Source organism: Alexandromys fortis, unplaced genomic scaffold, assembly GCF_014885135.2.
Source record: "Alexandromys fortis isolate MF-2015 unplaced genomic scaffold, M_Fortis_MF-2015_v1.1 scaffold_20, whole genome shotgun sequence".
Taxonomy (NCBI): Eukaryota; Metazoa; Chordata; class Mammalia; order Rodentia; family Cricetidae; genus Alexandromys; species Alexandromys fortis.
In genome coordinates this window covers 4,013,615-4,085,514 of record NW_026067903.1, presented here as the reverse complement: position 1 = coordinate 4,085,514, position 71,900 = coordinate 4,013,615, and the positions used below count along the sequence as shown (strand labels likewise).

At 46.7% G+C, this 71,900-nt stretch overlaps 1 protein-coding gene across 1 annotated transcript; it reads right to left on the bottom strand.

Annotated features, from left to right (window-relative positions):
* Window positions 1-39,230: 39,230 nt before the first annotated feature.
* On the bottom strand, window positions 39,231-70,994 carry Lonrf2 (LON peptidase N-terminal domain and ring finger 2). The gene is made up of 12 exons (XM_050134777.1): window positions 69,974-70,994; window positions 59,090-59,208; window positions 56,395-56,517; window positions 55,332-55,484; window positions 54,365-54,569; window positions 53,916-54,009; window positions 52,998-53,112; window positions 51,232-51,353; window positions 50,429-50,587; window positions 47,569-47,731; window positions 44,870-45,019; window positions 39,231-41,779 (listed from the first exon to the last, which is right to left on the bottom strand). Exons 1-12 carry the CDS (start codon window positions 70,638-70,640, stop codon window positions 41,585-41,587), a joined length of 2,265 nt encoding a protein of 754 aa, XP_049990734.1. The 5' UTR covers window positions 70,641-70,994; the 3' UTR covers window positions 39,231-41,584.
* Window positions 70,995-71,900: the final 906 nt, after the last annotated feature.

Sequence of the window (71,900 nt, the reverse complement as noted above, 5' to 3'; positions counted from 1 at the left end):
CTGTCCGTGTCTCAGGGAGTCACACTGGTTCGCTCTGTGCAGTCTCTGTCCGTGTCTCAGGGAGTCACACTGGTTCGCTCTGTGCAGTCTCTGTCCGTGTCTCAGGGAGTCACACTGGTTCGCTCTGTGCAGTCTCTGTCCGTGTCTCAGGGAGTCACACTGGTTCGCTCTGTGCAGTCTCTGTCCGTGTCTCAGGGAGTCACACTGGTTCGCTCTGTGCAGTCTCTGTCCGTGTCTCAGGGAGTCACACTGGTTCGCTCTGTGCAGTCTCTGTCCGTGTCTCAGGGAGTCACACTGGTTCGCTCTGTGCAGTCTCTGTCCGTGTCTCAGGGAGTCACACTGGTTCGCTCTGTGCAGTCTCTGTCCGTGTCTCAGGGAGTCACACTGGTTCGCTCTGTGCAGTCTCTGTCCGTGTCTCAGGGAGTCACACTGGTTCGCTCTGTGCAGTCTCTGTCCGTGTCTCAGGGAGTCACACTGGTTCGCTCTGTGCAGTCTCTGTCCGTGTCTCAGGGAGTCACACTGGTTCGCTCTGTGCAGTCTCTGTCCGTGTCTCAGGGAGTCACACTGGTTCGCTCTGTGCAGTCTCTGTCTGTGTCTCAGGGATCTGTTGAGGTCTCAGGGGATGGGTGGGTTTGGTGGCAGAGTGGGACTTGTAGATTATTTGGTTCGTGGCGGGGGGGGGGGGCTGGAACAGCCTGCTTGCATGAGTCTTCCCACTGAAAGGCTGGTGCAGCTGAGCTAGGTGAGGGAGGGACTCCGTGTTTTGCCTAGAGACTGGGCTGTCCAGCTGTGGGGCTGGTCACTCACTATGTTCACTATGCGCTGTCCCCGACTTCCCTTTCTTTCCAATCTCGTGATCAGTCAATTCCCAAGACTACATTAAATATTTAACCACTTTTCATCACCTTCGTAGGAATATTGCAATGGCCTGACTGACCTCCTAGCTTTTCCTTATGTCCCTCTGTAATCTATCCTAGACAGTAGCTAGCGTGCAGAGACATTTGCAAAATGAAGTCCCATCATCTCTACCATGTCAGTCCTCTGTCCCTGAAGGCTTCCCTTCTTCTTACCTGTGCCTCCGCCACCTGTGTGATCTCATTTCACCCACCTCCTCTCACCTGCCACAGTCAGACCCGGTGGCCTCCGTGACTTCTCCCACACATTTGTGTATCTATACCCTATGCCTGGACTCTAACCCCGCCAGTATCTACCTGGCTGGTTCCCGGATTCTTTCTGGAGACCGACTCGGAACAATGTCTATAAAACAGAACAGACTTCCCACCCATCCGCATTTCCTTATGCCATTTTTTTTTTCCTCCACAGCACCCTAGTCCTATCGCTATGTCTACACTGTCTGATTTTTACAGGGGATTACATTCATTTCAAAGGCACTCCTTCTGTCTGACTTAGTTTCGCTACAATAAACACAGTGACTGTCACAGAATCCCCCCTTTTTATAGCAGGCGGTATGGATATGAGAAGTCATAAATAACAAAAAACAAAAATAAAACGCTGGTATTCATCAACAATTCCTTCCCAACAGCAGAAAAAGGACCTAGTAAGTTATAACTGGACTTAAGGGAGGTGTGCAGTCATCAAAACGGGAGGGATTGCCCACAGGTGCTACTCAAAGCATGCAAATAATTTTTAAAGATAGAGCTCTGACTGTTAAAAGATACACTGGGGATTGGGGGCAGCTTTTAGCCACCCAACAACCCAGGAAAATCAAATTAAAGGAACTCCTGGATACCACTTTCCTGGTGCAAAATTAGCACATATTTTTCTTTAAGCACAACAGCACTGGGCTGACCCTTCCTCCACGGGATGCAATTTTATGTAACGTCTTTGGGAAGAGACCGAGGAAGCTGAGTCTTGTTTGCATCAGAATATATTTTCTTTTTGCTCTGAGACTTCTCCTGGGAGCAGCATTTCAGGATATACCAACAATAGGGGAATGAAAGACAAGGAAGATAACTACTTACACGGCAAAGGCACGGAATGCATGTTTATTAAGAGGTAGCCACACAGGGTATGGAAGGTACCACATACTTCTTGAAGGAACTGTTGGAGTTTTAACTTTTTCTCAGAACACATGGACTTAGTGCTCTTTGCCTGTTTTTCCAAAGGCCCAGTGAAGCCTCTAAGAGTGCTTGATTTGAGCTCTTTCAGTTACAAACAACCACTTATATTTCTCCACAATTTCCCTGTCTTCAGCATCAGCGGGATGCACGGTTATTGTTTAAACATTTTAAATGTATTTATCTATACAAAGGAACGGGATCCCTGAAACATTTTCAACTGTGCATATAACAAACTTTGTTCATATTCATGTCTCACCTGTCTTATCCCTCTCTTCTCCCCTCCTCCCTATCCCTTTCTCTTACAGTCCCCTCCTTTGATGTCTTTACCCCAGTGGGTTTCATAATAAGAGAAAAAATGCAATATGTGTCTTTATGAGTCTGGCTTATTTTGTTTAACATTATGATCTCCAGTTCCATCAATTTTCTTGTAAGTGTCACAGCTTTGTTCTTCATTATGACGAAATACTACCCATCTGTATACACTTTCTTTACCCATTCGTCTGGGAATGGGCACCCAGCATGGCTCCATAATGCCGTTTGTGACTTACATCGTGGCAAACATCTACACACAATTATTAAAGTGCATCATGTTAGTGGTTCTGTGCTTAATTTTTGGTAAGTAATAATACTTCAAATCTACTCATGGGCATTAAAGCATGTGAAATATTTAATTTTTGCCACAATGCATCCATTTTTTTTACATTAGAAACAGCCCATTACTGAAAAGTATGGCCAATAGGAAAAGGGTCAGGTAGGCCAGGCTGTCTGTTCTCAGGAACGGTGCTGGCAGCTGGTGAGGTACTGGACTGGGGGGGGGGGGTGTCTGGAAGACAGAGAGGACAGTGGGAGGTCCAACCAAGCCTCCTCTTTACCTATGACCTAGAAACAGGTGAGCTGAGATCAATATCCAAGTCGCCAGTAGCCACGTGGTGCCCTCAGGTTGTAAATACTAAGGTATCCAATCACACTCATGTGCACCAGCGTGCACAGAGCTCAGCTTCGGGTCACCAATGGTGAACTGTCCACTGACTTTCACTCAGGTAATTGAAAACCTTTTAGATGGTTGTAGACCTAACATGACACAGAGAGGCACCGTACCACAACGCCCCCTGTCGTCACATTTTGCAGTCCAGCAGTTCACTTTCATAGCCATGAATCAGATCCAAGGATCTTGATAATCTTGTTCCAGTCTTGCTTGAACTTGCGGGTGTGTGCACGTATGTGTGTGTGCCTATGTGTTTGTATGTGTGTGCTTTTGTGTTGGGGGGCATGCACACCCGTGTGTGTACCTGTGCATGTTTGTGTGTGTGAGCATGCACACTTGAGTGTGTGCCGATATGTGTGTGAACATGCACACTTGTGTTGTACCTATACACGTTTTTGTGTGTTGGGAGCATGCAAACGTGTGCATGTGTCTGCATATGTGTACCTATGTGTGCTTCTGTGTCTGTAAGCATGCACACCTGTGTGTGCCTATGTGTGTGTGTGTGTGTGCTCCTCTGTGTGCCTCTGTGAGGCATGAACATCTGTGTGTATTGTGTGTGTGCCCGAGCACATGCGTGTGCCTGTGCAGGTGTATGTGTACCCATATGTTGGTTCTGTGCAGTTTTATCCCGATCGTAGATTCATGTGTGCATCACAACAGGAAATGACAGAACAACCCCCTTACTACGGTGATCCTTTCACAGACATGCCATTTCCTCCCTGTGACCCTTTCTGCCCCTAACCTCTAGCAAGCTCTAAATTGTTTTCCATTTCTCTAATTAGTTCAGCCAAATTATGTGAATGAAATTACATAAAATAGAACCACTTGGAATGGACTTTCCCCTTCTCGTTCTAGTTCCCCTAAATGCATGGGAGGGATTTCCCAAGTGGTCACACATATCCATGTTTGGTTGCATTTGTTGCAGAAGAGCACTCTCTGGCATGGCTGCATCCGTTTGTTTAAACGTTCACCCACTGAAGGGCATTTGTCATCGGTTTTGGGCTATTACCAAAAATAGCTGCATGAGCATTGGTACAAAGGTTTCAGTGTGGACTCAAGTATTCATTCCTCTGGCATGAATGCCTGGTCACATGATCATTGCACACCTAGCTGTTTTGTCTCTTTGATTAGTTGTTTGTTGGTTTGTTTCAAGAGGTTTTTTTTTTTTTTGTTTGTTTGTTTTTTCAATTTGAGACAAGGTACCAGGCTGGCCTTGAACTCCCTGTTCTTCTGTCCTCACTTTCCCAGGGCAGGAATTACTGGTGCCCAGCTTTCGGGTGTTTAGTTTGACTAAAACCTGGCAAACTGTTTGCAGACAGCTTGTGCCATTTTGTGCCCCCGCCAGCAGCGTGCGGTATGAGTGACTCTATTTCCTCCTTTCCTTGCCAGTATTTGGTATTGGCACTATTTTTTATTTTATATTTATTTTGGCTATTTTGATATGTCTGTAGAAGCTTTCATTGCATTTCAATGAGGTCAAAGGCTGGGTTCGAACTCAATGAGATCCACCTGCCTCTCTCTGCCCCCCCCCCCCGCTGGGATTAAAGGCGTGTGCCACCATGCCCCGTTTGAGTTGCTTTCTTACTGTGATTTGTGGAAGATCTTTGTATCTTGAATATTATTTGTCAGGCATGGGTTTTTTTTAATTAATTAATTTATTTATTAAAGATTTCTGTCTCTTCCCCACCGCCGCCTCCCCTTTCCCTCCCCCTCCCCCAATCAAGTCCCCCTCCCTCGTCAGCCCAAAAAGCAATCAGGGTTCTCTGCCCTGTGGGAAGTCCAAGGACCACCCACCTCCATCCAGGTCTAGTAAGGTGAGCATCCACTAAACTGCCTAGGCTCCCACGAAACCAATAGGTCCAGTAGAATCAAAAACCCGTTGCCATTGTTCTTGAGGTCTCAGTAGTCCTCCTTGTCCGCTATGTTCAGCGAGACCAGTTTTGACCCAGGCTTTTTCAGACCCAGGCCAGCTGGCCTTGGTGAGTTCCTGATAGAACACCCCCCATTGTCTCAGTGTATGGGTGCACCCCTCGCGGTCCTGAGTTCCTTGCTTGTGCTCTCTCTCCTTCTGCTCCTGATTTGGACCTTGAGATTTCAGTCCGGTGCTCCAATGTGGGTCTCTGTCTCTGTCTCCTTTCATCACCTGATGAAGTTTAATATTCAAAGTCTCCCCTGGTCCTATGGCTTGTCCTTTCATTTCTTGATGCTATTTGGTTTTGCCATACTATCCTTCCCAGGTTGTGTTGCTGGCGTGGGAATGTCTTCTCCCAGTCTGTAGTTAGTCTTTTCATTTTCCCCATCAAGGTCTTTTATAAAGAAAAACTGCTTAGTTACTTCTGAAGCCCTAATCACTTGGATTCTGCTATTTGTATTGAATCCTACATTCCAGAAATTTCTTCTTCTTTGTAAGAGGCAGCCAAAGAGAGAGGTTGGCTGCTCAGCGATTGGCAAGCTGGGGAACACCCGGTGGTTACATTGTTTCAGTGCACTCGGGAAAGAAGACCAACTCAAGCCCCGTGTTGCCTTCCCATCTCCCAGTGCTATAAGGCAAAGTGTCTTAGACTGTCCCTCCCCTGGATGAAAGAAGACACAACCTCCAGAGAAGGGTCAGGCCAGGGGAAGGCACTCCTTCCCTGTGGGAAGAGCTCCTTTTGTCTCACTGAAATGCAAGGAAGCTGGGTAGCTCTCCAGGAATCTGTCTTAAGAATCCCTGGCCAGCAGAAACCTCTGGCTCCACAGGCCAGAAATAGGCATAGGTGGCTGGGTGACCAGTGAGAGGTCTCTCTCCCCAGGATGTCCTCTCCAGTGGCAACAGAGTCCAGACCCTCACAAGCCTAGGACAATTCCTTCCAGGCAGCTCTGGGGAACCCTGGACCCTCATCAGCACCAGATAAACCCAGTAGAACCAAACGGTCAGAACGGCTGAGAAAATGAAGTGATATCATGAGGACAGCCCATGCAAGTATTCTGTACCCCCAAACCCTAAAATGGTGGTCTCAAGACAACAAAATCACCAGCTATCCACGAAGCCAGGAAAGTCACAACTTGAAAGAAAGAAAAAGAAGCCAAGCCTTATCAGTACTGAGATGGAGCGGCTGGGGTTATACATGTGACAAGGATTTTAAAGCTGTCATTGAAAACATGCTTTGACAATCAATGGCAGGTTCTGTTGAAAGACAAAACAATTTTAAAAACCTCAGCAAGGAAATGAGAGATGCACAGACATATAAACATATATCTATCATACATATATAGTATATACTTCTAATGAAATATAAGTATAGCATTAGAAACCATAAAACTGCAAATGCGTTTGTTATCAGGTTAATAATTTTACCAGGTATGGGCTCCATAGGGGAGTGGGGTGAATGAGAACAGAATTCGTAAAGGAAGGAATGCTAGCGGGTGAGGGGAGGGAAGAGGGGGCCGAAGCCTCAAGGGCCTGTGACAACAACCAAAGATCCATCCACTTCTGTAGGTTTAGCCCCGGAGAACTCGGAGCTGAAAGAGATTTCAAACAATAACGGCTAAAAGCGCTCCAAATTTGGCAAAAGGCACAAAGCTCTAAAAGTCGTAAAATGGAGAAGCCAAGTAAACGCCCAATAAAACGCACTCAGAGACCTCCACTCAGGAACAAAACCGTAACTAAGCTTCTAGAAAATAAAGATGAACTAAAAATCCTTGAAAGCGGCCGGAGGAAAATGCCGCATTCCCCAAGGCGAGCGCTAACCTGAAGACAGCGAATTTCTCATCCCCAGGACTCCAGGGAGGCAGGAAGCAAACGGCCCATTTTTCAAATTCTGAGAGAAGAGGACTGCCAGCCACAAATTCTGTATCTGGTAAAACTATCCTTCAGCAGTAAATGGGAAACAGGCTGCTTGTCAGATGACGGAATGCCCCAAGAATGTGCAGTGTGGATAGCCGAAGCCAGCTTTCCAAGTGGAAGCCTAATGATAAAAGAATCTTGGAGAATCAAGAAGAAGAAAGGCAAGAAGAAGAAAAAATAGCAGAAAGGGAACTTCTGGAGGCTATCTATAAATTTCATAAATTGTGTTTGACTATGGAAACAGAAATTTGCCATTTCATACCTAAGTCAAAGTAGGAGATGGAGGAAGTTCACCGGCAGTAAGGTGTCCGACCACATCCCAATTGAAGTGGCGGACTGTAGACATCCAAAGACTCAGAGTCGTGCTGTGTGTCACAGTTGCTTCCTCTGAAAACTGGCACAAATGCAGAGTCATCTGGGAAGTGGAAACTTTAACTGAGGAATGACTTTCATCAGATACGTTTGTGGGCATGTCTAGGGGTCATTTTCCTAACTGGTGGTTGTTCAGGGAGTGGTTGTTCAGGGAGGGCCCAGCCCACAGCGGGCAGTGCCATCCCTAGGCAGGTGGACCTGAACTGTATATAAAAGTTATCTGGGCCAGGCAGTGGTAGTGCATAATCCCAGCACTCAGGAGGCAGAGGCAGGCAGATCTCTATGAGTTCAGGGCCAGCCTGGTCTACAGAACAAGTTCCAGGATAGCAAAGGGCAGCTAAGGCTACACGGAGAAACCCTGTCTGGAAAAGCAAAAGAAAGAAGGTATCTGAACAACACGAGCCTGGAATCAAGCCAGGAAGCATGGTCTCTGCCTCAGTTCCTGCTTTCAGGGTCCTGCCTATAGCTTCTGACCACGCTTCCCAGGGTGATGGACTGTACCTTTTAAGTCAAGTAAACCCATTCGTCCTCTGGGTTCATTTTGGTCAGTGTTTTATCTGAGCAATAGAAAGCAGTCTAGTGCAATGTCCAGAGCAAGGCCCATGCAGGAACACCCCAAACAAGTCAAGACAGAACCCTGCAACTGTGTGGGCAATCTACAGGAAGACAACTGGCGAGAGACAGAGAAGAGTAACCAGAAACAAAACCGGGGCAGATTTAGCTTTCCTATTTCATGATATGCCCAGACTTATAGTTGGGGACTTAACTAATTCCTTCTTTGCAGCTGAATTTCTAGAAAACAAATTAGTCAAAACAAAAAAAAAAAGGAAAATATATTCACAATACATGTGACCAATAGGATCTAATATTCAAAGAACCCCCTCCCCTCTGTCCAGTATCAGAACACACATTTTTTTTAAGTATGCGAGGGACATTCCCTAAGACACACCATATCCTGGGCCATACACCAAATTCCCAAATTTAAAGACTATTTTATTTGATTATCATGTAATCATGCCAAGACTCCATAAGACACAAAAGGAAACAAGCAAACAAAAAACCCAAAAGTCAGAAAGTCTTTAAACTCTTGGAACTCAAACAATTCATTAGTGGTAAATAATTCATTGGTGGGAAAGGGCCGTGCCAAAGAAGATATGAGAACATATGCCACAGTGTGTAAATGTTCACCAACTTTTAGCTGCTCTTGAGAATAAGACTCTTTTCTTATGTGGGGTTAAATAATTTAAATATTTGGGGGGAGTTGAGACAGGGTTTCTCCATACCTTTAGAGCCTGTCCCTGAACTCTCTCTGTAGACCAGGCTGGCCTCGAACTCACAGAGATCTGCCTCTGGAGTATTGGGATTAAAGGTGTGCGCCACTACTTCCAGGCTAATTTAAATACTTTTTATTATATGATTTAAATGCTGAACTGTGGATACACAGCCTGTTAAGCTTTCAAATCAAAATTGCCCAAAATGACTTTAATCTCCACAATTTTAAGAGGCTCTAGAATAACAACACCCCTTCACAAGATGACACAATTCCTTGGTAAGAGACCTCTGCCCTATTTCACATGCGTCAAACTGTCTGTTGAGAGACAGAGAGCCTGTGGTTGGGGTCCAGTGCATGGGCCCCCTTCTCTTATCATTTTACACATTGTGTGCTTTCTCAAAGGGCCTGTCTGTCAACAATCCACACTCTCTCCTCCCAAGTGACCTCATCCATTTCCATGGTTTTAGGTGCTGTCCAAGTGTTGGTAACTCTCAATTAGACAACTTTGCTCTGGATCCCAGATCCACTTCATTCCACTCATTCAGACTTGCCATATTTACCCGCATGTCTAATGGACACCATCCTGCCTGTCCACAACAGAGCTCAATCTGCCCTCAAGCCTGCTGCTCCCCTGGGCCTCTCACCTCTGTGTTGGTACCCTCAATTCACCCAATAATGCAGACCATGGGCTTGACAGCTATACCACTTTCTCCTCCTCATTCATACCCATGACACCAACCAGCAGGCTCTGAGGACCTAAACAACGAGCACCTGCTTCCTCCCTTTCTCCCGGGATGATCCAGGCCACCCTCTTGCTCATGAAGTCCCGCAGTGAGCTCCCACCCCCTTCCCCTGTACCACTCACAAATAATCCCTCTGGTAATATTCTCCCAGGAAGAACCCTGCTCTAAAGGCTGTGATGGCTGTTATTGCAAGACTGTGTTTACAGGTTCCAACGGCTTCTTATCACAGTCCCATTGGTTTACTCATTTACTGTGTTTTCTTTAGCTAGACCACAGATGTCAAGGCCTAAAGCCTTACCTTCGCTCCAGGCTGTCAGGACCTGGCCCTGAACAGGGGACTCCATGGATCTCCGTTGGATGAACCAATAAAGGCTGTGATGGTAAACGAACTGGCACAGGGTTGCACATCAGAGAACAATAAGATGCTGTTTCTAGTTAGGTATCTGTTGTCATGACAAATCACTGACCAAAACCAACTTTTTCCCATCATTGAGAAAAACTAGGCAGGAACCTGGAAGCGGGAACTGAAGCAGAGGCCATGGAGGATTGTACTTACTGGCTTGCTCCTCTTGGTTTGCTCAGTTTGCTTTTATCAGAGCCCTCTGAACTCGGGGACTTGGCAAGGCAATCTACCGTTGAGCTGGACTCTCAGTCTGACACTCCGTCTTTGAATATCATGTTTCCTTATTTCTCAGTTATATTTGGGGTCCTTTGTATTGTAATCCCTCTGACCCTTCACAAACCAGCATGTTCTCATGCACATTTTTTGAGTAATATTTTTGGGTTTTTATATTAAAGAAACAGAACATTTCCCTTTTTATAGATAGTATCTTGGAGCATTTTATATAGATGGCATCTTGGAGTAATTTATATGGATAGATGTACAGTAAATGTCTTCCATCCACCATGGTAACAAAGTCCTGGATTTAGGAATGGCTCCTTGAGAGACCTGGAAAGTTCTGATGGGATATAAAAACCGGCAATTAATTTCTGAATGAATGTTTGAGAAACTAATGAGCTTCGTATGTTTCCTCTTTTCCGAAAGAGGCTGACTGAGTTGTGTTATTCACACGTTTCAGGTGTGAATCCTAGGGAATGTGGGCTTACCTAGGCTTAGGTCAAGTGCTGTGGGAGCCAAACACAACCCGTCTACAGAAATTAAAGTCATGAAGAGAGCACCACTAACGAAAGCATTTTCCTTTGAATAAAAACGAACAATAAACAGATAGAGTTGCTGGGCGCATGCGTATACACAGATTTGCCTTCCGTCAGGCAGGGACCCCAGAGAAGGTGGTGGCATATTAATTCCAGGAATATGTGTCTGAGAGGAGAAACACAGAGCGTGTTTTGTGAGCAATTCCTCTTAGGGGCAGAGGTCCAAGTCTGCTCTAGGGGTGGTCTTGAGGCCACCTGGATAAGTTGGGTTCCTTGCCAGTTTTGAAACTGGCTCATTTCCAAGAGTCATTAGGGGAGGGTTAAAATAGAGAAGGAGGGAGGAAAGGAGGGAGGTCAGGCTGTCTGGGGAATCTGGACAGAGTGGACGCCATGCACTCCAGGGCTCTTCAGAGTCAGGGTAGAGTTAGAACCATCCGCCCGCACGGGGCGTGAATGAGGCCGGAGCTGGATGAGAAGCAGCTAAACAGTTCAGAAGTGGGAAAGATGAGGAAATACAGAGGTGGCAGCAGGCCAACAGAACGGAGACGCTGAGCCAGGCCTTTACCAGAGTGACCCGCTGGGCCTGACTGCTGGAGAAGGACACCTTGCTGCACAGGGCCCTCGCTCCTCGGTGTCCTTATTATCTCTGCTCTCAGTCGCATTTGTCTCCAGGAGACTGAGACCAACTTGGGTGTGAGCTTTTAATATGATTTCATAACCCATAACTGGACACACTAAGTGTGTGTTAGTGCCTGTATCCCGAAAGACACTTGGCCTTGGCTCTGCGGGCGGGGTGTGCATTCGGCTCCTGTTTGCCTTCCTGCTTATTTGTGGGCTCTTGTCGTCAATGCTCTGAGAGATGAGAAAAGAGGCAAGAAGCAGAGTCTGCCAGAAGGGGGAAACCGGGTGTGTGTGTGTGTGTGTGTGTGTGTGTGTGTGTGTGTGAAGATATCGAACTGCAGTGATATGGGCTCCATTGCTGAGGCTGAGCAAACTGGAGGAAGACCGAGGACCGCCAGCCCCAGTCCAGGGAACACGCTAGTGTACACTACCACGGGTTTACAACTTAGCAATACCCCTGGATGCAGATCACATGTATAACCCATCCCATGTTTCCACCACTAAGATGTTACCCTCTACGACCGCCTATGAAGGCTCAGACAAGGATGCACTTGGTTTTCTTTTGAAAAAATTGCACATGGAAACATGGAGGAGGAGTGAGCCAAGCAAACCCCAAGGACAAACATTAAATTGCGCTTTTCCATGGTGGAATACTATATAGCCTATCCCGAGAACACGCTGGGGCTCTGGGTATTGACACTAACAGTAAATACGTTGTCACAGCAGCTCTGACAGGAGGAGCCCACACCCAGAACAATCCACAGCAACAGGAATAGGGAGGAAAACAGAGACCTACGCTCCTCGCCCCTGTGCCTTTCTTTAGTCTCTCTGTAAGTTACAGCTTATACAATTCCTGTAAGTGTCCCGAGTCTCTAAAACTTGGTACTGTGTAATCAGAGGGCCCATCCCCCTCTACTCTGAATCAAACACGTTTTCAAGTCCCGGGCCTTTGCAGGGGTTGTTTTAATGCAGTTGAGGACATGTGGGCCCGTGAGGAAATGCTTTACAGAGGCTGGGAGAGATACATGTCCTTTGTGAGTAAACAAGGCGAGATGAAGGCCCATCTGTGGGCCAGCTCTGCTTAGATCCCGTGCTCCATTGCCAGAAAATGTGTACCCTTAAGAATGGTTAGGCTTAGCCAGGCGGTGGCAGCTCGTGCCTTTTAATCCCAGCACTTAGGAGACAGAGACAGGTGGATCTCTGAGTTTGAGGACAGTCTGCTCTCTACAAACAGAGTTCCAGGGCAGCCAGGGTTACACAGAGAAACCCTGTCTCAACCATCACCCCCCAAAGAAGAAGAGTTAAGCTTCCTGAAGTGGCTTCCTTCTCAGCAGTGCGCATTTGAGCGGGGAACTCTCTTTTCAGCTTCCCTCTAGTTGAGCCGGGCTTAGCACACTGTCAAACGGGAGTGGACCTGGTGTGGTGATGTCTCCCAGCGGGGTCAGATGTGGGCACATGCTGATGACATCAATAAGAAGCAGGACCCCAGACTGGATAGGCGACCTCACAGATTCTTTCTAGAATAATCTACGTGTCCTCTCCTACTCCAGGATGTTTCTGCTTCCCCATCTCTACTTGTTTGAAATAAATTACAGGGAAAGGCAAAGAGACAGACAGACAGACACGCTGCCGGGAAGAAAGGACGAACAGTGAGGGGACTTGATCAGGGGAGGGCAACCAGAGATGAGTTCCTTTGGGTGCGAGTCACACTAACGACAAAGTATGAAAAACAGGCCATGGCCCAGCGACGTGATGACTGACACACAGCTACAAATCAGCGGTCCCAGAGGAGCGCTCCACTCCACAACGTGGCCATTGATGCAGCCCAGGTGCGCACAGCCTCCGCTACTCTCATTTTCCCTGCCTGCCTGGCCTCCCTGCTGCTCAGGAAGCTGTGCAGTCAATCCTGGCTGTGCATGCAGAACTCCACAGCAGGTCAGGAGTCTGGGGAACTGGAGGACTGGACCGGTTCACACTGTAACTGCAGTGTCTGGAGCAAAGGCAAGTTCGCAGCCTCAGAGTCCTTTGGGGGACAGCCTTGCCAAGCTCACAGCTTTCCTGACTGCTAGGGTCGGGCTTGGGAGGGAGGATGAAGTCGCCTATGATGTTAGAGTCACCACTGCGTGTTTGCTGAGCACTCTATGACAGCCCGTCCTTCCTAACAACTGTACGGACGGGACTTAAAGAGAGTATCACTCACAAGGGAAAGTCGGGAACTTGTCGAATGTCACCCGTCCAGAGGGTACCTGAGTCTGGACTCAAATCTAAGCTGTCTGCTTCCCATCACCCCACTAACACTGCCTTTGAAGACTGCCTTTGGCTCTTAACAGATGTAACTCCCATCCATCTCTACCTACCTGCTTCCCTGCCCCTGGCCACCAAAGAATTCTCCTGTAAGACACTACGCCCAAAGCAGGATTTCTGCTTCTCTCTCTCCATGATGCTCCTAACACATACTCAAAAGCCAATGAGAAACCTTAGTGGTAATTGCAAAACGATCAAAACAACAACGTCACATCACCTCTCGGTGCCCGGGGTAGCAGCTGTAGTTGTTAGGCTCTCCGCTGTGAGTCACCGTGTGTATGAGTGAGACTTTACATACTCAGAGGGGTCAGCCTGCTAGTCTGGCCTCACATTCCTGCCTCTCAACTCTTCTTCGCTTGGGTTATGCCAGCACTAGTCACATTGTGGGGGGGGAGCAGAGGAGCCCCACCCCACCTTCTGATAAATGACAAGCATTTCTATATGACACTTTGTATACAAGAGAATTACACATGTGTCAAACTTGGAAGTCTGGGAGACACTACCTGAGGGAGTTAGCTGCTGTCTCTTATGGAAACTGAAGCTATCTTAAGATGCAAAGTGGTTTTTGGAAACCTGTGGAAGAAGAGGGTGAAGAGGGGGCTTTAGGAGGGGACGGAGGGCAGGAGCTGGGGGTGGTTCTCAGTTTCCAAAATCATGTAGCCCAGGAAGAAGGCTTCACTGATGTTATAAGTTGAAGAATGTCACCCCTCAGCCACATGCCAATGTCCCAAACCCTTCTACAATTTGAATCTGGAATGTCCTTGGAAATCTCATGTGATTTAAGATTTGACCCCTAGCCCATGGCATTATTGGGAGGTTTTTCACTAGTTTTATGTCAACTTAATACAAACTCCAGTCATTTAGGAAGAGGGACTCTCAAATGAGAAAATACCTCCATAGGAATACCATAGGCAAATCTGTATGATGTACCCAGCCCACTCTAGGTAGCATCATCCTTGGGCAGGTGGTCCCAGGTACCATAAGAAAGAAAGCTGACAAGGCACAGGGAGAAAGTCAGTGAACAGTGTTTCTTTGTGGTCACTGCATTAAGGCCACCCTCCAGGTTCTTTGCCCTTCCTTCAGCGATGGATTGTGACCGAGAGTTATTCCCTGGAATAAACCATCTCCTTTCCACGTTGCTTCTGGCCATGGTGTTTTATCACGGCAATAGAAACCCTAACTAAGACAGGACATAACGAAAATCTTTAAAGTGGGGCTTCATGGCAACCTTTCGAGCACTGAAGGAGGTGTCCTTGACCGAGACTGTGAGACACCAGGCTCCCTCTTCCCCTCCCGTTGTCCTTGCATGAGGTGAGCAGCTCTGCCAGGCTCTCTCCACTACAGTCCAAAACAATGGCACTGACTATCCATAGATGGAAACCTTCAAAACTGTGAAACAACATGTTCATTTCCTCGTTATAAGTTGATCGGCTCAGGTGTCTTGCTGCAGTCGAGGTAGAGCCAACTGACATGTCCCGTAGCATCTGAACATCTGGCCGTAATCGTATTTAGAACAGGGTCCGTGTAGACATAGCTGGTAATGCAGAACTCTATCCATAAAAAAGGGAGAGCTGGGGGCTGGAAGGCTAGCTCTACTGGGAATGCACTTATCTTGCAAACACAAGCACGTTTGTTGGATCCAGAAGCCTTCTTTAAGAAGCCAGGTGTGGTGGCATACACTGGCAATCCCAGTGCTGGGGAGATGAAGACAGCAGCATCCCCGGGGCTTGATGATCGGGCCAGCCTTGCTTAATTGATGGGCTCCAGGCCAATAGAGACCCTATCCCAAAAGAGGTAGACATAGCTGAGGTTGTCTTCGGACCTCCTTATGTGTGTGCATACATGTGCATGCCTACCTGCACACGCACACACAAACATGCACACATGTTACAGGGGGGAAACATCTGGACACACACATACAAAGGCAATGAATGGCATTTGATCGTGAAGGTATCTACCTCCAAGGCACCGAGGAAAGCATGGAGTGGACCCGTGTGTTCGGCTGCCTGTGAGAGAACGAATTCCTGCTACTGAAGCAGCCTGTGGTATTTCGTGGCTATCCTCAGGAACAAACATAACTGTTCATTTTCCAGATCTGCCATTGCCTCTGGGAGTCCTGGACTTCCTCCCTTGACCTCAGGTGTTTAGCTGCACTAATATGGCAAGGGGAGACTCATGTGCTTTCAGCCCGAAACACAGTCCTGGGTCTTGGTGCATTTGGCTCCCTTCTGGAGGATCAGGCAGCTCTGGGCTTCCTGGAGAAGATACTTGTGTCTTAATTGACAGGCTTTAAATAAGCACAAAACCCCAGGGATCTGATACTCTAAGCACAAAATCCCAAATACTAGATGGTAACTCGATTAAATGCATATCGGTTACATCGAGCCGTGCTTGGCGGGGGCTCCGTAATTGCCAGTTGGAAAATCAACGTATCTGACAAAATGACCTAACTTTCACTCACCGTTCTTATGTCTTAAACCATATTGGAGAAACACGCATTTGTAGAATACAGGCCTCCAAACAAACAGAATCAAACCATGATGTCCTTTGTTTAAGGAACGCATTCAGAACTAGGGCCATGAGAACATTCCCAATCTCGTGGCAATTTACTCTGATGACTTGATTAAACTCCGCACTCTAATTTTATCTCCAGACATTCTGATTTTTTTCTGTAATTTGATATGCATTGTGCTGGGTGAAAGTGGAAACATGCATTCCATATTTGAAGTCTTTCCCACGTCACCCCAACAGCCTAAGGACTGTGAGGAGCGAGCTCACGGACGGAGAAGCCCTGTATTCCTGTGGTTGGTAACAGCTCTGGAGGACCTTCACCCGTGCACTCAGAATCTCCTTGCATTGAAGTAATACAACGCTATTCTCCCTGCGCACACTTAGTTGATACCTGTGGACCCCACCGCCTCGTTTAAGATGGCTTGGGGCAAGGGACGGTTTTTCGTTTGTCCTCTGAGGGCCCTGCCAGGTCATACTGGCAGTCAGGTTTTGTTGGCCCTTTCCTGAGGGACAGAGTGAAAGGCTGTAATGCAGCCTGTCTTTTCTAGTTTACTGGCTTTGACTAAAATCATAACATTCCCTCCGACATAATGACGGCATCAGTGAGACTTGGGCAAAGGAAACTCCCTGATGGAAGGAATTCAGTTGTGGGAATGGAAAGCTCTGCAGGAGACCCTGAAGCAGTGATCTGTGGCCTCTCAGGAGGTTGGGGGACAGATGTGGGCAGACGGGAAGCCCACAGGGATGGATACCCAAACTTGAGCAAGTCCCTGGCTGCTTCTCTTGCCCCTTTATTCCTGTGTCGCCCTCCAGCACTCGGAGCAGGGCTTGAGGGGCACCCAAGACCCAAAAAAAACCATAGGCTGAAACCACTGAGACTCTTACCCTGGAAGAACATTTCGAGTGACAGGGACTCATATCCAGATGTGCAAATAGCAAATGCCCGGTCAGTGAAAGAATACGCCATCCAATTCTAAGAATGCTAAAATCTCCTTTAGAAGAGCCCAGGACTTCGGGGTATTTATATGACTTCCCTCAGTGCAGTCATCCACTTACAAACATAGAGTGGCTTCTGGGATATTGCTACAATTTCCTGAGGTCCTGAGTTTACGTATCAGTAGACGTTAGTCATTTTCCCAGGGTGACTTCGAAAGCAAACAACGTAAAATGAAGGTCCTATAGAAAGTAATTTTGAGTAATTCTTTATGACACGAATGTCACACTACTACCGACAGAATCAAATGTTTATCTCTTTCTTTTCTTTCTTCCTTTTTTTTTATTTAAAGAAAAAAACAAACCTGCCAGCCAAGTTGAAAAATCCTTTTTATCCTGGCTACTGCTCAGGAGGAGGAATGAGGTGAGTCGGGCATTAGCTACAGACACCACAGACCCTGCAGACGCCTCCAAGCTGCAGCCCTCCCCGGGGATGCTATTAGTGTCCCAGGTTCTTGTCCGGAAAGGGAGACAGGAGAAACTGATTGCTATTCAGATCAGCCTCAAGGCCAGGGCTGTCTGGGCCGGCACTGCCAGGTAAATAAAAGACCACCACTGTGGGCCGAGCACATCCTGGGCCCCCAGAGTGGAACGGGCATAGGCTGCTTCCATAGTGAGTGTGTCTGATGTCTGTGAAATGCCACTTGCTCACCCCCGCCCACCCACCCCCGACCAAAGCAGTGACGGGTGCATCTTCAATATTTGCTGTCACTCAGCCTCCTTTCCACCTCTGCCACCCCTAGCAGGCACGCGCTGAGCCTCTATGGAGTGTTCCAAGGAAAGGACTGTTTACTTGTTTCCTGGGAGATGGCCCCTCTTCATAGCGACACTGTCCACCCACTTATCGGGACTGAATCAACAATAGCAGGAAGGTCACTGGCACCGTGGCTGAAGTGAACTAAACGGTCTCACGACAATGGCTGTCATTCACTGTGCCCGAGGCTGCTTAATATTCATCATTTCGGCGTAGCTCTGTGCGGGAGTTTTAATACCCTCACTTTATAGGTAAGAAAGCCAAGACACGGGGAGGTTAAGCAACCTGTTCCAGGGTCACACAGCTTGATTGGATGGTGGCTTTGGCGGACGACAAAGCCAAACCCTCCCCAATTTCCACAGTCTCAAGGCAGACAAGCACCTACCCATGCTGTACCCGCTGCTCCTTTCGCCGGCTCTCTGGGGTCAACACAATCAATCAAGTCACTTAAAGAGATGCATTGTCTCATACCAAAAAAAAAAATCCCTTTTCCTTGAGTATCAACCGGGCTTTATCTAACCCTCCATCTTCAAGCTGACTTGCAGGGAGCAGAAGGGCTGTGGTCCATGGGAGTTCAGGGCCCCTCCTGGGAATGTCTGTCTGTGTAAGACTAAACCGTGCCATATAAATCTTGTCCGGGGGGGAAAGAAAAGAACGGTTGTGCGGGAGTAGAGTTACTCCAGCTGCCAGGACCCCCTGTGCACAGCCCTGGGAGATCAGAGGGGAGCCAGACCGATTGATTCCTGGCCCAGAGGGCCCCGTGTGAAGCGAGTCCTCCTCAGGTTTCCAAGGTTTCCAGGAGGGCAGGTTGGCTGGGAGCCTTGCGGTGCTGCCGAGGCTGAAGGATGCATTCTGCCATGTGGCTCGAAAGATAAGTTGGGGGCGGCAGACTGGATAACAAGCTAGACTCCCTTCTACTTCTGATAAGATAGAGGGCCTCTCTCTTTGAACGGGTTATTAATACCCTGCTCAGCCCTATGGCCAGGGGAAGAGTGGTGAGCCTGTTCCTTTCATCAGAAGAACCAGGGCCTCCCTGGGGCTGTGGGAGGGAGGGAGGATACAGACAGAGTTGAGGGCCCAGGATACCACTCCACATCTGGGTTCTTTCTCGGGCTCTTGGGGAGTAAGTTGGGGGGGGAGCTCAGCCCCAGTTTAGCCTTGAGGCTTCTGCCACAAATGTCTCCCTTGCTATGTAACCAGGTTTAATAAAACATGGATATTGTATAATAAATACTGCATTTTCATGAATCTGCCTGTGAGATCAAGTGCTGTGCTAGAAAATATTATGAAATATGTATCAAAATCTATTACGGCCTCCTCTGAGCATTTTATATAAATCGCTACCTGTCAGAAGGGTTTGTGGAGAGAATCCAGACGCACTCCATGGAAGGTCCAAAGCCTTTTCTCTGTTGCTATGAGATATTAATATATTAGCATAACATTTTTAAAAATGCAAATCTGCCCCTGGTATCCACATACTCAGAGTGGCATCCTAAGAAACATGGTTTCCCTCTGCTTGATCAATGACCTGCTCCTGCCCGGGATGGCTCTCTGCAGGTCCCCTTGCCAAGCAGCAGCCAAACTCTGCTCGACAGTGCCCTCTACTGCCAGGGAGGGAGAACTTGCTTCCTCAGCGCCAAGCTTCCTCTTTTTAAAGGGTCGGACCACTTTCTCTGCATCTCCTTCCTCCTTGCTTCAAGTGTGCAGTAGCTCATTATATACTTGGTTAAGGGTGCTGTGGCCCTTCCCAGCGCGCGCGTGCACCCATCTAGCTTCTTTCTGTGTGGTTCTCCCTTTTGACTCTCTTGCAACTCTCTGGCGTTTTTGTTTTTGTTTTTGTTTTCCTGGTAAAATCTTATTCGCGTTTCATTTAAGACCAAATACAACAAACCTCAGGTTTGTCTGATGCAGATTTGGTGTTGGCGATTGACCATAGGCAAAGCACGTGCCTATGTTTTGCCATGGAGGGGAAAGCAGCTGCTTCGGTGCCCTCCGTTTCCGAAACTCGGGGAAAGTTCCTGAATAAGGCTTTCTCGCCTCTCATTCTGCTTCTATAGTGAAACCAACCCACACTCATTGATGGAAATGAACTTTGAACATACGGCTGTACTCAACCCGATTAGTTGTCTGCTGACTTTGAATACCAAACCTTGGCACTGCTGGCCCTGTATAACTCACCTAGAGGGGAGGGGTCAAGCTGCGGGCAGACTGGTCCAGCAGGCTGTAAACTGCCATGGATCGTAGTGTTCTGCTTGTGTATGGCGGATTGTCGCGGGAATCACTACCCAGTTCTCTGCCGAGCCCGGCAGCTTTAGGGCCGTTCTTGTGAACCTCTAAGGTTCTTACTGCTCATATTTTTAATCCAGGTCCTGCCACAGACGCCAGGTTTTTGCACAGATGTGAGCCAATTGCGCGGCTCACACCAAAGCTCCTCACGACTTCCTGACTCAAGGCTGAAGTGTACTCAGCCCAGGGGACCTGGTTTACAGATTTGTCACCTTCCTGTGCATGACAGCTGCACCCTGAGATATTTAGCGGGGAGGGGGGGACTCAGTGAGTCTTCTCCCTTTCTCAGCTTTCTCAGGTGAAGGGTTCAAAGTCTCAGCCCAGAACATTCTACCTAGAGTCCCAAGGGGTGCTTCAGACGACCTGGGTAATGATGTCATTATTCCCCGCCCTGTCCTCCATCCCCTAACCCCATGCATTTTGGGACGCTGCATCCCTGAGTTAAGTCACCTTCTCATTGGACCTCAACTTGGGATAGATTTGGAACGCTGCTAAATGTTTTCCATCTCGCACACATAAATATCACCTGGGAAACCAGTTATCTCCTCAGAGGAGCAACCTGCCAGCAAGACCGTGGATTCCTTTTGCTCTGCTGGGTGCTCAGACTAGACACCCATAGGTGACAAGCCTAGTGAAGTTCCCGTTTGCACACAGTTCCACAAAGATAGGGAAAGACTCCTGGTGGCTATTCTAGAGTGAGGGCAGTTTATTATCCAGGGAATGTAAACACAGGTGCATAAAAGCAGTTCTTGGAGCAGGTGTGCCCAACCCGCGGCCCACAGGCAACATGCACCCCAAGATAGCTATGGGTGCAACCTAACACACACACAAACTCTTAAACCAGCTTACAATATGATGAAGGTGTGTGTGTGTTTGTGTGCCTGTGTGTGTGGTTATTTTTTTCGTCACTGTATTACATAGTAGATAACATCCTGTCACCACAACAAAAGGTTGGACGTACCTGTTAGGCAACACAGAGAAATTCTGACATCAATTTTCAGTTACCCACGTCACCAAGCACAATGTTTTTAACTGCTTGAGAAGAAGAGAACCTATTGTCCTTTGGGCCTTTTTTCTTTTCTAGATTTTCCTACCTTAGAAAATCTGCACAGTCATTTCTAGAATCAAAGTTGAGCCTCGGATTTCACTGACCTACCTGTGGAGAAAGCTTCACTTCTTCAAAAAGCTCTGCAAACTGCCTTTCTCTATTTGGAAGGTGGCGCCCCCTGTAGGCTGCTGAGCTCTGGTCTTGGGGGCGAGGGACTCATCTCTGATACTTAGCTCCTGGCTTAACCTGCTACAGAAACTAACCAGGAGGTTCAGTCCCAGCCTTTCTGTAGAGAAAAGTCGTGTCCTGACTGGGTCAGAGCTGAAAAGGGATCCCCGACGGGGCAGAAACACTCTCCAAGCAGTGCTGGGGGCGAGAGGGATGAGGGAAGAGAGTCCCTGTCTAGCTATTTCCTGCCTCAAATGATGAGCCACAAAGGGAAGACACAGCCGTCTGGATGGTGTGGTTATGTGCTCAGCTCCCCAGGAACAAGTGCCGTGACCTTTTGTAAAGAACAAGATGGGGAAGAAAGGGAAAAGAAAGGGGAGACCCCTCGGGAGCCATCACTCCCGCACCCTCTGAGAGAGTTTAATGGGGTGGAGGTGGGGCATAGGTAAGCAAAGGCCTGACAAGCTGAGTCCTTTTTACCAATGTATTCCAGTTTCTTGGACTGGGAAGAGTATAAGATACGAGTTACTTTACCCTGGGAAGAAACCTCAACTGCCAGGCTCTGGTCAGGTCCTTCGGAAGGAAGCTGGGGACCTTCTGCTGGTATTCTCTTCCCCCTTCTGGAAAACTTCCTGTTGACTTCCCTAAACAATACAGGGCACCCTTAGCCCAGGGGTGTAGGAGACCCTGACCTAAGACAGTTATTGTCTCTAGAGGCTGAGGCCGCCTGGGTGCTGAGAGGGAAGCGAGCTGTTTGTGCACTGGAGATAAAGCAAGCCTGTTAGCAAGGCCCCATCGACTTGCTATGAGCAGGCCCCGGAGGCCCAACCTCACACCTGGCCAGGCCAGGTCAGTCATTCCCTCAGACTCCAAGGCAATCTGGAGAGAAAGGCTGGTAAAGGCACTGTGCTGGCAGCTTCCTCTGGAATGCAGGTTTTATTTTCTTCACATTTAATCTTGCCAGATGTTTTTCAACTCTACCCTCAGAACTTAAGAAGGAAAACGTTACTTTTATGAACTAACATCGAATAAGTAGGAAAATCTACACTTCTTGACTCAAATTCTATTACTTCCCTTGATTCTTCTTTTGAAGAATTTCCTTAGCCCTCAGCCAGGAGTGTCTTACAAGCTGCTTTGTGTAATTTTGAGTGGCTTTGAAAAGTCCCTTTGAAACCACTGGTTCTTAAAACTCCCAACTCTGGGGTCCTCTTCTCAGAAGAAATAGAATGAGCCCATACACAAGGTGACATATGGGATTCTAATGCATGAGCCAGTCACCCACCTCTCTCCGAGCCAGGTAGTTTTTTGTGGGGTGGGTTAAAAAGTTCTAGGCGTCCCCTCCCCTCCACAATGGCTACATGTATAATACAAATCCTGCATCTGTGGCTCAAAGAACATCAAGGAGTGTGTGGGGGGGGGGGCATAAAGATTGCAAGGGCCAGAACACGGGAAAGGCTGCTGCGCGATGTTGTCTCCTAGAAATGGCAGGGGAGCGTCACCCAAGGCTGCTGCGCGATGTTGTCTCCTAGAAATGGCAGGGGAGCGTCACCCAGGACACCTCAATAATATGGCTGCTGCGTTAAGACCTGAGCACCAATAGACATACTAAAGGGGAGGGGCATTCTGTGAGGGCCCAACCCCTGGAGGGAAAGTGCTCGACCTATAGGCAAACGAGGAATGCCGACACCAGAAGAAATAGTCCTCCATGGAAGAAGTCCCCCAGTTGGCTGCCCATACCAAGTGGTCAGTTTTAAAAACCATATACACACTTATGTATGCATATACATCACAAAACAGCATTAACAGAAAGCAATGATTTCAAGAGGTAGCGAGGAGGTGGGGGTTAGTACATGGGAGGAACTGGAGGGAGAAAAGGGAAGGCAATAATGAAGTCATATTTTAATTTAAAAAAATGAAGAAGAATGAGAAAATGAATTCCCCCATGTACTGCCCTGTCACCTCCTCTAGGTCATGTGCCCAGAGGCTGAGCACTGCAGCTGGAAGTGAGCAGCTGAGTCTGAAGCCTTTAGTAGCCATATTCTCAGGCTGCAGAGATGGCTCAGAGGTTAAGACCACTGGCTGCTCTTCCAGAGGGCCTGAGTTCAGTCCCCAGCAACCACATGGTGGCTCCAACCCTCTGTAATGAGAGCTGATACCCTCTTCTGTCATAAAGGTGTACACACAGATAGAACACTCACATATATAAGATAAATAAATTTTAAAAAAAAGAAGCCATGTTCTCTTAAGGAAGTTCCAGTGCCTCTCTCACATGTCGGGGCTCTGCCTGGGACTGCCACACCCCTGCACTTCCCTTCGTCAGCTACCCCTCGCTATAGAAACACCTTCCCTACACTTTGGTGTACAGCAGTAACCAATGGCTATTTCTCATAACCCCAAGGACTAACCAGCCTCACGTGAGCAGCTCCTGCTCAGGTCTTCTACATTTACAGGCAGATGGTGGTGGGGCTAGAACATTCTAAAGGTTTCTCCGTTCCCTCATGTGGATGAGTTGGGCTAGCAGATCACGGATGGGGATGCCCCCTCCACGCTGCTCTCCACCAGCAGACTTGGCCTCTTAACGGTATGGTTTCTGGGTAGTCAGACATTTACGGGACATCTGCTTCATGGTGCACAGGAGTTCTGAGAAGCCTAGTCAGTGCTTAGACCTCTGTCTGTCTCTGTTACTCTGTCTCTTTCTCTGGCTCTGTCTGTCTCTCTGTCTCTGTTTCTGCCTCTCTGTCTATCTCTGTCTCTCTGTCTCTGTCTCTCTCTGTCTCTCTCTCTGTTTCTCTCTCTCTCTCGTGTGTGTGTGTGTGTGTGTGTGTTCCTTCCTTAAGACAGAGTCTCACTATGTAGCCCTGGCTATCCTAAAACTCACTCTTCAGATCAGGCTACTCTAAATTCACAGACATCCACCTGCCTCTGCTTCCTAAATACTGGGATTAGAGGTGTGTCACCAAGCCTGACTTAGGGTTTCTCTTGACTGAGCCTCAGAAGACCCAAAATGCCACACCTACCACTTTCTCTAGGTAAGGCTAAGGCCACGTCAGATCCAAGGGCAGGAGACTCAGACTCCATCTTCCCGTGGGAGGAAGGGAGCGCAGTGTGTGGCCTTGTTTCATCTTTAAGGCACACTTCCACTTTTAAGGCCAAGCATTTTGCATGCTCTAAGTTTCATATTAAATGCCATTTTCTAGTTCTTGGATCTCTAGACAAGGCTAATTTCTCCTTTTTGCACAGTGTGTCTGCACAACTCTAAAACATTGGCACATAGATTTTCCAGACCTTCACACTTAACAGCTAGGCATTTTTCCTGTGAGTGTAAATTCTACAAGAGCTAAGTCATGGTTTTTTTTTAAAGTGTGTGTGTGTGTGTGTGTGTGTGTGTGTGTGTGTGAAGCCTAGAAGAGGACATCAGTTACCAGGAGCTGGAGTTAAGGTGATTCTGAGCTGCCCAGTAGTGGGGCTTAGAATTGAACTCAGATCCTCTGAAAGAATAGCAAGCAATTTTAACTTCTGAGCCATCTCTCCAGCCCAAAGCCATGGTGTTTAGTGTTTTACTCAACACTAATTCCCAGATACTTATCCAGTGTCTGCTCTTTATTTAGCTTCTGCATTGAACTAAATCAATATTGGGTTTCCCCGTGAATGGGGAAGAAGGGTCAGAACTAACTTAGGTGGTGACTCCCTGGGGTTCCTTACTCACTCTCAGCCCTGTTTCTCATCTCCCAGACTATAACACAGTTCTTCCAGGTCTTTCAAAGAAAAGCCACGCTATTTTAGAAGCCTGTTGGTCATGTGGCCATGTGGCCAGATGTGTTGACTCCAACATCTTCAAAGACTCAGGGGGTTGTGGTGGAACAGGTCCTGTCCAAGCCCCTTTGCAGCAGCTAGACAGTGTTCCAGTGTCCCAGGCATAAGACAGCAGTGTCTCTGTTAGCCTGTGCCTCAGCTCACCTGTGAGGTCAGGAGGCTCCACGGTGGTCAATGACTTCTCAGAATGGGGAGGCAGGGCGTGGGAGCAGGTGGAGCGTGGGAGCGGGGAATACAGAGCAGACCCTCAAGAAAACAAATGCATCTCGAGGAGCTCCGGGAACTTGATGAGAATCTGCTCCTGGGAATAGGAGGTTAGGAGGGATTTTTAGAATTGAGTTCTGATTTGGCCACCAAGCCAGGAACAAAAGATAAGAAAGCTATCATCAGCCTGGGAGGGAGGGGGGCAGGGCCAGACCTCAGTCAGCACCATGCATCAAGAAGAACACATCTTTCTTTCTTTCTTTCTGTCCCTCCTGCTAATTCCTGAATACTCACTATGGTTGCTCTTAGGACTCTTGGAGGACTTTGTCCTTCATACTTCCTGCATGCGTTGTGATTTGTGGGGTTGCGTTATTAAATCTGGCCAGCGAAGTATGAGACAAGAAGAAACCCCCACCCCGTGTGTGTGTGTGTGTGTGTGTGTGTGTGTGTGTGTGTGTGTGTGAGCCCCCCGAGATCTCTTCTCTTTTGGTCCCATGTCTAATGTGACAATATTGAACACAGCAGCTGCCCCCTCTAGCCTGGGTCTCTGAGTCATTTAGTGAGGAAGAGAAAGAATCCTCTGGCCTGCCCGGAACTACCCAGCAGCTGGAGGAGTCCAAGGACCTGTGCTGCCTTAGGCGCTGTTGTACAAGATGGTCTGTGGGCTCTCCAACTCACTTCATGTCAGGAGCATCTGGGGTCCATTCTATCCCTGATTCTGACTCTAATGTATAATCATTTGTTTTCAAATACCCTCAGAGTCCTGGGGGAGTTGAGAGGTCCCCACCCCTTCCTCACTCTTTCTGCGTCATAAATACATCATGGGGTGGGGGTTCCTTTGTTATAATCGATAGGCTGGCATCAAAGGGTTCCTATGAACTAAGGTTCACTTTTTTCCTCTCATTTCTGTAGTTCTTACCAAATCATCTTTCTGTCCTTGCATCTCCTTGGGCTCCCCTAAACTGGGACAGCTCTCAGCCTTTTCTTGGGTTTGACAGTCTTGGTAATTTTTTTCTTTTGTCCTTGATGGTTTTGAGGGATACTGGTTAGGAGTTTTATAGACTGTTCCTCAAAACTGGGGCTTGTTTGATGTCTTCCTCATGGTTAGACTAGGGTGATGAGTTTTTGGAAGGGCCTGGTAGACAACCACCAATGGAGGATTTACACTGTTTGCCCAGCATTGCTGTCTATATCAGCCATGTTCAGTCTCTTGTGGTTGGCTTTCTACGGTCTCCGCACTGTAAAGCTGTAACTTCTTGTTCTCTCACGGAGTCTCGGGAAGCGTATTAGCTCCTTTCCTGCTGTTGTGATAAGAACACCACAACCAAAGCAGCTTAGAGAAAGAAGCGTTCATTTGGCTTACGTTTCCAGAGGGATAGTAGGGCTCCATCACGGTAGGGCAGAGTGGCAGCAAGTAGCAGACATCATGGCAAGACTAGAAGCCCATCTTAAACTAAAGCAGGAAGCAGAGGGAATTGAGGATAAGAGGCTTTGAAACCTCAAGGGCTGCCCCAAATGACGCACTTCCTCCATCAAGACCCCGCCTCTTACACTTACGCAAACAGTGCCACCTGCTGGGGGCTGAGTGTTCAAACACCTGAGTCTAGTGGGAACGTTCAGACCACCACAAGAAGGCACCAAACACAGCCCACAGATAAAGTGATGGGAGTCATCCGCCACCTCCCTGAAGGAAGGGTGTCTGCATGCATTATTGGAAAAGCAGACAAGGAATTTTTCTCTTCTTACCCACTTATTTTATTCAGTCATGGCTTGCATCAGCACGGATCCATTTATTATATGCACTGTTTTCTTCTGGCCCTGTAGTCGGATACTGCAGTGTTCACTACTGGGAACTCAACTAGGTGTTGCCTGCGTTGCTTTGGGACACCCTCATCTTTATGTTCGTTGAGTACTTCCTTTTTCCTCACCACACAGCATGCCAGGCTCAGCTTGTTTATTTCTTAACTCTGCCCTAGATGTAACCATTGCTCTAAGAAGCCCTGGATTTATCGCTCTATTTATCCATTTATTTATTTAGAAAGACGGGATTAGAATCCAGGTTTTGGTGCTTGGTTAGACACCAGGACATTTCATTCTAATGCACAGCAAGGCTCGGGACCCAGTGAGTTAAAGTCACGGTGCTCCTCGGTCCTGTTGCCCATGAGAGTTTAACTTGATGTCAGCTGGCTCCTGTGGGTTCATCAAGCTCTGTGTGGTACAGAACTCCATCATCTGTCACAAACTATTTACAGATAGGAGACACACATTTTCACACGCATCAATGGAAACTGGCTTTTACAAAGGCATACCTATGCATCATTCACTGTAATACTTCTTGTAGTTTAAGTACTAGCAGAATTGATGTTCTAATGCCAACCTCTCTCCGAGTACAGTCCTCTTAGCACTGAGATAATATAGAGAGTAAAGAGTTTAGCTTCTCAAGGTACCAAGACCAGAGGATCTAATCCAAGACATTGGTGATCAAGGCATTGAGGGGAGCAAATTCCTCCAGGAACCAGCAAGAGAGACCTTACTTGGTTTGAAGTGTGTATGTGTATGTGAATGTGTGTGTATGTGTGTGGAGGAGGGCGAGTGACTAGGTATGACTGAGTACACACACCACACACACACAAGTAGTATGAGTGTGTGTACTTCAGTTCTGAGGTGTGAACAGATGTACATGAGAATGTTGGTAGGTACATGGGGAGGAATTAGTGTGCACGACTAAGATGTGTGAGTGTGTATGTGTGTGTGTGAGCATTAGAGAGTGTAAGGTCAGAATGGGACAGACCAACTCTTCGACACCCATTTACCTTCATTCCACACAGAATGCTGGCGAGTGCCTCCTCAGCCGCCTCCTGAAAGGAGGTTGGGGTCTCCGGAACAGGGGCTCCTGGTATAGCTCCTTGCCAAGCCTCATCCTCCCCTATCTCCTGAGACCCCGGGTGCACAAAACAGTGAAATATTTCCCCTGTCACCCATTAAAGATGGCTCCACAAGTTCCCAGAGAGCTGAGTTAACTCATTCCCATAATTAGCAATTTTCTGATATCCTACTAACACCAGTTAATTATTCCCCTGGAGACAAAGCAGACTCATAGAACGCCACTAGTCAGAGGGTGCACCCGGTCCAGAAGCTCAGACACACACTGCTTGACCGTTACATTGCCACTGGTTTCCAGACAGGCTTGGTGACCTGGCGTGTGACCTTGAGACAGAGGTAAGTGAGGGTCTGTTACCACTGTGGGAGCCCAAACTGCTCCCTATTGGGCTTGCTCCTCCGCTGGCTCAAAAGCACCAGAGCTCTGGAGACACGCCAACCATCCTGCCAGCCCTTCACCGACACCATGACAAGACCAAAGCACTCCCAGCCTGGTCCGAGGTCCCAGGGAGCAGAAAAGAAGCCCTCATCTCCACCTCTTCCAGCTGCCCAGACATGCTAATAACCCCCACTTTCTCTAAGGCCACTTGCACAGTGTTTGAGGGTCACACTGGCCAGCTCAGGGTCACAGAAGCACATTAACACAGGTACTGTCCACCCCTGCAGGCAGGACCTCCCACAGGGGGCCTTAATACATTGCTGGAAGAAAAGAGCCTGGGCCCAGATGTGGCTCTCAAACACCTGGGACAGATGGCCACCTCGCTCCCTGGTGAAAACAAGAAGCCAGCAGTGATAGCTCTGCTCACACTCTGACTGGGACAAACCGCAAACCCACAGAGACTCATTTGACGAAGAGAAGAAAATCAACCCCGAGGCTATTTTTGTTGAGCTACAATAATGGTTCGAGTGGACACTGGGCTTTCTCACCTCAGTTACTCAAATGGCAACCCCAGTTGGGTTCTCTTTTCACAAGCGAGAAAGTCCCTCCTCAGGGGAAAGTTCTGCCGGCTCTTACCTGATGCCTCTCTCTATTCAAATCTCTCTTTAGGAGCTGTAGCTTCTTAGGAAGCTCTCAGTTCCAGCAAAATGGAGAGGAAAGTACAGAGATCTGCAGGGTGCCCAAGGCCTCTCCCTGCACAGTCTCGCTACTGCAAACGCCCCCCACCAGAGTGGCCCACTCATTATAACTGATGAGCCCCAGGACACATCCTTACCACCCAAGGTCCACTGTGTCATCCGCGTTTGCTTTTGGGGTTGGACAGTCTATGCATTTGGTCCAATGTAGGATGGCGTGGACCCATCCCATAATATGCATGGTGGCTTCCCACCCTAATGACTCTGGCTTTGCTTCTGCCTCCTCCCTCTCTGAGCCTGACTTGGCCATCACTCATCTTGCTACTTCTGAATGTTCCAGAACTCAGGCTGGATTTGTTTTTATAATTTGTTCATGGAGGGACAGCAGACAGACAATGGGAAGGATGGACTCAAGATTAAGGACAAAGGTGTTGAGGCTATGGCTCAGTGGTAAAGTGCTTGCTGATGCCAGTGGTCTGAGTTCAAATCCCCAGAGCCCACCTAAAGCGGGTTGAAGCGCCTCTGTAAACAGGGCTCCTATTGGGTTGGGAGACGGAGAGAAACCCCAGAAGCTCACGGATTAGCTAGTTCAGCTAAGATAGCATCAGAGAGACAACGAAACAAGACACAAACAAAACCACTGCATCAGACAAGGTGGAAATTGAGGACCAACAATATCTGAGCTTTATCTCCTGACCTCCACACGCATGCCTAACCCATATAAACACGCACACACACACACACACACACACGCGCGCGCGATTAAGGGTGGAAATGAGCAATTAAGATTTCTTTTTCCGCTGGGCAGTGGCACACACCTTTAATCCCAGCTAGCATGTGCAAAGCACAGGTTCCCTAAATGCCATTCCTGGTGGCTTTATAGTGTGTTTGTGTGTCACATGCGTGCATGCGTGCCTGTCCCAGGTGGCTGAAGCATTTCTGATCAAGAAAAACAATAGACTAAAGCAAGCTTACCCAAGGCTCCCGAAGAAAACTCCAATTACTCCCATGGCTTTGTCTTATTATTTTTTTTATTGCACTTTAGCTTTATGACATGGGACCTCTTACGGGTAAAAATCTCATCAGATCACAAACACAGCTTTTTCTGAACTAACTAACTATGCATATGTGGGTCAGAGTCCCAGGATGCTAGAAATGCCTCCCTACAAGGCCCAGCCATCCTCTTACCCATACCTCCTGGGCCCTGGGGCTGGCCAGATTCTGGATTTCACCAGAATGCTGAGCCCTGTGCTCACTCTCTAACTGAAGCTCTTCCAAGCCAGGCATTAATTTGCTACAGCCCTTGTGAATCCAAGCTAAACTCAGGCATCTACCAGCAGGAGCAAACAGCCCTCAGAAAACAGATGACCGGCGCTTGGAAAAGTGGCTCAGCAGGCGGTAAGAGCACCTGCTATTCTACTGCAAGGCCCCTATGGCATTCATAATGCCAGTTCCAGATGATCTGAGACCCTCTTAGGACTCTTTGACCTATATGGGCACCAGGCATGCCTGCATGTAGTACACAGACATGCATGCAGACAAAACAGTTTCACACATAGAATAAATACAAAATTTTAAAAAATAAAACCAAAACAGACTACAGGATTCACAGCCCACCAGCTTTGGGTTGATGACAAGTTATGAGGCAATATGTATTTATTGAGTACCTACTGCATACAGGACAGTGGAAGCAGAGACCACAGTGTCCTTTGAGGGCAATGGCTCTCAACATGTGGGTCATGACCCCTTTGGAGGGTCAAATGACCTTTTCTCAGGGGTCACCTAAGGCCATTGAAAAACACAGATATTTACATTACAACTCATAACAGTAGCAAGATTACAGTTATGAAGTAGCAACAAAAATGATCTTAAGGTTGGGGTCACCTCAGCATGAGGAACTGTACTCAAGAATTTCAGCATTAAGAAGGGTGAGAACCACTGCTCTAGCGCCTCAGAGGGAAAGATCACCTACCTCTCTTACCCCAGAGCTGTTTCTCCACTGGGAAATGTTTGGTTTATCCCACAGATGATAAAACCAAAACCTGCCACATCACGAGAGCAAAGATATTTTCAACACCAAAAGTTAGTGAGGATTTCCTAAAAATAAATAATAAATAAATAAAATAAAAATAAATAAATGATTTGTGTGTGTATATATTACTTAACGTATCAGATAATACATTAATCATATATGTCATAAATATGTCATGTGCGTCTTATATAATAAATAGTGTATTTTTAAATGCCTTTTTCTTATTTATTTGTTTTGCAGTGAGCATCTGCTGCAGTTGGAGAGCTCTCAAGAGCTCGAGCAGCACTGGATGCACCCCCACTTCCTCCTACACAGCGTTCCTTCTCTACCTTCCTAGTGCTGAGACCCTTTATTACAGTTCCTCACATTGTGGTGACCCCCAACTGTAAAACTATTCTTGTTGCTACTTCACAATGATAGTTTTGCTGCCATTATGAATTGCAATGTAAATATTTTTAGAGATAGAGGTTTGCCAAAGATGTCACGATCCACAGGTTGAGAACCCCCGCTATGCCTTGAAGGCGGGCTTTACGACATCCCACCTGTAAAGGCTGGCCAACTGGGCTCCACCAAACACCCCTAAGATGGACACAGGCTTAGTCACTGCCTCCTGGCACCTGGGTACCCACAGTTCAGTGGGTGCATCTTGCTGGACTCCTTCATGTAGCGAAGGTTGGACCAAGATTCAGTTTTGTTTCTGAGGCTTATCAGTGAGGGCCTGTTGTTTGGCCGTTTCCTCAGAATTGAAACATTCCCTTCCGGAGAAAGAGATCGGGGAGGCTCCAGGAACAAAGGGCAACATGTCTAGAGAAACAAAACTTGGAAGGTTCTCTGGGGGTGCCCTAGCCTGGCTATATAAACAGAAGTAAACACTTGCTGGGTGCGGAGATTCTGACCACTGAGCTGGAGCAGAGGCTTCTCTGACTGTCTAGCTTCCTGTAAGCTGTGCAGAGCCCTAGGCTTGCAATTCTCATGAGTGGTCACCATGCGGGGGTGGGCTTTTTCCAGAGGCCCTGCTTTTGAGTCATCTCTGCTTCTTGTAATTCACCCATCCCCCACATCCTTGATAGTAACCTCAATTAAAAACCCATTGGCTCACCAAGTTGGACATCAGTGCAATCGTCCCTTTGGTCTGTTGTGGGCTCCCTTTCTGGGGAGAGTAGGTGTGTGTATGCACGCACGTGCGTCATCTCCCAGGGAAAAAGTCTGTCGCCCTGCAGGAAATGCAAAGACGATCTTCAAAGGCTGAGTCCTGCACACGCTCCAGTTGAGTTCATGCACCCAGAGCACGTGGCGTGTCGAAGCGACAAATAAACTGCCCCAGGTCCTGGGTAGATGACCTTGAAAGGACATGACTGGCCGTAGTGAAGTTCAGCTGCCAATCTCCTTAGGCCGGCTGGAAACCCCTGCTGTGTCACCCGTGGTGGCTGTGCAGGGAGGTTCCACTTCGCTGGGTTGGAACTCAGATCTCAGAAATTGCCAACACCACCGATTCCCACCAACACTTTCTCCATGAGCCATTGGGCAAATAAAAAGCCTTTGCAGGTTTGGAAGATGCCTGAGACAACTGTCCAAAGTCACAGTCGGCCCTTCCGAGGATCCGTGCACCAGCTAGTCTCCACCCTCCCGCACGTTGCTTTCTTCGCGCGGTATCTAGGCTACCGTGCCCCAGGCTCAATGACTGGAGGCTCCGATGGTGGCTGTAGTCCAGCAGAGTCCACACAGGAGGTGGCGGCCAACACCTATAACCCATCCCCCAATCTTGGGCTAGGCCAGTTGTGCTGTGGGATAGGGGTTTCTCTTAGGGGTCGGCTCCAAGAAGCCCCGTGGCTAGACACACCTGTCTTCTCCAGGAAGTTAGACTGAAAGCTCAGGTGGGCTGAGAACTGCCTACCCACAAGCCTCTGCGGTGTGGAGCCTGGTGGCAGGTTCCTGCCACAGAAAGATGGCCTTCCTGGGCGCCCAGATTCACCCCATGTTCTATGCCTCACCCACATTCACAGCATCCCCGGAATGAATGAGACTTTCTGTCTCCCAAGTCACAGACGACACCCCAATGTGGCTTCTAAGTGCAGTCGTTAAGCGCCCCCCCCCCCCATTCACCTCCAGAGGCTGAATAAATCTAGACTTGAGGGGGGATGTCCACTCACTCGATGAGCATCTAGACAAGGTGTGCAGATCCGGCCAACCTAAAAGCCAACTGCTAATGGCCCGCACTAAAGTCCTGGGATCTGGGGTGATACTGGCCAAGTTGCTAGGGTGGGGTAAAAGGCCTGTCCCCTCTTTCCCCAGTGTGTGGATGTAGGTAAGCTTGCCTGCCTCCTCTCCCAGACTCCTTCCTGCCTTCCTCTGTGAAGGGTAACAGTAACTGTGGAAATCTCGGGGTCTCCCTGTGAGCAGCCCACACATGCCAGTGGCTGTGGCATGTTGTGATTGTCACGGCTATCACTGCCCCTCTGATGACGGCTTAAGCAACGGTGGCCATTCACTCTCGCCTCCACCATGTGGATCTGCCCCAGTAGCGCAGCCTACGCTGGCACCTACCTCTGGCCCTGTGGTACTTAGTCTGCTGTTGTAGCAGTTCCTGAGAAAGCCACCAGTCTTGCAGGTGGAAAGCTGGGCTGGGGGGAGGGGAGCCACAGCCCTTCCCTACGGACCAGTGGGGATTGTGTCTGGTTAACGGGTCACTGTCTCGCTGCTAAATGCCATAATAGGGAGCAGAGAGGATGAGAGAAAACAATGCTGGGGGCTGATGAGGGGAGCCCAGTAACTCGTTAGTAAGACTAATTCACCGGCAGGCAAAATTGAGCAAATGAACCAAGCAATGACATGAGAAGATTTTGGGGGGTGTGGGGGTGTGCTGTGGACACTCCCAAGACCCAGTTCCAAACCAAACAGAAATTCAGACCAAGCAGGAAAGAAAGAAGAGTAAGTCCAGAGGGGGGTGCATCCTCAGAGAATGGGGTGCATCCTCAGAGAATGGGGTGCATCCTCAGAGAATGGGGTGCATCCTCAAAGAACAGATTAGAAGCCCTCAACATTCGAGGATGTGTTTCAGTGAGCCCCCAGACTTGTGAAGATGTGAGCCCCACTGACTGACGACACAGAGGCCCCACCCCTGTGCCTGCAGTTTACCCGAGAAGGCAGCAGAGGTCTCCCTCAGCATCAGAAGCCTTCCCCAGGCTGCTCTGAGCCATGCCTCTCTTCTCTCCTCCCCTCCCCTCTCCTCTTTGTAGTCCCAAACTTGGAAGTGAAGTCAGGGCAGATTGCTTGCCCGAGGCTTCCCTGATGCTATGTGCATCAATCCCAAACCAAGGTACATGTCACAATCCCTAGTGTGTAAATAAGACAAAGCAAGGATACGGGACTCCAGGCAGCTAGCCCAAGGTTGCTCATCTTGAAAGATGGTTCTATGACACCATCACCAGCAGATCAAGCCAGAAAATGATTTACCACACTGGACTGCCAACTCCCTGGCCTTGACCTTGATTTATTGGGTAGTTGTTTCCTCCCAGAGAGAGGCTCTGTAGCTTCCTGAGCTGAGAACCAATGCAGCAGGTACAGGAATTCCCGTCATTAGAATAGCCAGAGAGAATCAAAGCAACGGCTCAGATGGCTGCTCCCTCGTTCAAAGCCCACCACGTCCAACAGCAGGGGGGACTGGGTCCCAGAGGCTCAGCTTGGCAGAAAGGGGGAGGTCTCATCCTGCCAATAGGCGGTTGGTTTCCATCTAAACCCTTCCAGACAGGCTGCCTGGCTGGTGTTCCTTCATTCCTGAGGCTGCAGTGACCCCATGTGGCCATTGATGAGCATAGCTGCCTGCAGGGTGTGACAGCTATTTCTTCTCCATCAAGCTTCTGTGCCTTGAGCTTTTAGGACAGTTTGTCCCTAGCCCCCCTGACTGTGAGGCCACAGCCCCCGGTGTGGTCTGAGCACACCCCTCAGCCATTGCTGGAGAAGCTGTGAACATCTTTGGGTTGAAGGTGGCTGACTCTTGGGTCTGCTTTTCCCTGCAGGATCCTACCCTCACCCCTTCCCACACCCTCCCAGCATCTTATGAACAGGTGAGACCAAGGGAATTGTGTGACCTGTAGATGCAGGAGACGGAAATGAGAGACGTTTATACAGAACTGGGAGGGTCGACAGGGATTGGTTAAAGCCACATTCACGTTTATAAGTGCAAGTGGGCCAGAAACACTGGAGAAGTTTCTCCTAATGCCACCCCAGATGATATGTATGGATGGGGGAGGAATTGCCTGTGGCTGCTGCTGACATGTGCTGAGCTTGACACAGCTTAGGAAGGGTTTTTATCCCTCCCACACCTGATCTTAAGTCCCCTGAACATAGGTAGGTGGTTTGGTGGGGTATATCCTCACCTGCTTCTGTTTCCCCGCACCTCACTTTCATTCCTCTGGCTATAAATAAAACCCGACTGAGACACAGGGCAGAGAGAACTCTGAGCCACTACTCCCCCCTAGTGTCTGTCTGGTTCTGTTCTGAAATGGCAAATAAAATCAATTAAAATACTCCAAAACCAGACTGCTGTAATTTATCCTTTAAGAGTCGTAAATGTGAACTCTTAACCTTAAATGGAAGGAATGTTCTGGAACATTCTTTTTTTGTTGTTTTGTTTTTGTTTTTGTTTTTCAAGACAGGGTTTCTCTGTGGTTTTGGAGCTTGTCCTGGAACTAGCTCTTGTAGACCAGGCTGGTCTCCAACTCACAGAGATCCGCCTGCCTCTGCCTCCCTAGTGCGCCACCACCACCCGGTGCTGGAACATTCTTAATTGAAGAAGACATGCAGCCACTATTTGAGATAAGAAAGGAAAGAACAGGGAAAAAAAAGCAAGACCTATTTTCCCCTAAACCCTTCTTTTCTTTGCCCAACTGCTGCTCCCCCAATCTTCAAGGAGAAACTCTGCTGTGAGTGAGTGGGGACAGTGTTGGCAATAGTGGCCGGTCTGCCATACACACCTCATACACAGATAGACCTGCACCGACTTGATCTTGCAGCTTCCAAATCTCAGAACTAAATGATTTTCTTTTCAAGAAGAGATTTGAGTGTCGCCTGGAGATAAAGAAACCCCAAAGCATGGGAGGACTTCCCTGTTTGCCTCGGCCAGTCCCCTGGGTTTGGAGGGCTTAACGTTGACTAAGGGAAGTCCACACAGCCCTTGGTTGTGCCCCTGGTTGATCTTTAATTGCCAATACCCCTCCATGTTTGATGTGGCCACTAGATATTCCTCCAACCGATACTAGCTTTTGCTCTCAACAGCCCGCAGCCTGTCTATTCCACATCTATGAACGACGTCAGAGCTGAAAACCACCAGCTGGACTGCGGTGTGCAGAACGGTTGTTAAGGAGAGTCCCAAACTGACACTGATGGACGAGAAAGGGAGGAGGTGTGGGTCAAGGGAGCAGTCAGGTGACCATGCCAGTCTGTCAATAACCTCAATAGCCAGAATGATCCGTCAGTGATGGCCCGTGTCAGGCGGAGCCCAGCCTTTATAGACCCATATCGATCACTCACAGATGTGAGCTGCTTAAGAAGGAACAGAGAGCAGGGGCCTGTGGACAGACAGCATGGCCGGCCAGTGGCCAGCAGGCAGTGCTTCATTGTAAGAGCCAGGGCAGTACATTCTCAGGCTAGCTACACGAAACCTCTTTGATTTGCTTTTAAGTGTGGCTTCTGGAAGAATCTCCGGCAAGATCTCTGTTGACTTTCTTCTTAGTAGAAACTTAAGGAGGCGGGGTGTGGGTACATGGCTCGGTGGCAGAACAGCTGCCCGGTCATGCGGGAATTCCTGTATCTGCTATCTAGGACCTTAGAGGGGGGTAGAATGCCAACATCTTTTTGGCTGTGCTGCTGGACCCAGGGGTCCCTCCGTTCCCATCTATACCATCCAGTCTGCCCTTGCCCTCAGCAATGTCTCAGCCATTCCCAGGGGCTTTACGGAGAGGTGTGAGCCCCTCATCTTCCATCTAGGGTGACTACACCTGGTTATTACTCTCTACACCTAACAGAGACATCTCAGGGGTCACCTCCATGCCACACTTCTCTTCCCCAGCGTGTGACAGCAGCTGAGCAATCCCTTCCTCTTTCTGGTTAGACACCTTTCCCCCGCACCAGGAGGACAACTGCTCCTGGTCATCCTTAAATGTCCAGCTTGAAACTTAAGTTTGGATGTGTGATTCAGCTAGCTTTTGTCATCTTTTCAGACAGAAGTCTCCCTTGAGAAGCAACTATTTCTATCTTGAGAGCGTTCACCAAGGGCTTTGGGAAGCATGTATATTCCAAGAGGTTCCTGGGAATTAGAAGTACCACTCGTTGGTTCTCAGACCCTCGGGTCCTCCTCTACTGGGACAGAATACTTTGTAAAGTTGATTAACCCTAAGTGTCTCCCGCATCCTGGAGAGTGGCATTCTGTTCTATTTGTTTGTTTGTTTTTAAAGATTTATTTATTATGTATACAACATTCCCTACATGTATGCCTGCATGCCAGATCTCATTATAGATGCTGTGAGCCATGTGATTGCTGGGAATTGAACTCAGGACCTCTAGAAGAGCAGCCAGTGCTCTTAACCTCTGAGTCATCTCTCCAGCCCGGCATTCTGTTCTTGTTATCTCTGAGTGGGCCCTGTGCCCTTAATAGGTTACACTGATTTTCTGTGAGCCTAGGTGTGTCCCATGATGTAGTCCCCTGGTCACAGTTCTCGTACCTTTATTCTATAAGGAAGATCTCCAGTCCTTTGAGAGTGACACAGGATACCCAGTGCCAACAGACAAGCACTCTGGGAGTACTCTGGTGGCACTTCTAAAGATCTCTGTGGTCAGAACAGGCAGGGGATCTGTCTATTTCTACTAGAATGAGCCACTGGCCTTAATAGGGTGAAAGGGATCTGTTGTGATGAGTTTGTTGCAAGCTCAGACTTGTCTGTTGTGGCAAGTTGGGGACTTGTACGGTAGAGCAGTAATTATGAAAACTTTGTCCAATGAATGTCTGCACCATCGGATTCCTTCACGACCTCCACCCTTCCCACCACTGAGCCAGCACTGGTGGCCAATGACTGAGCCATCTTGTGTATTAGCTCACGAGGCACCTCTTCTGTGGGGGAGGATGGTTTCCAGAAAACCAACACAAAATATGACAGCCATCATTCTCTGCCTGTTGTCCACAGATGCTCCAACATGCCTCTGCATCAGACCCCGTCCCAAGCTTTCCAGGCCGTCCAGGTTCCTAACACCAGACAAACTATTTGGTGCTGCCTGAGAGGCCATCTATACTCTGATTTGGCCTGCTTTCCTTCACCCACAGAGTAAAGGAGCAGGTGCCCTGCCCTCTGTTCTGCCCACGATGAGGCTTATCCTACACAATTCTTTCGAGACTATCCGTGAGTGAGGCCATATGGTGCTGTTATTGTTTAAATTACACATCTACACAAAGCCCACTTGAACACCAACTAAACTTGGCCATTTTCTTCTCCGTGTCTGCTCTTATCCGTAACATAGCATGGCTATGAAGTGGTAAGTGCCGCTGGTCCACGGAAGCCTCTGGTTCTGCCTGTGTACAATTGGATATTCCTTCTCCATCTTCAGATGGATTCTTGCTGCCCCATGCCACTGAATCCCATCTGCTCTTCATCACAGAAATGATCTTAAAGGGTAATGATTTTTATTGCTGTTTTCTTTAGTCCGGGTCTCACACAGCCCAGGTTGGCTTTGAATTCACCATTTATTTATAGTTAAGTGTGATCTTGAATGTCTGAGCCTCCTGCCCCATGTCCCAGGTGCTGGGAGTACCCACATGCACACACCATACCCAGTTTATGTGGTTCTGGGGATCAGCTCAGGGCCTTGTGGATGCCGGGCAAACATTCTACCACTGAGCTCCATCCTCAGCCCAATAGAGTGTGGTTTTTGTGTATGATGAAAAGTCACTGGTAGCCTATTCCCTAGTTAGATGGAGTTAAATAGTGGACTGGTTCCACATCTTTACTGTGTTGAATAGCATTCCTCCAAAATTCATGTTGAAACAGAACCGATGAATGTGGCTGTCTTGGTTAGCTTTTCTATCGCTGTGATAAAACACCACAACCAAAAATAACTTAGAACAGAAGGGTTTATTTGGCTTACAGGTCACAGTCTATCACTGAGGGAAGCGAGAGCAGGAACCTAGAGGCAGAAGCAGAAGCAGAAACTATGCAGAAGTGCTGCTCACTGGCTTGCTCCCCATGACTTGCTTAGCTGGGCTTCTTATATCCCCAAGACCACCTGCCCAGGGTAGGCACCACCACCACCAGATCAGGTTTTCCCATATCAAACATCAGTTTGCTTGCCCACAGGGCATTTTCATGTGGGCATTAAGAAAACTGAGGTTCCCTCTTCTCAGATGACTGTAGCTTGTTTCGTGTTTATAAAACAAGCCAACAAACACACGCAACCAACACAGCGGCCTTATCTGAAAACACCGCTGTTTTGCAGATGGGATCAAGTCAGAGGGCGTGCTCTGTAAGGAGAAAGCCATAGGAGTGAGCACTTAGTGAGCAGAAGGCCACACACTAATGAACTGAAGTCCTAGATGTTTATCGAAGAGCCAGGGTACAGGGGGGACGGTTAGAAGATGCAAGGGAAATTCTCCCAGAAACTCACAGGATGCATGGCTCCACCACCATCTTGATCTTCATCTTCTAACTTCTACGATTGTGGAATCGTGTATTTCTCGTGTTTTCAGCCAGAAGTCTATGGCGGTTTGTTAGGACCACACCAGAAAGCTAATTTAATATCTTGCACAGTCTTGACATTTACCTCGTTATCTGGGAGGGATTATTTACTAAAGAACTGTTACAACATTGTACGTTTTTATCTATCTCAACTATCACATATTAGATACACAATTGCAATTCATTAAAATGAACAGGCAAAGAACACAATGCGGTAAACATTACAACACTTAAAACTGGCCTTGTGTAAGAAGCGTACTAACACATCTCTGCCCCCGTCTCAAACAAGGAACGAGAGAGAAGCTGGGTGACTATTCCATATCATATGAATATTTCACTACTGATCTGTAAAGAGGCAGAAGTCTTGACGTTCATTGATATGGACTTCACTCATTCAAACCTGTTCTGAAATAAATTACACACAAGTCACAGTTGGTAACAATCACTTCACAAGAACATCAGCTGCTAACATGGCGCAGCGTAAATGGATGAGCTGTGAGCATGCAGCTTTACAGCCTACGTATTAACTGTTTTTTTTTCCAAAGTTCAGCTACACAGCTAAAACATGAGCTTTGGGACTGTCTGCAATTCTGCAAACAGGTTTTGCACATCTAGGGTAGCGGAGGTCTCTTCTGTTGTCTGAGGCTATTACAAGTCGTCACTGTTTAAAGCCTTAGCCCATACAATAGAACTCACGTATCACCTCCATGCCTGACTTGAGTGCTTCCTCCACACGACCCTAGACAATGGGCCTCTCCTCTGTAGAGAACCTGGAGCATCTACTGTTTCTCTCAATGGCATTCGTCATTCACTTGTTTGTAAATTCAGGGTCTTGTCTGTCTGGATGCTCACCTTACAGACGAAGCAGCCAGCTCAGCACAGCAGTGATGTCTGGGTATTCCTATCCATATTCCCAAACTGTGCTCGAGCCAGGAATTACACCTAGCATTATCAGACTGGAAATTCCCGGTTGAATACACAGAAAACTTTGCTTAGAAAGCAAGTCTGGCTGTGTGTTTGACATTCCAATGCACTTCGATCACACTTTCGGGGTGTTTATAAATATATAGTCTCAAAATAGCTGTTATTCTCAGTCTTTTCTATACACAAGATACATATTACATTTGTAACACTCATTTAATTACGACATGCAATTCACAACACCTGGAATTATAGCAGGACATGAAACACCAACACAGCTCTGTCCAGTAATTATGACTTCGTGGGGGGAAAGACTGGACAGTGATTCATTTACAAATGAGTTCACTGCAGCTAACAGAGCCCAAGTCTGTTTTTGGCGTGCTTGTATTCTAATAGACCTGCTCCCACTTGAAAGCGTGGCTCTCACTCACTGCCTGGCCGCTGGCACACACGTGCTCCATCTACCATCTCAAGACACTAACTAGGAATGTCATCACCTTCAACACCTACATCACATGTCAACCGTGTGTGTGTGTCCCATGCTGGTAGTGGGCTGGACTCTTGAAATGCCTGCTCTGAAGAGGTTTTCTCACGGGGCTCCCCACTGTACCTTCCACTGGGGGTTCAGACTAACCTTGAACAGTGCCAGAGTCCCGCGGGCAGACTTGGAATGTGTGAGAAAATTGGTATTTGGCCTCTGTCTTATGTATCACATTACTGACAAGCATTTTACAAAGAGCAGTGAGGAGGAGGGGCACCTGTCCCCGCCTGCAACTCAGAAACACACAGGGGCTTCCAGCAACCTTCACACAGGGGAAACTCAGTTATCTCCCTGTGCGTTGTTGGCCATCTCTTGGCGACTGTTCATCTTTTGGGTAATGATGGCTAGGATTCGCCGAATGGCAAGCAGCCGCTCTTTCAGGGAGGCCATGCCGAGAATGGCCACCTGAGCCTTGCGTTCCAGCGGCAACACGGCCAGAATCCACCAGGACCAGGCGGGGCCGATAGCGATGCTCTGTCAAAGACACGAGGAGATCAGCAAAGTTAATGTCCAGAACATAGGCTGTTCCCTAATTCAGCTTTTTGTGTAACCAGCAAACAAAGGCAAGGATGCCACCTTCTGCTGTAGGAACAGGTCAGAGTTCACCAGGCCCTGAGAATGCAGAGTTCCTGTTCAATGTGAGCCACATATTCCAAGGTGCAAGGAAAGGATACGAAAGGAAACTTGCTGAGAGAAGCTCATTCCACAGAGAAACTCCATGGATTATCCATCTTTGTTCTCCCAAGTGTTCAGATAACGATGCTCACCCACCAGAAAGAAAGATCCTAAATGTCACCTCCAGGTGCCAATGTTGTAAGCTATTGCTCTTCAAGTTTTAAGTGGGCTAGCTAAGGCACAATGTTATAAAGGTCAAAAGTATTTGGACAAGTTTGAGTGCCATGGGAAAACCGAACTTAAAGTCAAAGTGGCAAAGTGTGTAACATACGTATGCACACATCACTGTATGTGGTAACTACTGTGAACTTTTATGTGTGGATAACACACTTAAGTTTTGTTTAGGTACATGTGCATGTGCATGCTAGCCTTTACTTCGCATAACCAAATGAGCATTCTGGGCTGAACTCTAAGCCAACACCGATTCTCAACTGGTTTCTGTTCATGGTGCTGGAATAAAGACATTTAATCCCAAACCCATTTGCTTACAAAGTTCAAATTCTCTTCTATTCCCTTTAGAGAGGTACCAACCAGGAGCTAGGGAGAATGGACCCCAGTGGCTTTAGCTTTCGAGTTCGATAACTTCACTGGAGGGTAAGAAATAACCCATGAACCAAAGCTCAAAGGGGCATCTCAAGTAACTGCCGAGAAGATCCTGGCCTGCCCTTCAGAGGTGACCTATAATCTCAATTCTCCCCTTCTCTTATCCCTCAAGACAAAATGCTCAATGAGAAGCACCTCATGAACAATATCCTCCCTTAACTAAAATCCTTGTCCTTGCAGGATAATGGTCTCTAAAGATCTCAGTGTCTGTAAGTGGAAATGGGGGCTGTTGAAGATGTGACCAAGTTACTACAATGGGAAGATTATCTTAGTGGACCGATGGAGCTGCATGGATCCTTCCAGGACTATGGCCAGTTGAGATGTGACATGAAGAAAGGAACTGGAGAGTGGCTGGCTTAATAATGCCAAGGAAGGCCGTCTTCAGAGGCTGAGGATGCCAGAAGCAGTCTCTCCTACAACCGCCAGGGGGCGACGCGCACTGCTATTGCTGCGTCAGGCTTGGCGGAAACAAACACCTTTAGGGCTTCTGACCCACACATTCTGTCTGGTAATACACAGGCACTGCTGCCGCCACCACGTTAGTGTCACAGCAGGGGTAGGAAGTAACTCCACCCACCAATCAGAGAGTAATTTGAATTGATCAGTGTAACTACTTTCCTTTTGAATCTGAGACCGTACAGTGGGGAAATGGAGTGGTAAGAAGGGGTGGCCAGGAAGGACGCGGAGGTGATTTTAGAATCTAAAGCAGGGCCTCCTAAACTTGAGCTACTCATGACATTTTTAACCTAAGGATTTTTTTTACAACTCTAGGCACAGAGGTACCCTGCATCTGCTAATACAAATCAAAAATAAATCATAAATAGATTATTCTTAAACAAATCTTTTATATAATTGTAACATTTATTAAAGGTTAAAGTAAATTCAACACCAATTAGATATATGTGATTGTTTATTTTTACACACAATAAATAAATCTTGGCTGAAATACTGAATATAGAGCGCTGTCAATGTTTTTCAGAACCAAACGAAATTCTGAATTTACCCAGCTATCAATGCTGAGAATGCCAACTTCATATAAACACAGCATGTTTGGGGCCACTTCAGAGAATGCTCAAAATATTGTCCTAATCCCAAGCCAAAATTCATTTATTGATTTTTTTTTTTTAATGAGATTCAAGCTAGCAACTGTCCTGATTAGCATCATCTGTCGCACTTGCCCAGCCTGGAGTCATCTGAGGGATTCTCAGTTGATTACCTAAGTCAGAGTGGCCCGTGGCCACAAGACAGTCTCTGAAGCACTGTCTCTGAGCATTAACTGATGCAGCTGGGCCCAGCTCACTGTGGGTGGCACCATCCCTAAGCAGGTGGCCTGGATTACATAAGAAATCAGCTGAGCACGAGCAGGCGAGAAACCAGTGAGCCGTATTCCTCCTCGGTTCTGCTTCAGCCCCTGCTCGACTCCTTACCTGGTTTCCCTCAGTGATGAGTTGGGACCTAGAAGTGTATGTCAAATAAACCCTTTCCTCCAAAGTCTCTTTTGGCCAGCGGACTTCATAAAGCGACAGGAAAGAAACTAGAACAGCAACTCAAACAATTGTTCAAGTCAAGCCTTCTAACCAAAGGCACACTGATGTGACAGAGACCAAGAGACTGCCGGCAAATTGTTCTTTTTTTTTTTTTTTTTTTTTTTTTTTTTTTCCGAGACAGGGTTTCTCTGTGGCTTTGGAGCCTGTCCTGAAACTAGCTCTTGTAGACCAGGCTGGTCTCGAACTCACAAGAGATCCACCTGCCTCCGCCTCCCGAGTGCTGGGATTAAAGGCTCACACAGAGCAGCTGGAAGGAACTATGTACTTTGGAAGCATCCTGCACCTGAGCAGCTCTGTCATTAGAAGGTGATGCATTGGAGCTTAGATACACACCACAAGCTGCCCATCTGCTTCCCGAAGGGTCAGCTGCAACAAAAACTACTGGGGGGTCAGTAAGGACCTAAGGCTTCCAAGACAGCGATGGCTGTGGGGTTTTCTCTTCAGGCACTCAACATCTTGCTTGGCATGCGCAAGACAGAGATGAAGCATGGTGTTCTGAGCTAACGGAATGATTTTTGTTTGAGGCGATCTTCATGCACGGATAGAAAACGTTGATCTATCTACTCTGCTACACAAGGCACAGGCTTGTACTAAGTCTTCTTTGGGAAGCTAGGACTCAAGCTGGCTCACGGTTGCGACAGCACACAGTGCTGCGCTGCTGAGTTTATCACAGAATGAGGAGCCTTGTCACATGACCGTGGGAAACAGCAGCATGACCAGAGAAGGGAAGAAAGCCTACCTGTGCCTCAGGCTCCCTGTCTGGCATGGACCCGAAAAGGTTTAGGATTTTCGTTTTCATGGGATCCTGGAGAGAAGCAAGCCAGGAAACAACCTCCTGGTACACTGACTCATGGAGGGCGGTGAGTTCTTCATACTCTGGGCCTTCCACCTGGCCAGAGAAAAGAGAGAGAGATTTCAGTAATCCACGCAGACACAGGCCTCTGCACACTGGCGACCTCTGACAGCTAGGTGGATTTGTGACATCTACTTCTTCACTAATGACACAAAATGACATGTTTACTATAGAAATGTTTGCTTTTTAATAAGTCTGAGATCTATGAATTGCACCCTGGTTCTTCTCTTAAGATTCTAATGTGAGCACGTATCCAACGTTATAAATAACTGTCCATGGGTACAGACTATGTATCTGATATATAAAAAGTTATTTACCCACATACATAAGATACATTTTGGATATCCTGACATTTTATTTTTAAAATGATTTTTAAAATGCCAGTAATATAAATATGCATACACAGGAACCAACAAGACAATAACACCAAGTAAGAATGTGCAACCTCAGTTTGGTCCTCAGAACCCTCGTGGTAGAAGGAAAGTACAGATTCCTGCAGGTTATCCTCTGACCTCCACGTGCACACTGTGCTGTACGGTATGTGTGTGCGCACACACAATACAACAAATAAATAAATATACACAAGAGAACTTTTTGTTGGGTATTGCAGAACAAGGAATCAGAGCTGGTATTTTACAAACCATTTTCCTAATACCAAATCACACTCCAGGATCTGTGCTGGGCGGCACCATGACCACCAACATTAGCAACTGCTCAGCCATACTGCTTGTGCCTTGCCTGGCATCTGATACTCCTCACTGTCCAGCCAATCATTTGGCTCCACCTCAACCCTGCTTAGGATGATCTGGCAGAGCACTGGACTAGTGGTTGGGCGTGTCTTAGCTTCACTGTCGGCTGTCGTGTGTGTGTGTCAGTCAAGACCACAGCCTTGTAAAGCAGAATAAACCATCCAGGTCTTTTCTGGGTAGAAAACTCTCGAAGCTACAAAATCCACAGAAATTCTAACAGACAGAAAGAACCATCATAGGTTTGACTTACACAGACCAACATTCATATGTAATTGGGATTTTCTTTAAAATTACTTCATAGGCATCTTTTAAAGCCAGTCTTAAAGGAAATCCACACCGCACTAAAAATAAGGTGTCACTGATGGCAATACCAATAACGCTTCATTAGATCTGTCGTCAGTTCCGTAGGACGAGCCTGAGAACCTCCACACCGCATCAGTCTTTGCAGCCAGCCCCCATAATCCAGGGGCCCTGGAGTTGGGCACCCTGAGGTCCCTTTGATCTTTGAGGCTCTCGGGGCCTTTAGCCACCAGAAGTGGCAGCTGGGAGCAGATGGAACCAGTGCTCTGGGCATGATCCCACTTGGATGAAAATGCGTCTACGTCTCCAGTGTGACTTCTAGTGTGATGCGAGAGGGTGCATGCTTTTATATCCACACTTCAGATTTCCAGCAAAAATGGAAAAGAGGGATACGATAATCCAAAGTATTTCCTCCCACTAAGCATTTCTAATTTTGTTATAACGTAACATATAGACAAAAAGCACCCCTCCCTCTCTGCCACAGATCCAGTGGGGCTCAAGGAATCCTGTCAACTGCACGAGGCAGCACAACCACCACGCCAGCCCCTGTACGAGGAAGCCAGCACCTTACACCAGACAGAGAACACTGCTACTACCCAGAAAGACTCCCCAGCCCCGTCCCAGTCAGATGAAAAGTCCACCTTGCAATTCCGACTTCTGTCTCCAGGCCACGTGTTTCCTGTTTCTGGAAGTGGTCAAGAAGACAAAGCTTTTGCCTGCTTTCTGTGTGTGGCGGATATGCAGTGTGCAGCCTCCCATGATTGGCTCCCCTCTCTGCCTGGCTGTAGCCTCACCCGTGCTGACAGAGCGCTAGTTCGTTAGGTTTTGCCTCTGATAAGTCTCCACTGTAGGATGAACTGGAATAGCTCATCCATCTGCCCGAGGGGCATCTAGACCACCTCCACTTTCAGCTACTGGCGAGGCAGTATGGACATCTCTAAACATCTTCATGAGGACCTGTTCAGAACACTTTGCTGATTTGTCGGAATATGTGTACTGGTATTTCTGTGAGATAAAAATAATTCTCGAAGGGTGAGAGATTTTTATACTCGCTTTGGAAGGCTCTTTAAGCACGACTGTTTTGTGTTCTACCTCACTCTGGACCATACGAGGAATCACCGCTGGGATTCAAACGCTGGCTGTCACTACATTGTTAGCCCTTTCCCCAAGGTATGTATTTTATATGTATAGGTGTTTTGCCTACATGCATATCTGTGCATTTCTGGGGAGGCTGGAAGAGGGCATCTGCTTTCTTGGAATCTGAGATTCAACTGACTCTATGAAGAAACCAGAGACAGAATTGTCCCCTGATATGTGTCTGGTCTTTATAGGAAAAGTGTGTCAGTCCCCAGACTCGAATATCAAACATGGAACCACAAGCCCAGGCTCCCTAAGGGCATTTCAATTTAGGAGATTTCTCTACTGACTTTAACCCAAGTGAAGATGCAACAACTCAAGTGCTGGATTAGGATGGAAGTAACACTGTAAGCACAGCAGAGAGGAGAACAGGATGCGGCCCTGTAAAATGACCCTCACCTTCTCGTCTTCCAGGTACTCAATGTCCGCGGTGTTATAGCCGTCTCTGTGGCGGTGGCTGAGCACTCTGAAGCGGCTGATCCCGACGGCATCCACAATGGAGCTTCCGTCTGGGAAAGTTCTGATGTCCCTTATCTCCAGCATGCAGCCGAACTCCGAAATCCTGAAAGGACGGGCGGGCGGGGATAGAGGCAACTGTGTGACTAAATTCAGATGCCTTCCTTTCCTCTAAAGTCTGGCTTTCAAAAGGAACGCAAAACCAGACTGAACAGTGGGTGTCCCTACATCGGGTCAGCAAGGTTATCACCCAATGAGATAATGCGTCCTTCTGTTGAGTACTGCCTACTACACTAGAGATGGAGACGGCTTGACAGAGGCCTCTGGCCTCAGCATCAAATGAGCGAGAGCTCTGGGAGGATCTGAGGTATGGGAAGAGACCAAATTTTAAATGGAGTGCTTTAGCCACTTGGCCAGGCCGTGTTGCGGGTCCAGTACGCACAAGATTTGGTGTTGCTCAGGCACTCTGCTCCTGGCCCGCAGAGAATCTCCCCACTTTCACGTGCACTGTCCAATCAAAGTCCTGAGGCAGGCAGTCTACAGTCACTGCCTGTCTCTCTGCCTCCCCTTTACATCCCACCACTCCCCGTAAGATCCCAACAGAAGCTACAGATACCCTCCAGGTGGCCACAGTCAGTGGGCACGTCCTGCCGCTGAACTAACACCCTCTACGCTTCTCTACACTTGGTGACCTCTCTGGTCCTCCTCACTGCTTTCCCTGTCTGCTTCTCACACGCTGGGATACCCAGGATGTCACCTTTAGCCACCCCCTCTATTCTCACAGCAACACTTTCCCTGGAGCTCTTCCTGTGTTCATTACTAAACCCTCATCAGTGTTTCGGTGATACTCATGATGGGACACACAGGGGTACGTAATATGTACCTGCGCCAGCTTCACGGAACACGGGAGCCTATTTATGATTTCAGTCAAGATTTGAAACCTAAGATGCTTTCTTCCTAAGTTCTTACAGTGAGCAACGGCACCATGTATCTCCTAAACTGAAGACGACTGTGGATTCTTATGCTACAAACCACTTCCCCACCTAAAAAATCTTCCCTTCCTGGCTCTCTAACAGAACACTCTCATTCCCACCTGTGGTGTGCACACATGTAGAAGCAGCCAGAAGATGTCCTGTGTTTTTCTAGCTATAGGCAAACAACCTCCGAATGCCAGCTCTTCCATGTCTGCCTCAGCTGCAGAGCCCATCCCATCTAGGAGCACCTTACCTGGTCTGTGGACAAGAACCTGTGAGTGGGGCAAACGCCTCTTGCCTGCAGCTCCCAGCAGATGCGGCCTTGTGCTGCTCCACAACGGGCCATTGGTGTGCTTTTACAGACTACCTGATTTCAAACACACTGCTATCCCTCTGGCTTCCCTCCCTGCCCTACACTAGGGGGACTCGGGTGCCCTCTGTCCTCTGGTGTGTTTGAGAAGTCTTGGAGTAACTGCTGTTGCTTTAGCCACGCTACTTCTACTGACTTCTGATGAGCCCAATCTTAACATATGCTAACTTACTAAGCCCTTGCACACAATTGTGCATGGTCAGCGTCTTATGTTAAAAAAATCTTTGCCTGCTCCCAATTGTGAAAATAATTTCTAATATTTTCTCTTAATCTCTCTTTTATATTTTCTGATTCACAGTTTTCACACCAGGAATCTGTTAGAAACATATACATAATAACATAAAGAAGGGAAGAGGCTTTTGCTGTCCTACTTAGACTGCCCACTGCCCACGACTTTGATTGGCAGCTTTAGCTGTTGTTCTCTCTCCTTCATGCAATTATATATGAATCTGGAGTTCATATTTGAGCAGATCTCATCTCCATCTGACTGCAGCTTAGGGTTCTGATATGGGGGGACTGTCCTTCTTTCTGGTCATTTGATTTGTTCAAAACTATCTGGTCCTTTGCTGTCACGCTGATTCGTTTAGGGTAAATAAAATCCTTTTGGGATATGAATGAAATGAAGGAGCTGTATAGAAATGGCCTCCTATGGAAATTGAGTCTTAGCATCCACTAACGCTGGCCTTTCAGGTACAGCTTCATAGATATGAATCGGTCAAGTTTTAGGATTTTTTTTTCCATACATGTGTATTCTCTTAAAAATTGATTTACCCCTGGGTGTTTATGGTAGGATCTGTTGAGTGGTTCTTAAAACACATTCTCCTCTTCCTCCCAGGCACACGGACAGACTACGTGTCCTGCCCCTCCTTCACAGCAGGTGACAGCACACAGGAGGTGGCTTTTTTCCCTCCAGAATCCTCTAGGGGTGCGTTACCACCAGCTGCCATTTGGATATGACAACATCAAGGTCACTACCACGGTGTACTGGAAAAACTGGACAAGAAGGGACTCAAGTTCTGAAATCAAGCCCCAGCAGCCCGTTGCCTCGCAACATCCTCTCCGGACAACTGAGGTAAAGCAATAAGAAGTGAAAACAGGTGGCTGGAGAGATGGCTCAAGGGTTAAGAACACCGGCTATTCTTCCAAAGGACCTGGGTTCAATTCCTAGCACCCACACGGCAGCTCACAACTGTCTGTAACTCCAGAGGACCCGAGGACACAGTCACACAGACACACATGCAGGCAATATACCAATGTATATAGAAATAAATAAATCTTTAAAAAAAAAAAAGAAGTAAAAACCAGGTGGCCTGGTTTGCATAAAACCAACAACCATGAGCTTATACTTTTTGAAGAGCAATTTGAATGACTACCGATGTCCAGGTGTCACCTGTAGTTGCTCTTCAGGACGAAGAGGAAGTTTGCCCTTAATCAGGAGCCTTGAGCCGCTGTTTCTTACCCTGCATGTTCTGAAGACAAACACATGCCAAATCGCTTGGTGCCGGTTTCCATGCATCTTCTTATCATGAGCCGGTAGTTGGGCTCAAAGACATGGAGAGGGCAGGAAACCGTGGGGAAGGTCATGGCACACACAAAGATGGGCACATCTCGGGTCGGACTGCAGAGCAAGGGAAACGTTAGCTTCAGTGCGTAAGCTGTTCAGAACAGAAGCAGCTCAGAACAGAAGCGAGCAGTTGCTATAGCAACCAGAGCAGCCAGCGGAACAACGTCTGAGCCTGACGTCTCCACTGAGCCAGTCTGCAGCCAAGTCTGTCCTCTTTAATGTCGTGTTTGACGATTTTAGAGCATCCTGTGTTATGGCACTGTACTCGGAAAACATACAGTTTTGGATTATACTTAAAATATTGCACAAAGCAAAAAGTACACAGTACACACAAAGGGCATCAAGTGTTACATAAGACGTGGAGGAGCGACCGGGTCTACATGGAAACACACACTTTTAACCAGCTGGAGAGAGGAAATTTCCACGAGTCACAATCCTGCTTCCTGTTCTGGTGTTTGCTTTTCCATTTAGAAAGATGGTCAGATACAGAAAACAAATATGCAACTTTCAAAAAAATAGATTTTGAAATATTTCTTATGACTTACACTTACATACCCACAAATATTTTCCAACTAACCTTTTCTATTTAAAGGCCAAAAAAAAATCTGTTATAAAAAAAAATCTAAGATAAGGTGTCAATGAAGATGGTCCTCAGTATTCTGCACCAAAAACCGACTTCATGTGACAGAATCACTTACTCCGATAGTTCCAGCATTTCTTCATCGTGAATCCGCTTCCTATCAGACAGCTCATCTGGTAAGTACCGGAGTATCAGTTCTTCAACCAGAAAGGTCACATGAAAGTTTCTGGTTGCCAACAACTGTAATAAAAGGTACATTAAATGATACCAAATGGCAATTACTCCTACAGGACAATGATCAGCACTGAGCTGGCTCTTGTTCTGTACATGTGAGAAAGGGGTTGCCGGGAATTTGCTGTTTGGGTGTCTAATGCTCCCTGGCAATACAATAAAAACTGGACACTTGAAGTTTTTGTCCTCAAGGGGCTTATATTTAGCGAACGTCCAGGATGTTCCTGGATTTTTCGTTCCATTATGACTTTTTTGGTCAGCACACCGAGCGATGGGTATTACTGTGACATTTTCATCCACGTACATGATGTACGGGTTTTTCTTCTTTACCCAGCCCTCGTGAGACAGCGGGAAAAGTGCAATCAAAAGGCTTGTGTTACAAACAGTCACAGAGGCCAGCTTTTGTTCTCATGAACACAGGGAGCCGTCCTCAGGTCCCTGGATCCCGGAAACACGGGTGCATCAGAGAACAGGGGAGGTGTGCCTGTCAGCAAGAGATGATACAACATGGGGAAGACCACGGAGGAGCTCCCAAGTGAACTGCCACGTGCACTCAGAACGTAAGGCACAGTATAACACTGATAACCATCCTGCGACCCCTGAAAAGTCTAGAAATCTGCAATGTGAATGCAATTTAATAATGCAAGTGCATCATGCAACATAAGGCAAGTATGTGCACACGTTTTAGAGAGGTTTTAATGGTGATGACATATTTTAACATGCTTTGGCAACAAATGAAAAAGTTATACTTGCTTTCTTTTTTATTTTATGTGTGTGGCTTTTTTTTAAATTGATTTTAATTGAGCTCTACATTTTTCTCTGCTCTCCTCCCTGCCTCCCCCCTCCCCACTTCAACCCTCCCCTAAGGTCCCCACGCTCCCAATTAACTCAGGGGATCTTGTCTTTTTCTACTTCCCACGGAGATCAGATCTATGTAAGTCTCTCTTAGTGTCCTCATTGCTGTCTAAGTTCAATTTTATTTCGTTTTAATATCCTCTCCTGCCACGTCGGACTTCTGAAAAGTTAATTTAGCCTAGGAGTATGCTCCAGTGTGCGCTAGAGGGTGAGAAAGGAAGGAGAAAGCATGCTGTCTAGAAGCTGCATGTTCTTTCTGGAAGACAATTAAAACAGAGGTTACCAGTGAGAACAGAGCCAGCACACAGCTCTGCAATGCTGTTAATTTCCTCTGCCTTATCTGCACGCTCAGTACAAACGGACTCCAGAGTTTTGATTTGGGTTAAATATCAATAGATAATTTCCATTTATACACTACATTTTACTGGCTTTGGTTTCAGATTAAAGGCAGGAGTGACTGATGACTGGGAAGAGCATAAAAGAGACTGGACAGTCGAGTGGGATAACCCAGACACATGAGTGTATCACAGTACTTCAAACGGTTTGGTATGACTATATATATATATATATCCTGATAGCTCTTTTCAATCTAACTCAATGGTTTATACCTGAAAATTACTTTATTTGGCTACTTCTGCATCTAATGTTTCCTTATATGTTCTGGCTGATGAAAGAGGTGGGAAATGACCCATATTAGATTAAAAAAAAAGTCTGATTTTTAACAAGTAGACGGTAGAAGAGAAGCATGAAATATTTATGAAAGCACAGAGAAGCCTTTTGATTTCACAAACCGCTTACTTCTGAAAGCTTGTCTTTGCACAGTGGGCAGTGTGGAGCATGGTCAAGGCAGCGCTCGAGGCATTTCAGGCAAAATGTGTGTCCGCAGGGCGTAGTGACAGGTTCAAAGAGCAACCTAGAAAGAAGATCATGGGTTTCCACCAGGATATATCCAGAACAGACGTTCAAAAGAGCCACCTGCTTAAAAGGATGCCCTATGCAGTTTCCATCCAGCCGTGGGAGTCCTTTGTATCCACTCCTCTTGTACATCCTCACTAAACTTTTAGAAAATAAATCAATTATTACTGATATATATTTTGCTGGCTAATTTTAAATTATTTTGACACCAGCTACAGTCATCTAAGAAGAGGAAACCCTAATTGAGAAAAATGTCTTTATAAGATTGGGCTATAGGCAAGCCATTAGAGCATTTTTTAAATTAGTGAATGGTGTGGGAGGGACCAGTTGATTGTGGGTGAGGCCACCCCTGGGGTGGTGACCCTGGGTTCTAAAAATAATCAGGCTGAGCAAGTCATGGGGAGCAAGCCAGTAAGCAGCACCGTTCCACGGCCTCTGTACCAGCTCCTGTCTCCAGGTTCCTGCCCTGTTTGAATTCCTGTTCTGGCTTCCTTCATTGACAGACTACGGATGTTGAAGTGTAAGCCAAATAAACCTTTTCCTCCCCAAAACTGTTTTTGGTCATGGTGTTTTTATCATAGCAGTAGTAACTCATATTAACACACACATACACACTCATACACACACACTTACACACACTTATACAGTCACATACACTTACACACTCATACACACTTGCACACTCACACACATGCGTATCTAGGTGTATATGTGCATCTTCAACAGCAGCCCTTGCATGCGGTTATAGAATTCACAAACACTCACTTTTTTAAAGACCTATATGAATTCTACCCAGCTCACCTCATGCACAGAGCACACTCAAAGTCAGCCAGGTCAATCGTGAACTCCGGCTCCTCCAGAGAGTTCACTTTCCCCTGAGGTGAGGAATCCACATCTGAAAAATTTTCAAATGTTGTTGTAACAAACAGCCAAACTTCTGAGAAACACCCTATTATGACAAACGTATTTCTTCTGGACACAATGTTTCAATATCAGTGTTAACAAATGCTGCTGAAGAAAAATTCTTACAAGAATGGACCAAGGTGGTGTGAATTAAGGGAAAACCATCCAAGTGTTTGTTCTCTTCCTCACTATAAAGCCCCAGCAAAATTCGCTCTAGAAAAAAAGCTGGTATACTCATTTCTGTATGGATTTTACTGCGTTAAGATCTTTTACAAATTCATCAGAGTACTAACTAATATTCTACCCTTTTGATTTCAGAATATCATGGCAAGCAACACTTAGCTGACCTTTCTTGGGAACTTTCTCGGGGGTGTTCCCATCACACTCATCTTCTGTGTCACTTGGGAGCTGTCTCTTTAAAGTGCTGCTCGGTGCTGCTGGAAAGACGCTTTCCAAAGCCTTTTTGTCCTCTTCACGGTTTCGGCCCATAATAAAATACATAACCGAAGAATTGATTTCCTTCTTAACTGCATCAGACTTCTCAGATGGATTCTATTGAGAAAAAAAGAGAATCCTGGATATTGAAGAGCCATAGGATACAAGGGAAACAAAACCAAAGAAGCCGACATGCAATAAGCCTTCTTAAAACTCTCTGGAAAGGGGCCGTGGGGAAAGTACTTATTGTACAAGCATGAGCCTTGGGTTTGGAGCCTTGGGTTTGCATCTATTTGCAAAAGCTGGGTATGTCTGTCATGTCAGTGAGGGGAGACAGCCAGGCCAGCGAAACAGCATGCTCCAGGGTCAGCGAGAGGTCCTGTCTCAGAACGTAAGTGGGAGCAACAGAAGATGACGCCCAACGGTTATCCCTACTCTCTACACTCACAATATCAACTTCTGAGGAAAAGAGAGTGCCCGCACTCTCCAGCCTGACTGGCTTTGTCAATCAGGTAATCAGATGTGCTTTACACTTCTCGTGGTAGAACACAGGATAATTTCTTTTCAAGAAGACCAATCTGCAAACCTACAGCCTATACATCAATGTATACATTATATATCACATGTCCAGATCTGTCTCTGCTTTCTTTTTTTCCCCAAGACAAAATAAATATGAGGTCTCCTGATATTTTGGAGATGTTCCCAAACACGTGAAGGTGTTCGGAGGGGCTCCGGGGCTCCCATCTGTGCTGTTCCGTTAGTTCTGCCCGCTTCATTTAAAAGCTTTGACGAGTGTTTACATCTCGTCATAGGATCCATGATGCCCCAGGAACTGCCAAACAGTAAAGTCACCCAGTGGCAGACACATGCAATTCACACCTCAGGGCTGCCCATATTCACGTTCCCGCCTTCTTCCACAGCACACTGGGGATTCATCTGGCCATCACAGTGGGCCTCTGGTCCACTTTGGGTAGAAGCTGTCAAATTCTGATGCTCACTTTCTGAAGCTGAAAACAACATCTCACATATTATCTGTAAATTTTCCAAGAAGAGAAAACACGTTGTAAAAAAATCCACTGGGTAGTGTGTGTGGGTCTCTAACATATTTTAGAGGTTCAGAGTCAACACAAGCCAAACAGGTCTGTAAAAAAATGGCAAAGAACAACCACCGTATTCCAGCCACTAATCTCTTAAAATACTAACATTTTGAAACTGTACATAATGTGTTAAGAACTGTAGATTCTAGCCCCTTTCCACCCATCTTACCAATGGTAAAATATGGGAATGTGCCCAGAGGAGGGAACCCAGAGACCCTTCTCTGCGTGAAAAACATGCTTCAAAGAAAGCAAGCTGCCTTTAAGTCCCTAAGGCGGGTTCACACAACCGTGGGAGGAAAAACTGACTCGTGTTCCACTGTAGCACAAAGCAGAATGTGCTCATCAGCAGAGATCATAGTGTAGGCAGGCGGTAGCCGCGTGAGTTAAACCACGTTCAAACAGGGAACACTGACAAAAGCAAACCAGAAACTCCCAGTCCCTGGAAATGCCACACAAAGACCAGGTGAGTACTGTCTAGGCATTTGGCTAGGATCGATTCCTAAAGTAAGTGTGACTCAGTACCTTCTGGACCACGCCCAGGTCAGTGTGCGGGGCAGAACTCGCCCTAGGATCAACACTCTGCCTCCACAGCCATGTGCTGCAACCTGGCCTCACGTGTCAGCCTCTCGTCACACCTGAGGCAGGTGTGCATCACCTCAGCAGACATTCTGCTGCATATCTAATTAGTGGTCATCCAACGTGGCGCGTATGACTACGGTGCCGCTAACCACACTACTGTGGGCATCTGAAATTACATGTGTTGCTCTTACAGGCAAGGGCTCCCGGCATGACACAAAGCCACACACGTACACCTGCAGGAGGAAGTCATTCACGAGAACACATACCTTCTGTGTTTCTTTCCTTGCTGACTTACATCCAGGATTTAAAGCAATGGAGTAGATAAATTCCATCAGCCCTTCTTTACTTCTTCCCAATCCAGAAAGAATCTGAGCTTTTATAAGGTGCCCCTGGATTTGCCCAAAGACAAACACAGCAAGATTATCCACATCTGGAGACAACAAACCCTGGAAAATGTGTTAGAATGGTTTGCTACATCTTCAGATTAGGTGAATGGAAACAGTTCTTAAGACAAGAGTCACTGTTTAATAAATACACCTACAATCAGAATGCATCGATCACTGTAACTGAGGTTCGTGCCCAAAGAAGTTCTAGAGGACATGCTAAGAAAGAAATGGAATCTATCAACCCAATTTTATTGTTTATGATATTTACGAAATCCATATAATTTACAAAAACTGTTGAATAGCCAAGAAATTAGATTTATAATATATTTATCATTACTCTTAAAGCTATCTTGAACAAAAGATCAAAGCCAGGTATACACATGAATTAATCTGAATTCAAAATATACTATAAATTATGACAGCAAAACAGTTATAATTTCTATATACCAGCAATCATCATTTGCTTAAATGTGTTCATGTGTGTGTGTGTGTGTGCCACAGGTATAGGTGACCTTAGAGGTCAGAAGAAGGTGTTGGGATTCAAGAGGCAGTGTACTTTTTATATGTTTCTTTGATATTTTCATGTCTTTTTTAGTAAAATACTGTTCAAATTCCTTAACCATTTAACCAGTTGTGTGGATTCTTACTGAATTGGGAAGCTCACTTCATATATGCTGAGTACAACTTCCCCTTATCACGCAGTCTTCTCTGTTCCTAATTTGTGTTTAATTTTCATCTCTGCACCAATATCCTTTGAAGATCAGGAGTTTCAAATGTTTGGTGAAGACCTACTCACCAAATTCTTGCTTTTGTAATGTGTATCTTCTGGTCCCATTTGTTGGCCATTGATCTTTTGTTCACCTCGCTTTTATTTAAGATTTATTTTTATTTCTGTGTCTGTGTGTGAATCTCTGAGTGTATATGTCACCTGTACGCGGGTTTCTGCTGAGGCCAGAGGAAGATGGTGGATGCTCCTGAGCTAGAAGTGAAGGCAGTTGTGAGCCACTCACCATGGCCAAACTCAAGTTGTCTGGAAGAGCAGCAAGCCTTCTTAACCACTGAATCATCTTTCCAGTCTCTCATTTTTGGTTTGAATTTGCTCTTCTTGATCTAGCTTTCATCTTAGGATAGAAACTAGATTTTGGATCTTTGTCCTTTAATAGGAGATGATGATACTATAAATTTCTTTCTAAGAATGACTTTAACTATATCTAAGAAATCAAATGTACAATGTATTTTATCATTAACTTTAAATGATCACTGATTTGGGACCTTTGATCTTTAATAGAAGATGATAATAATATAAATTTCCCTCTAAGAATGACTTTAACTACATTTAAGAAATTACATGTATAATATTTTTATCATTAATTTTAAATATTTGACAGTTCTCTTTTGATTTCTTCTCTGTCCAAAGGACTGCTTAAGAATTAAGTTGCATTGAGAGAACATTCATTTGAAGACTTCAATATTTTGAATCTTGACGCTGTCTAATGCACACTGGATCCAACATATATTGAAAAAGATATGTATGCCATAGCTAATACATTGTCCTACAAGTGCCAGTTAGGGTGAGCTGACGTCACCTTCTAAGTCTCTAAAGTATTCCTTAAGTTTCTACTGATAGTCTTGGAGAGTAATATGGCCATTTAATTTCTGCATACTTTATGTTTTCATAATACGTTTTTATAGTCATTTAAACATGCTCACATCTTCACATTTAAAGTGAATTTCTTGTGGATGCTGTACTGCGGGTCTTGCTTTGCAGGCGCGCTGACATCTCTTCCTACTTTGAATTTGCTGCTCCCATGCTGACTGGCCGCCATGATGTCTCATGAGATGTTAAGCATCCATCTTGCTATTCCCCTATATGCTATGTTTCCTTGTCACTTTCAAGACTTCCCTAACAACTCTGGGCCTAAGCAGCAGACTGGCTGTGGTTTGAGTTATTCTGCATGGCTTCTTGTTCATCCCAGGCATCTGAAATGAATGCTTCCGACTGTGGTAGTATGACTGTGACTGGCCCCCATAAGCTCGTAGGGAGAGGCACTATTAGGAGCTGTGTCTTTGTTGGAGTGGGTGTGGCCTTGCTGGAGGAAGTGTGTCACCATGGGAGTGGGATTTGAGGTTTCCTATATGCTCAAGCCATGGGACTTGAGTTCTGACCCCAACCAGCCATGTGAAAACAGCTGGGAGGGGAAGACAGGAGGACCCCAGCGGTTCACTGAGAGACCCCCTGAATCCAAATATAAGGCGGAGAAGCAATTGAGGAAGACACTGCTATGTTAACCTCTGGCTTCTACATGTACTTACATAGGTGAGTGCAATGGCACAAACACACACATGCATACACCTTGTATGCACACTCCTCCACTCACATGCACACATATACTCTCATACACAGCTATGTGCACCCCCCACACATATGCCCACTCACACACACACACACACATACACGCACATGCACGTACACACACCCTCACACATAGACACACACATACACCCACACACGTACATACACCATAACCTTAATCAAATGGACCCTTTCCAAAGCCAATGAAGAAGCATAAATCACCTTAGCCAGGAGAGGCTCCCTCTGACAGATCGTATCAGCATCCTGCATGGCTTGCTCATAGTTCTTTTTGGTTAGATATATCTCAGCTCGCAGCAGCAGGAGTGAGCTGTCATCGGGGGCTGAAAGACAGGGGAGAGATACAAGTGACTGCATTTTAAAGATACACTGCTTTCTGATATTAACATATTAAATTGGGAAATTAGCACAAAGACAAACACAAAACAATTCCCAGTGATCACATGTTGAGTTCACTGAGTACATGAATACAATTCACAGAGTTCCTTTCAGGAAAACAGAAATAAGTTTAACTAGTCTTCAAAAGGCATCAGGGGAAAATAACATTAATCCTTCAAGCACACTAGTACAATCTCCAATAACAAATCAAGTAATCCTGTAATCCAGTAATCTGAATCCAAAACGCTTTCAAATCTGAGTTTTGAGTTTGGGGGGTATTTCAGACTTTGAATTTTTAAATTAGAATTGGAAGACACTCAAAAAAAGAAAGAGAGCCTTTATAAAATGTGAAACACTTACAGATTCAGCTCTTTTGGACTGCAGAAATGCATGCTGTAAAATTGGGTATTTAAAAGGGGCATATGAAATACATTCCAAGGGAAGCACACTAAGAAATCCATGCTTTAAAACCTAATAGAGAGGGAGGGGGTGATGGCTCGGTCAGTCAAGCGTTTGCCACCCAAGCACTGGGACCTCAGTCTGAACCCCAGCACCGAAGTCACATGGTACAGTGTAGCATGCCTGCATCACAACACTGGAGAGGCAAAGGCAGGAGGCTCTCCAGTCTACCCAATCCAGCCAAAGTGGAGCCCCAGGTTCAGTAAGAGGCCACGGATCAAAACTAAGATAGAGTGCAACTGAGAAAAACACCTGACACCAGCTTCTGGCCTCCACATTCACACGCACGGACACTATGCACACACACAGCAACACATGCATACACACGTGCCACACAGCAAGAATCTGGATCAGAAGAGTAAAACATGACTTTTTCCCCTACCTAATCATGTACATGCCGATTCACCTCTGCAACTGTATTATATACACCTCGGAACCTTCCCAACTCTCCTCCCCATGTTCCTCACACAGAAGACACACCGATGACCTTTCCTGTGACATTACAGTCAAACACAGCTCTCAGAGAAGTCCAGGAGTGGTTCTCTCTGTGGGATGTCACACAGCACATACCTCCACAGCTGGTTTTCACACCTCTGGACTCTGCTCACTCCACCCCCGTCTTCTCGGGATCCTCGCAGCTGCCCTTTCCCGTTGATAACTATGCTGAGCACTTAGACATATTCCTTTCTCTCTTCCTGAACACCGCTGTGGATTGCCTTGAAACCCTGACTTTGACCCCAAAAGTCTCACCTGGGCCTTTGCAAAGGTCAGCAGGCTTCCTATTAGTTTATGTAGATAACCAAGCAAATGTGCAGCAAAAAACTCATGCAAGACAGGGCTGAAGGCATGGTAAGCTGCAAAAGAACAGTTATGGACACATGGCAGGGAAAGGGTGGGGCAATGGGGAACAGGAGCCACAGGAAGACATTCACAAGGTTTTGGTTTTTTTTTTTTTTTAAACTGAAACAAATCAAAACATAACAGCAATTGTTTCTCACTGAACTGTGATTGAAACACCCTGTTGTTAATTTTTTTTAAAGATTTATTTATTTATTATGTATACAGTGTTCTGTCTGCATGTACGCCTGGGGGCCAGATCTCATTACAGGTGGTTGTGAGCCACCATGTGGGTGCTGGGAATTGAACTCAGAACCTCTGGAAGAGCAGTCAGTGCTCTTAACCCCTGAGCCATCTCTCCAGCCCCCTGTTGTTAATTTTTAAGACAAAGTAAACAACACAAAATGGCTTCAGGAAGTTCCTGAAACTGGCAAGACTCGCTAACCCCTCCCTCTCAGTAGTAAACAATAAAGACTGCTGAGAGTCAAGCTGCCAGGAGGACTCTCAGACAAGCTACGATGACTCTCAGATGAGCCAAGCTGCAAGCAAGAAATAGGAATCAGCCAAGAAGCCTGGAAGGAACAGAAACCAGCCAAGCTGCCAGGAAGAGGTGTAGACAGAGCCACCTGGAGCTGCCTTCAAGTTTTACAGTATAGTATAAATATCCGGTTTTTATGAGATGTCACCCAAGCTAGTATGGCCTTTCATGATCCACCTGTCTTTGGAGTTATTTCTGCTACTGTAAGTAACCCCTCCTTTAAGTAAAATTCATTGGTTCTACGATTTGAACTTCGACTGTATCTGTGTTTTGGTGTGTGTTACATCTCCCCAGGAAAAGTCTTGTCACTCTCTTGTTTGTCTCTGGTAACACAGGCCTATTATGAAACGTTTTGGTAAAGGGAGAATGTTTCCCTTAAGGCTCAAAGCTCTCCCATCCACACCATCAAGTGAATATGTCCATCTGTTAGCTATGATCCATAATGAGATCTTAGATGTTCCATCTTTGAAAATGTACATGCAGACTGAGAGGCACTGGCCGAGCTCATAAGCAAGTGTGTGATCTTTAAAAACGTTTTATTGTGTGTGTATGGGTGATTTGCCTACATGTAAGTCTGTGCACCGCATGCATGCTTGGTGCCCTCAGAGGTCACAACAGGGCATCAAATCCTCTGCAACTGTAGTTGCAGACAGTTGTGCACTGCCTTGTGCACTCTGGAAATTAAACCCAGGTCCTCTGCAAGAGCAGCCAGTGCTCTTAACTTCTGAGTCATCTCTCCAGCTCCGAGTGTATGATTATTTTTTTTTAAAAAAAAACATATGCTTTCTTTATTTTTGAGAATTTCATACATGTATACGGTGAAATACAATCATATCCACCCCATCTCCCCATTCCAACTTAACTAATATCATTCTCAGCTTTATTGATTCTTCCATGTGCATATGGCTAACATTCATTGTATTCAGTGAATTATAAGAAAAAAAATTTAAAGGAGACTTTTCACTGCGTGGCAGAAAATTATTCTTAATTCTCAGAGAATCTGCCTCTTTTAAAAGTGTGCCATTATATGGGAAATAAAACTGCAGACTAATAACTTCTACCTGAAAGATTAGGTAAAGGTTCCTTAACCGCACAATTCCGTGCATTTTGATATCTCCCCGTTGGAGGTTTTGAGAGATCTAAACAAAAGAAGCGACTGGAATTGCAAACTGAGCTTCAAAGACAAGTAAGTCATCCATGGACTTCATACCCTGCGCTCGCTACATGAGTTTCTCATGGATCCCGACTGTTTGCCAACTGGTTCTCTCGAGTTTCCCACACAGCCGTATCATGTGCAGATAATTAGATTTCTTTTACTGTCTGTCATATTTCCAGCCCCCATTTCCCTTCACTCTCTTGTTGCAAAGGTTTTGACAAGCAAATCCGCATCCTCTCCCCCAGTAGGGATTTAATCCACAGGCCCACACACCTCCCGCTCCCATTCTTGACTTCAAAAGACTACATCTAGGCCTGGGGAGATGGCTCAGTAGCTGAGAGCAATGCTGCTCTTCCAGAGGACCTGGGTTCCATTGCCAGCACCCACACGTAGTGCACAACCATCTGCAACTCCAGTTCCAGGGGATCTGGTGCCCTCTTCTGGCGTCTGGTGGCACGACACGTGCATACATGTGAATCGGTGATGTCATCTCGCCCTGACTTTATTTCGTGGCATTCCTCCGCCTGCCACCCCAATAGCCACATCCGCATTGGTAATGTTTTCTGTGAGACTGTCCGTGACCCCGAACATGGTCTAGACATAGTAACCAGAATAGCTGGTGTCTGTGCAGGCTAGAACTAAAATAATGACGTGGAAGTGAAAATTAGAAATAATTGCCATGTAGTGTCTGGAAAATACCATTAAGCCCTGCAAAAAAAGGGCAGATGTTGTTCTGACCCCCCCCTTCCCTCGCGGACACTGATGTAATTATGGGTTTTGTCTTGAAAGTCCTGCACTCTTGAGCCCCGCACCAAGAGACTCCATGTCTTCCGTGTATATTTTGGACATTTATTCGTGTAACCTGCAGTGATCACCCAGGACATACCCAGGACTGAAGATGTTCCCTTTGTGCTTTGCCACTTGGCAGACCCCTGGGTAAGAGTGACCGCCACTCTGACGGCCACTGGCAGTTGATGCCAACACGGCTGGGTACCGCTGCAGTTGTGTTTAGGAGCCAACGTACTGCAATACATGCTTTCTAACTAATCAGTTAGTGAATGCGGGTATCACAGTGCACATGTGGATGTCAGATAACAACTCTCAGGAACTTTCTCCTGAGACCCTGTAAGAACGGAGGATCAAACTAGGTCTGTGCACAAGTGATCCTACCCACCGAGTCATCTCACCGGCTCAGTATAGTGTTCTCATTACCATTCAGGACAAATGTTTCCTTGTTTTTAATTGTGATTTTTTTTTAATCTGACCTGTTGGTAACAGTGTGGTTGAAAGCTCCCCAAGTGTACAGAGAAATTCTGCTCTATTGTTAAGAAGTATTAAGAGCATTCAAACTGCCTAGGCTCCCACAAAGCCAACACGTGCAGTAGGATCAAAGAACCTTACTAGACCTGGATGGAGGTGGGTGGTCCTTGGACTTCCCACAGGGCAGGGAACCCTAATTGCTCTTTGGGCTGACGAAGGAGGGGGACTTGATTGGGGGAGGGGGAGGGAAATGGGAGGCGGCGGTGGGGAAGAGACAGAAATCTTTAATAATTAAATAAATAAATAAGTATTAAGAGGTGGGGCCAAATGAAGAGATCAGGCCAGAGGGCTTTGCTCGCATGGACAGGCTAAAGAGGCTAACACAAGGGCAGGTTAGTTAGGAAGGACATCTAAGCAAGCTCTGTGCTCCCTGCTGTGTCTTGTTTTACAATGCCCTCTGCTACTGCAGAGCAAGAACCTCTGATACTGGATTTCTCAGCCTTCACAACTATGTGAAATCAGTGTCTTTCTTTTATAAATTGGCCAGCTTGTGGTATTTTGTTATGGCTGCAGAAGACAGACTAAGACACGTTACATGTTAACGTTAAACATGCATTGCTTTGTTTCCAAATATCTGGCGACTGCCTACTTACCTGTTGCTTAATTTTCCTTTAGTGTTCGAGTAACACCTCTGTTTGATTTCAACCTTTTAATTTAATGCATTTATTTTATAGTCTAACCTAGGCATCAGCCTACACAGCAACAGGTCCTGTGAATTCAAACAGGTGATATATTCTGCGGGTACTCCATGTAGTAACATCTATTGAAAGACTCTGGGGCATCTCAGCCTTACTACCCCTCGCCCTGGAGCCAGGAACCTGATAATCACCCTCGCATCCACTGGAGCTTTGAGTACTTTCCCCTGGAATTCTCCATCCCCTTTGCAGTTTTTCTTCAATAAACCCAGGCCCTAGAACTGGGGAAAAACGACCTGCAGATGACCTGCAAGTGTTTCTCCTTGCCCAACCAACCCAGCAACCGCCGTGGCATTGTTCAATTATAGTTAGCTGACCATTAAATGAGCTAGTCACAATAGTTGACAAGCGACTCCTGGACTCCCCCTTTGCTTCTGCGGTTTTTTTCCTTTAAAAGTAGCCTGTAACAGCCACTCAGGGTCCTTCTCCTCCCGAGGCTGAGGGGCCCTGTTGGGGCAGTAAATAAAATTCCTCTTGCTTTATGCAGCAACTGCGGTGTGGGAGTGATCTCTTGGGGCAACCCCTCCTTGGTAAGTGGGCTTTAGGTTCCAACACCATGAAATAAAAATACCATTGTATCTCTTCCAACATGTATTCTTAACTACTTTTCTATTCATGTTTTATCAATTACTAAAAGTTTTGTTTAAATTCTTTAAAACAAAAGTGTATTTCTATCACCTTGTATTCTTGGTGTGTGTGCTTACATACTGGTTAGATTCAGAATGCTCGGAAACGCTGCTTTTTATGTTTTCTGTTTAACCAGATCATAGATTCTAGATATCTCCATCCCTCTTAATGCACTTTGCCTTTAATTTATTGGATGCTAATTTTGTCACATCAGAGCCGCCGCCTCCTCCTCCTTCTCCTCCTCCTCCTCCTCCTCCTCCTCCTCCTCCACCACCACCACCACCACCACCACCACCACCACCACCACCACCACCACCACCACCACCACCACCACCACCACCACCACACAGTCATTCTTCATTTAGTCCAGCCTGTCACCATTCTAGAGGGATATTCAGATCACTTAACACTGAAGCAAATCGTTACTTTTCTGAATGTCTCATTTGTTCTCTGTTACTTTGTTTTTCACTTCTAAAATTTTATTGTGTGTTTAGACTGGGGGTGGGGAGGGGCTGCCTTGCTGTGGAGGCCACTGACTTTGTGGTTAGTCCTCTCCTTTTATGTTCAGGTGGTTTCTGGGAATAGAACTCAGCAGATCCTAATGTCTTTTACCTGCTGAGCCACCTCGGGTCCTCTATATTTTGAATGGGTCAAATATCTGCTATCTCACTAGAGCGTTTACATTTCACCTTTTAATCCTTTTGCTGGTTGCTCAATCGAATGCAACATAAAACGCTGTCAGTATTACTTCCAGTATTTTTATCACACCCAAGACACACATTCACCACACAATGTTTATCGCTCATCCTGGCTTTGTGCTACCTCCCAGATTTGCTTTTATATAAATTATAAATGCCACAAAACATCATTTTATTGAGATGCCACTTTCATCTGTAGGGTTACATTTCTGTTCTTTATTCCTTCCTTGGTCCCATGCTTTTACATGGGTATTTTTTTTTTTAACCAGTGAAGCCTTTCTTTCCCTTAGGAGTCCACGTGGCACAATGCCAAAACCAAAAATGTCCTTTGGTGTTGCCCACAGCTCATCTATAATAGTCAAGCTTGTAGTCATGTTAGTTAGATTTTCTAGATTTATAGAGATATATTTCAGATGGATAGGCATTCTTCAAACCTTTCAAAGACTACATAATATGGCATTTAAAATGTTTTAAGAATTTAGGACTTTTCATGACAATGAGACACATCTGCTCCTGGCAGCTCTAATTACTTCAAGAGGAAGATGGGCATCAAAGAGGCTCCTTGTGGAGTTGGTTAGCCATTTGGGAAAGAAACTGCTCTTGCCTGGACTTCCTGATGAACTGCACATGCAGGATCCACAGAAAAATGACTGCTAAACTTGCCTAAAGGTGAGACCACCACCTTTCAGGGTTCCTGCTTCATGAAAGAGTCTGCCAGATATTCTACAGGCCACAAAAGAAAATGACTGACAAACTGCCAATACAAGCAGAACTGTCTTTGAAATTTCCTGCTTCATGGAAAAGTCTCCTGGATACTATGGGCCTGTAGGCTAAATATTGATGCCCCTATGGTTCAGAAGAACTTTGGGTGACTGTCCAGGTAGCCAGAAATCTCTGTCAATTTTAGAGTTTTGAAAGTTGCTTACAATGCACTTCCTGTTTACCTAGGTAATATTATAGCCTTCTGGAGTCTTTGATGGAGTTGAAGAATTTAGTTATGATAAAAGATAAAATATATATAACTGTAATTCTTACTTGATAACTGTTTTTTTTGTACTTTTACTATGTTAAAGTTAAAATCTTCCTTTTTTATTTAAACCGAAAGGGGGAGGTGATGTGGGATTCCCCTTTGTATGCTGTGGATATGACTGGTTAATTAATAAAGAAAACTGGCTTGGCCTGATAGGGCAAAAGAATAGAGGTAGGCAGGGTAAGGGCTAAGTCAGACAGAAGCCAGGTAGCCCCACCAGAGACAGATCCTGGTTGGCGATATACAGATTACTAGAAATGGGTTAAATTAAGATGTAAGAATTAGCCAATAAGAAATTAGAGCTAATGGGCCAAGCAGTATTTTAATTAATACAGTTTCTGTGTAATTATTTCAGGGATAAGCGGCCAGGAACCAACAAGTGGCTCTCTCCTCCTACACATATCTGTTCTCTTTAACATATGTATGTATTTAATTTCATTCACAAGTTATTGCCAAAGATTGCTTACAAAGCCTCTACTTGGGGAATCAGAACATTCTTGTCTTTGAAAGGAATCAAGAAAGAAGTATTGGGACACGGTGCTAATGACTACTACAAACACAAACATTCTAATTCCAAACATTTATGACCTTATTTACTGAACCCAAACCTCTAATTTGAGCTAACATTACCATGAAATGTAACAGCCCGCATGTGTGTATGTGTCTGTGTGTGCCTGTGTGCCTCTGTGTGTGTGTGTGTGTGTCTTGTGCAGTGCTGGGAATCGAACTCTCGGCTTCACGAACGAGAAGCACTCATGCTACCACTGAGCCTCAATCTCCTTTTTCATTCATACACTTTGAAACTAGGAAACCCGAGTTTAATCTTCTACTCTGAAGAGAAAGCGAATATGGGACATATTTAATACAAGTTGTGACATGAAATGACTGAACTAGTCAAAGCTTTACAGTCGTAGGTTGAGGTCTAAAATGTATAACGTACATAAAGGGCTTAAGACACAGAGTGTACGAAACTACCAGAAAGTTAACACATGTCTTCCTCCCCAAAGTCACGAAATACTGCGTCACTACCCACACAGGTCCTCCTGTGCTTCCTCACTATCAACAGTCCCTTTCAATCACCACAACCCTTGCTTCTAACACCCCACAGCAGTGGTTCCAACCTTCCTAATGCTGGTACCTTTTTTAAAATACACTTCCTCATGCTGTGGTGATCCCCCCCCCAACTGTAAGATTATTTTCCTTGCTACTTTGTAACTGTAATCTTGCTGTTTTGAATCTTAACATAAATTTCTGTGTTTTCTGATGGTCTTAGGTGACACCCAGAAGGGTCATGATCCCCAGGTTAAGAAACACCGCCCTGCAGTGATTTGCCTGCTTCCCTTCTAACAATTGGAATCACACAGTAAAGGTGCCTGTGTGTTTGGTTGTTGTTTCTTCTCTTTATTCAGCTTTTTTTGGGGGGGTGGTACTAAATATTGAATCTAACACATGATCGGTAGGCATTCAGACACAGAGCTATATTTCCCCCCCACACACACACACTTTTTATTATAAGACAGGGCTTCGAACTCACACTACAGCCCAGGCAGATATTGAACTAGCTATTCTCTTGCCTCAAGTCCCCCAGTAACTGGGATTACAGACAGATCTGTTCTGCCAGGCCCTGCAAGTCTAGCCGCTTTCACTTGGCGTTGTGTTTGTGGGTTCAGCACGTATGTATAGTCTGAAACTGCAGCTGGCTGGCTTTCTTTCCTGTGGTATTCTGTGAAGGTATTAGGATATAGTGACCCATTCTCTCTCACTCAAAAAAAAAAAATGTTGCTTTCTGCTTTAGTTTTTTTTTGTAACATAATCAAATCTTACTTATTATTTTCCCATTAGAAGTGGAAGTTGGATTATTACAGGAATGATTTCGTATTAATATTAATTTTCCCTTGCTAGGAAATATTCTTATTAAAGATTTTAATAACAATTGAGAGTATTAAATAATCACTTAACCAAGAAACATGGGCTCTTAAGTTGTGAAATACAGTGAACATTGTCAACGGAGACTGTTTCCTACTTTTTTTTTTTTTTTTTAGTTTTTATTGTATGTGTATGAATGCTTTGCCTACGCATGTGCATTTTGAGCCTGCTCAGTTTCCAAGGCAGTCAGATGGGGGCGCCAAGATTCCCTTGGACTGGAGCAGGTTGTAATTCCCCAATGTGAATGAAGGGACCCAAACCTAGGTAGGTCCCCTTGGAGAGCAGCTAGTGCTCTTTTTTTTGTTGTTGTTGTTGTTGTTGTAAGCACTGATTTATTAAAATGGAGGGAGCCAACGCATCTGCCACAAGCGGCAGTGTTCACTGTGCCGAATCATGAGCTTTCTTGTCATCACGCTGGTGTCACCAAGGAGAGGGATGAGGGTGCCGTAGGCCAGGATGGGTCTTACCCAACAAACCTAGGCACCACGTACCCCACAGGGGCGTTTTGATCCACCCAATAATCCACCTGACTAGATTCCCCTTCCTAGTACTTCACTCATTCATTACAACTTCCAGAACATGAGTTTGGGGGCCACTCCTGATGTGAGGAGTGCCTGTAAAGCAGCCACAGTGCTCCTGGGTTCTCATGACTGGCCATCTGCTGATCCTCAGAATCCAGCGGCCCCGGAGACCAAGCTTCTTCCCGCAGCTCCATATCTGGGTCCCTCCTCGGCCCCGGGGCCGCCGCGCTGCACTCTTCCCCCCTCTTGCCTGCCTCGCGGATGGTGGCAGCAGCGGCAACGGCGGCGGCGACTCAGACCCTGGGGTCGAGCAGCTAGTGCTCTTAACCAGTGAGCCATCTCCCCAATCCCGGGAGATTTGGGGCCCATGTATATGTACCTCTTTGAAACTATTAGCAACCAGTCCTACTGAACACATGGACGCTACCAGATTTCCAGGAGATGTGCATAGGACCGTTCTCATCTTCCCCAACATCTAAACACGGGTGAAGTATTTCAAAAGAAAAAAAAATCATGTCTGAATTGGGGAGTGCAGTAAATTCAAAACCACATGGACAAAAGATAAAGTAAATATTGATTTTTTAAATACTGAAGATATATAAAGGATATTTTGGATATAGAGTGGAAAGCACTGTTAAAATAGATATCACTTGCTTTTCGTCGCCCTATTTATTTAACATACCTACCAGAAATTCTAAAAGTTCTATGACCAACACTACAGCTCTTTGACTAACATTGCTTTACATCATACACCAGTCTTGGCAAAGTCACAAGAACGATGCACCTGGCATGTGACCTCATCCTGCAGGGTGAGGCTGGTTAGCCTTGTGCACCTCACTACCTTTGAAATTAAAACGCCACCGGCCACCGCCCAGCCCGTGGTCACCCTCGAGGCTGACTCACCCATGTTCAGGGCCTGCTGGCACATGAGCAGCGCGGCCTCGGGCTGCTGCTGGCGTTGAATCCCCCGCGCCTGGCACGCCATCCGGCGCAGCCGACAATACTCGGGGAAGCATCGCTCCAGCAGCCCGCTCAGCATCACGTTCACGCGCCGGGCCTGTGGCCGCCCGGGAACCAGCTTCACGCAGCGCTTGCACACCGTGAGCCCACTGGCCAGCGTCACGGGCTTGTAGAGCAGCCGCCCGCAGCGCGGACAGCCCAGCAGGTCGCGGGGCTCCACCGGGCCCGAAGAGCCAGCCGCACAGCCGGACCTTGCCACCTCCGGCAGCCACTTCTTGTGCAGGTCTAGGGAGCGCGCCAGGCCTATCGCCAGCTCATCCAGCTCCGAGGGCTTCAGGGGGCCGAGCAGGGCGGCCCCGCGGAAGGCGCCGATGGCTTCGGGGAAGAGGCCGGCGCGAGACAGCGTTTCCCCAAGGTGCACGCACAGGGCACGGTCCGGCTGCGCCATTCGGGCCAGCATCGAGCGGAGGAGCTCGGCCGCCGCCTGGTACTCTTTGATGAGGGAGGCCTCGGCTTCCTCCATCAGGCTCTCTGCCGAGAGCTCCTGCTCCTCGAGGCTGCAGCGCACGCCCTGGGGCTCCGGAGGCTGGGGTGCGGGCTCGGGGCTCATCGCGCGAAGAGGGGATGTCCGGCGACGAGAGCACGGCCTTCGCCTTTGCTGTCAGACACGCGCGTCAGCGGACCGGGTGCTCCGAGCCGCGGTGACCACGCAGGGACCGCAGAGCGCACGCGGCTCAGCCCCAGCTCGTGCGAGGCGCCGTGCGCGCCCCAGTGGCTCACGTCAGCCAAGTGACCGTGGGAGCTTGGCGACCCCCCCACAGCTTCTCGACTGAACCTTTTACTGCTCCCGGCTGGCGGCCCGCGCCTGTGCACGCGCACCTCGCCGCCGCCGCCAAGTCACTGCGCGTGCTCATGCGAATGTCCTAGTGTCCTCCAGCATCTCCGAACCTGCCTGTTTCCCAAGGTTCCGTTGCCTAGACAACCCTGGGCTCCTGAAGTTTCCAAACCCTTCAATCATCCCCAAGAGAATAAAACCCTGCAAAAGAGATCCTGCCCCTGCGCTCTCCAGTAACACAAGAATCCAGACAATAAAGCGCTCTCGCTCTCGCCCTCTCTCTCTCTCTCTCTCTCTCTCTCTCTCTCTCTCTCTCTCTCTCTCTCTCTCTCTCTCTCTCTCTCTCTCTCTCTCTCTCTCTCTCTCTCACACACACACACACACACACACACACACACATACAAATAATCCAATTTACGTTAAATGTCTTGAAAGTACAAATGAAGCTACAGTAATAGGAAGCGGACTGAAGGTCATGTGGGGCTGGGAGAAAGGACGTGTATGCAAAGTCACATGAGGAAATTTTTAGGGGCGATATCTTGATGGTCGTGGTGGTCTTGATAACAGGTAAGTGAGCAGTCAGACGAGGTAACCAAGGAAACCACAGCTCTGCCTCATGATACTTGGGAAGCCCCTTTGTAGTTAAATACTACAGTAGTTAAATACTAAAGACTGCAGTGAGTTTTCTCTCACTAAATGAAAAACCAAAGCACCCGGATATTTCCCACACGCGAGTGCGCTAACGAATTACAAGAAAAAGCTAAAATTAAAAATGTATATATAAAAAACCGGAAGTGATGCTGTCATGACGAGGTCAGTGAGGTTGGCAAGAGCTGAATATTTTTCTCTGCTAATATAAAGAATAAAAAAACGCAGGAGCCAGGCGGTGGTGGTGCACACCTTTAATCTCAGCACTCGGGAGGCAGAGGCAGGCAGATCTCTGTGAGTTCGAGGCCAGCCTGGTCTACAAGAGCTAGTTCCAGGACAGGAACCAAAAAAGCTACGGAGAAACCCTGTCTTGAAAAAAAAAAAAGG

Bases quoted from the DNA above. Each gene is read 5' to 3' on its own strand.
- Lonrf2 (XM_050134777.1), bottom strand. From the start codon at position 70,640: ATGAGCCCCGAGCCCGCACCCCAGCCTCCGGAGCCCCAGGGCGTGCGC. The intron at 55,485-56,394 runs GTATGTGTTCTC...GAAAATTTACAG, and splicing joins CAAGGAAAGAAACACAGAAG to ATAATATGTGAGATGTTGTT. The intron at 54,010-54,364 runs GTCAGCTAAGTG...AAAATTTTTCAG, and splicing joins CGAGAAAGTTCCCAAGAAAG to ATGTGGATTCCTCACCTCAG.